Raw genomic sequence first — 72,089 nt, forward strand, 5'->3', positions numbered from 1 at the left:
AAAATAGTCTGATCCAAAGGGTGGGGTTAGGAAGGACAATATATACTACTATGAGACCTGCGAGAACTCCAGAGTGACAAAATTTTAGTTGGTCCCCTGGTATATTTCACCTCATTATATGCAAAGCATTCACAATTCACATCCAACCTCTGTTGTGAATTCATTTTAATAAAAGGAATTATTATAACAGCTGTTAGGTCACATTGCTCCCTATACCCCTCCATTATTTCATTGCGGGATGTAGTAATCAGAGACCTGACACACATAACGGGTGTCACATAATGGACACTGAACTTTCCAGAAATAATTGCAATTTCCATCGTGGTCATCCATTGCACATTATATTTGGAAACCACCAGTATGTTCAAAATGATCATTTCACCACGTGTATTACACTACACCACATATTACACCTTGCTAAATTCCCCAAGGGGTGTACATTCAACAATTAGGGTCACTTTTCGGGTTTTCCTCTGTTTTATTCCACTAGGGCTCTCCAAATGCATCCTGACACTTGTGAAGGATTTCTGTCAAATTTGGCTTCTAAAAGCCAAACATCCATCTTTCCCTCTATTGTTCACCCATACAACATATCATATGCACACTTGGGGTACTTCTACACTCGGGAGAAAAACCCTAACTCGGCTTGTACTTGAGTCGCATACACCATTACATCAGCCGACATCATGGTATGTGTGCCACCATCGGCACTATGACTACACGCGCAGGGGGGGGGGGGGTCGGAAAGGTGAGTAGAGAGTATAGTAGGGGTGGGCTGTGGCTATATACTGAGGGGCAGGCACTGGCTGCATACTGGGGGGAGCAGGCACTGACTATATACAGGGGGGCTGCTGGCTTTATACAACAGGCAAACACTGACTATGTACTGTATATACTGGGGGCAGGGGCTACTGGTCTTATACTAGGGGGCAGGGGCTGGCTATATACTGGAGAGATTGTGACCAATGCATTTCCCACCTTTGGTTAATGCTCGAGTCAATAGGTTTTCACAGTTTTTTGTTTTAAAATGTGCTGAAAAGCTTTAACTCTGCTTATATTTGAGTCAATGAGAAAAATTACTCACCTTTCCGATGCCCCCTGCAGGTCTTCTATCTTCAGCTCCCCTCAAGGTCCCGTTGCATACACCATGACGTCATCCACTTGCCGACATCATAGTGTGTGCGCGCCGCCATAGGCCCAGACTATGATGTCTGCAAGCGGCTGAGGTCATGATGTATGCGACTGAGGGGAGCCGAAGAGGGAGCTGGAGCCGAAGACCTGCAGGGAGGGGCGGAAAGTTGAGTACAGAGTATTTTGGGTTTTCTTTTACAAAGGGCAGGGGGCTGCTGGCTATATACAAGGTGGGGGGGATTCACTGGCTATATGCGGGGGAGTGCAGGCACTGGCTATATACTGGGGCAGGGGGCTACTGGTTTTATACTAAGGGGCAGGGGGTGGCTATATACTGGGAAGACTGTGAACACTGCATTTCCCACCCTCGGCTTATACTCGAGTCAATAGGTTTTCATAGTTCTTTTGTGTTAAAATTTGGTACCTCGGCTTATACTCGGGTCAGCTTATACTCGAGTATATACAGTATTTCGTGAAATTGGCAATAAAAAAAAATACTGGTGGGCTCAGTTTTTACGACTTTCACTTTGCACTCCTAATGATATGTCTACTTTATTCTGGTTTATTTATTATGTACATTTATGGCAATACCAAATCTATATAGGTTTTATTGTGTTCCATTGATCTCATTGTCCAGCTTTTGTTTGGGATGTAAAGATCAACTGTGTACAAAATGCTACTTAAAATTTAAATTATTATAAGTGAAAACTAGAGGGGTCTGGCTAACATACATTTGTCCACTTCACACCCTTATGCCTGCAGTAAGACTGCTGTCACCTATGAAGGCCTATTTTCATTGCTTTTTTTATTCAAACAAGGATTATAGCTGTTGAGGATAATTATGCATTCCCTTTGGTACCTGCCATACAGCAGTTTTTTTAGAGAGATGTTCTGAAGTCAATATAACACCTGTAGCTGGATGTCTGCCTTGTAGTATGTATGTTCTGATGGATTGTGTAGACCAGAGGTAGGGAACCTATGACTCGGAATCCAATGTGGTTCTTTTAATGGTTGCATATGCCTTGCAGACAAATCATTAATAATTTAGCGATCGGAGTTGTGCGCATCTAAGACACACACAGCACTGTTCAATGAGCTGAGCATGGGTCATAGAGAAGAGCGTGGCAGTGACAAGGATCTCTCTGCATGGAGCCATTTTCCATCTTGATGAAGTGCCTGTACAAAGATTCACCCTTTGCTGTCAACAAATTTTGTAGCTGTTGTTTCAACATACACCATTGCAAAAAGGCAATGGCACAAAAATGCCCCACTACTTTGTATTTTCGGTTTTACATGGATGAAAAAAAATTACATCCTTCATTTTCATAACTCTATTGCTCATCCATTTAAGTTTTACAATTTCAAGGGCTGCATACACACATACCCGTTTACTCCAAAATTGGCTGTTATGCTGCTTACGCTAAAACCTTAAACATTCCATTTGCCATGCCTATTTTCTGTATAGTGTGTTAATCAAAACACATGTATCTTCTTTCGTATATTTGAACTCATTAAACCAATGCATAGCAGTGTTGCAACATGTTAAAGGAAATCAAACCGTATAAAAAAAAATACTCACCTATTCTCCGCTTCATCTAAATTCTGGCACTTGTCTTCTCTAATCTTATAATCGGCAGTGGGGAAGAGGGAGCCATCTATCACACAGGAGGGGTGAATTCACGTATTTCGGCCTAATTAGAACTTTTTTTCTAGGTGTGTCAAGATGAAGAGGAGCATGATTTTGGCAGCCATGCCACACGTGGCCATCCAACATTTTTCTGTTCATACTGAATTTCTGCTTGTTGTGCTCCAGGCATCCCTTAGAGTTAAAGGGGTATTCTTATTACAGCAAATTAATTTCATTCTTTTTATTATAAAAAGTTATAAAATTTTCCAATATACTTTCTGTATCAATTCCTTACAGCTTTCTAGATCTCTGCTTGCTGTCATTCTATGGAGAGCTTCTATGTTTACTACCAGTGGAGAGAAGTCTGACCATGGTCACACAGGTGCCAACTCGTTATATCACACAGCTCTGATTACTCTCTGTGATATAACGAGCTGTGCACCTGTGTAATCATGGTCAGATTTCTGTCCACTAGTACCAAAATGACGCATTCCATAGAATGACAGCAAGCGGAGCCCAAGTGCCCCCACGTATGCCAACTTGCTCCTGGGCTGGTTGAAAGTACTGCAAAAAGTAATGATGATGACAAGCAGTTGTCTAGACTCATCGCCACATATGATAATGGTGCGGAAAGAGTCAAATCAATACTGGAACGTCATTGGCCGGTGCTGATGTTGGACGATGATATAAGGGAGATGGTTGGCCCTAGACCTCTGGTCACCTATAGGAGGGGACGATCTATCAAGGACAGGGTGGTCCACAGCCACTTTATCCCAGACAAACCAGAAGGCACCTGGTTGGATCGCAGCCCCATTGGCTGTTTTAAATGTGGGAAGAATTGTGTCGCCTGCCCCTACATTTCTAACACGAAATTGTTTTGCAGTAATGTAACAGGCAAATTCTTTAAGATCCATGGCTTTATTAACTGTCGGACAGCAGGGGTCATCTACAAAGCCACATGTGAGTGTGGATTGGAATATGTAGGTAAAACCTATAGAGAGTTTCGAAGACGGATGGGGGATCATCTAGGTGATATCAGACACGCAAGGGATACACCATTGGCGAGACATATCCAACAGCATCATGGGGGTAGTTACAAACAGCTACGTTTTGTAGGTATTGACATGATACCATATCCAATGAGAGGCGGGGACTGGAATAAAAGAATCCTGCAGGCTGAAACGAAATGGATATATAGGCTGGGTACTGTGTCACCTGGCGGACTAAATGAACAACTGCAATTTACCTGCTTTTTATAGTCCGAGTGCACACCAGGTGGGGCTTACGGTTGTCTTTCAGGACAGGGTCCCTTCCTAACCTATAGTACACACTGCCTTCTTTACTGTTGATACATTCTTTACATATATACGGATATAAATTTAACCACATCGGTTTTGTTGGGGTATTCTAATGCACCTATATCATCTCGATACCAGGAGACTATGCAATCCTGCTATCATTATACTCTGTTTTTCCCAAACCCTTGCTCTCGCAACAAGGCACTTTCAATCAGACCAATTGGCACTAGGCTTTCTCTGACAAACAATTGTTACTGTATGATTAAGCAACGATATGGTCAATTTGTTTAAACTGCTGTTTACCCCATTGCGGGCCGTTGTTTTGGCCATCCATACAAGCCGCCGGCTACCTTAAGCGACTGACCACTGTCATCCGCACTGGTAGTATCATGTTTCCATGACAACTAGCCACATTACACCCTCCCCTAAACCGTCACATGACCCGATCATGTGACCGGAAGTGCTGTCACATGACAGGAAGTGCTGTCACATGGCCTGATCACATGACCGGAAGTACTGTCGGCTTCTGGTTGCCGCGCACATGGTTCTAATGAGACAAAGCTGTTCTCGTTGACGGGCAAACCGGTACCGGGTTATTCATTGGTAGGTGACGATATAGGGCGTGTATTACCCATTTGTTTAAAACCTCCCATTAGACCAGCTAAGGATCAATAGTCCGGGTCTCCGTACTGGACACCGGGAGGGTTACCCTACACTTGGGTATACCCACTGTATTACACCCAAGGGACATCTTGTCACTATAGGTTGTCCTGTTGCTACTATTTTCAAAAAAGCATTTCTGCCAGAAATCCCTCTGATGAATCCTAGTAAGGAGAAAACGCGTCAGGGAGGGGGGATGCTGGGTGATTAGAACAGGGTACAGTTTGGTACTGCCCTTGTAAGGGCGGGAGCTTGCACACCCGGGGTGAGAGGGACAGTGGTAGGTGTTGTTCATCATCCAACTGTTCCTCCTGCTACACTCAGCTATGTGCTTGGACCTATCCTGGGGCTCCCGGCCTTCCACATACAGGTGACCACACAGCATAATGGTCGGACCAGCGGGAAACATTTCCATCAACTGGTACAAAGCGGCTGAGTGGGGAAGACCATAGCATGTTCATATTGCCAGTGTATAGACCACATGACCTTTCCTGCTGGTGGATCTTAGTCTACCTGTTTTGTGTGTTTTTTCTTTTCCTCTGTGCATTTGTCACGGATACAGGACACCATTATACATAGGTGTCTGAATATGTATTTTTTCCAGGTTGTTTGATTCGTCACTCGCAGATGGGTGACATTTTTAACCAAATTAATTAAAGTTTATGAGTTTTATATGTTCACTGCCATGCTGGTAGAGATTTTGAAATTTCAGTGAACCTTGGATACACATCCTTGAGTTGGTTTAAAAATTTTCTTGCTTTTCTTTTTTTAATGTTCACAAGCTAAATGAAAGTGTTTATAAACCTTGTACCTGGATACCTAACCACATTATCTGCACACATAACTAGAGGAATCATTAAATGTCTACTTAGGGAGTCCCTACCCACACTATGGGATTTTACTCTCACCATCACTGAGTTATAGGAGCTAAAACAGCAATAAAACTGAGTAAAATTATAAAGTAAGGGGTTAAAAATCATCTTTATTGTGTAAACATCACTAGGGGATTGAAACTTGAGAATCTTCTCACATGGGCAAACCCCTTTAATGCTCTGGCTTTTTTTCTTTTTTCATCAATTCCTTCAAAAAGCCATAACTTTTATATTTTTCAGTCACTGTAGCTGAATGTGGTCTTGTTTTTTTTTTTGGGGGGGGGGGCACAATTTTGGGATTCAAATCACACATTTTTTCAAAATAAAAATGTTCAGTCTATATTGTCAAACATAAATGAAATTACTGTTTTACTCTTGGACAATATGCATTCAGGGATACTAAATTTATAGTGTATTTTGACTTTCCTTTTTTTAAATTGCAATTTAATTTTTTTGTGTGATGGATGATGAAAAAATTTTTAATTTTGCTATTGTCTGCTTTATGTTTTAAAAGATTTTTTTATAAAGCCTAGAAATTGAGACCTCCCCAACATAAAATCAACATATAAATAGTAAAAACTACAAACACAGTATGGACCCTGTGAAGAATAACTTGGGGGCATGGAGGAGGAATGGAAGGAAAGGGCCAATCTATTGAATGGAACAGGTTCTGTTCCATCGGTTGTGGGGAAAATATTTGAGGGGTTTATTTGAGATGATATCCGGGAATAGCTCACTGTACATAACCTTATATCCCAGAAACAGAATGTGTGAGGGCTTATTTGTGAAAAGACCTGTAGATTTTATTTGTATACTTGCAGATTTGTATTTGGGGTTCATAAAGTTTTTCTGATTGCAATTTATATAATTTTTTGTGTGACTGATAAAAAATGTAAATTGTCAGATTGGATTAAAGTTACCAGGATGGGTGCCACTTCTTTTATTAATATTTTTACTAATGACCTCAGAGGGTTTACAATGTAGAGTTTCAATATTTGCAGATGATCCTAAGCTCTGTAAAATAATTAATAACACTACAGAGGAATTTGTGGAAACTGGAGGCCTACAAATTTCAGATGAGGTTTATGTAGATAAATGTAAGGTTATCCATTTGGGTCCAGGAAATGAAAATGAAATTATTAAATGATTAAATATTAAATGATACATTTCTTGGTAGAACTGAGGTAGAAAAAGACTTGGGGTATTGTTGGATAGTAAACACAATTTTATTCATCAGTGTCGGGCATCTGCTGCTAAAGCAAATAAAATTCTGGGATGTATCAAGAGAGGCATAGATTTTCACAAAAAGGACATAGTTTTGCTCTTATACAAATCCCTGGTCAGATGAGACCACACATCGAATATTGCGTACTGTTTTGGGCACCAGTGTATAAAAAGGACAGAGTATATCTGGAATGGATGCAGATGAGAGGAACCTAAGTTATTAGGGGAATGGTGGGACTAGAATACAATGGTAAATTACCAAACTTGGGGTTATTCAGCTTAGAAAAAAAGATGACTGAGCGGAGACCTCATTACAATGTGGTAGTCATGTGGCCAGGACAAGGGGGGCATTCTCATACGTAGGAGAGAGGCGGTTTTACCATCACCATAGACAAAGAATCTTTACGGGGCATGTTTACTGCCAGAGAGAAGAGTCAAAGACCAGACATGAGTAACAAAAGCTAATTTGCATATCAGAAAAACATCTGTAATTAAGGTACAGAGCCTCACTTGCACAGGGCCCAAAAAGTAGCGCCATCTACACTACTAATCACAAGTAAAAAGTGTACACAAGGTGATGCACGCCAGGTTTCAGATAGCATCAAATGCAGGCAGTAAGCACTCAGTCTCGCAAAAGTGGCAGCCGGTCTGTGTTCGCTGCCATGTGGAAGACTAGTAATAATACAGGTGTATGCTATAGTGGTAATAGCAGTAACAGTAGTATGTAAAGGGTAAAAAATGGAATGTTCTTACCAATCCTGGGTATGAGATACGGACCATCTGGTTCTCACAGGTGAAAAAGGACCTAGGTATCCCTTACAGACTATACTCACACCTTGATATTGCCCATAAACTCCCGTCCTCACAAGGACGGTCCACAGCTGTCCCTGGCGTGCAGCTTGCCCTTGCTCTTGTAGCTCCACGTTTATCAAGTGATCTCAGAGCCATACGAAATGTCCCATTATCCCAACGCGTTTCTTCCGCAATCCCGCGGATTCTGCCTGGTCTCCACCACTATGCAACCTAAAGAAATCTAAGAATCACCGACACCAGTGATATCTATATATCCCCTGATGAATCTGCGGGATTGCGGAAGAAACGCGTTGGGATAATGGGACATTTCGTATGGCTCTGAGATCACTTGATAAACGTGGAGCTACAAGAGCAAGGGCAAGCTGCACGCCAGGGACAGCTGTGGACCGTCCTTGTGAGGACGGGAGTTTATGGGCAATATCAAGGTGTGAGTATAGTCTGTAAGGGATACCTAGGTCCTTTTTCACCTGTGAGAACCAGATGGTCCGTATCTCATACCCAGGATTGGTAAGAACATTCCATTTTTTACCCTATACATACTACTGTTACTGCTATTACCACTATAGCATACACCTGTATTATTACTAGTCTTCCACATGGCAGCGAACACAGACCGGCTGCCACTTTTGCGAGACTGAGTGCTTACTGCCTGCATTTGATGCTATCTGAAACCTGGCGTGCATCACCTTGTGTACACTTTTTACTTGTGATTAGTAGTGTAGATGGCGCTACTTTTTGGGCCCTGTGCTTTTTGACACTGTATACAGCACAGTGACCCATTGTTGTTGATGTTGATGTATTACTTTTCATGAATATAGTGGTTTTTAAAGGAATTTTTGCATTAAATGTTAAGTTTTATATGTTTTTCACCTTGCAATAACTATATTTATATAACTAGGTGATTGGTATAGTCCCTTCCTTATTGTGGATCTAAGAGTAAGCAGAGGGCCGATCCTATAACAGAGCCTCACTTGCAGCTAATTTTTGGTGATAAGGGGAGGATTTGTAATACCTGATCAGCAGGTCTTTTTAGTCAAGGGGGGATCAATCTGGTGAAAGGTCCTCTTTAACAGTGTGATATTGAATAAATATCAGGGTTAGAGAAAAAATTAAACAATTTCCCCTCGTTACTTTAACATCAGATCTCAATTACTAAATCACCTGTATTAACATGGGCAATTCAATCATATTAGACATTCAGTTTCAGGAGAATTTTAAGGTTTCTTTAATGCTATGTTGATTTAAAGCTCATCCTGTCTAGTCAGATTATTAAAATACAGAAGTGGGTGTTGCTGTAGACGCTCTGCAGAATTTCATAATATACTGTATGTTTAACAATCTTTATTCCCAAAATTGACTGGAGTTTCATAGCAAGTTAGAAGTCTTACAATATGCAAACAGAACTCCTACTCCTGAAGGGAAAGTAAAGTCATCTAAAAGTTTATTTGTACCATGTAAACCAGTGGTTAAAATGAAGCCCAAACAAAGAGCAACTCTGGTAGGTCAACCTCTGCTCTGCTGCTTGAGGTAGGCTATAGAATGGCACCTCCTCAGCCCCATCCGTTAGTAATATATACCAGGTTATATTTTTAGTAAGTGGGTTTTCCGTGTAGCATCTCACACCCATGCTGTCATTAGGTGTTGAGACACATTATTTTTAAGTGTCAGGTATTGTTTTGCAACAGGTGACTGCACCCCTGAAGCTGCCCCTTCATCTAGATACAAGTTGTACTGCTTTTAAAAAAGGGCCTTATGGCTGGTGGTAATTTTAGAAGGAAGGAGGCCACGAATAACAAATATAAGAAAATATACACAGTAAATGTTCCTGGTAGATTCCCTTTAACCCCTTATCACCGACACTAGTTTTCAGCTCAATGACCAGACTCGATTTTTCAAATCTGACATGTCTCACGATAATTGGTTATAACTTCGGAACGCTTTAACATATCCTGGTGATTTTGAGAATGTTTTCTCGTGACACATTGTACTTCATGTTAGTTATAAAATTTAAGTGATAAGTTTTGCGTTTCGTTCTGAAAAAAAGTGAAAATTTGGCAAAAGTTTGTAAAAATTCTTCATTTTCCAAGTTTGAAATGTTCTGGTTTCCAGACAGGAAGTAAAACTACCCAAAAAGTTTGATAATTAACATTTACAGAATATCTGCTTTATGTTGGGATGATATTTTATGCTTCCGGTCATTTTTCTAGGATGTTATGAGGTGCAGAACTTTAGGTGCGATTTTTCTTATTTTCATGAAAATTGCCATAACTCACATTTTGAGGGACAACTCAGCTTTCAAGTGACTTTGTAAGGCCTAAATAATAGTAAAACCTCATAAATTACCCCACTATAGAAACTTCACCCCTCAACATATGTAAAACAACTTCTATTAAGTTCATTAACCCTTTAAGTGTTTCACATGGGTTAAAAAATATGGACCTGCGATTTAGAAACTATGGAATTTTTTTGGAAATACATTCATTTAGGCCAAAACTGACATTTTCAGAATAAATTAAATGATGAAACGCACTGCAACGCTTGATGCCCAATTCCTCCCGAGTTTACTGATACCCCATATGTGGTGGTAAACTGCTGTACGGGCGCACGGCCGAGCATAGAATGAATGGAGGCGCCGTCCACAGCAGATTTGTATTGTCACATTGTACGACCTATAAATTTTTATTTTTTTTGATAATGCGATCATATGAGGGCTTATTTTTTATGGGATGAGATACAATGTATAAATAATTTATTTTGGGAGTCTAAAGCTTATTCATGAGATTTTATTAACTATTTCAAGGGGGACACAAACAAAATCATCAATTTTTATTTTGGATTGTGAGCATCCCCCCCCCCCCGCTCACCGTAACGTAAAAATAATATTTTATCTTTATTCTCTGGTTCACTACGATTGCGGTGATACCTTATTTATATAGTTTTTCTTATTTTGCTCAATTTTCCTGAGCAAAACCAATATTGGAGAAAATCGCATTGTTTTTACTATTGACAAGTTTTCAGGGCGATAACTTCTGTATTTTTCTGTTGTCAGATCTGGTTGAGGGCTTATTTTTTGCGAAAACAGTTGTTCTTTTCAGTCGTATCATATTAGGTACCGTAACTTTTTTTGATCACTTTTTAGAACATTTTTTGTGATGGTGTTTGATGAAAAATTGTATATTATGGGAAGTTTTTCGAGTTTTTTTTTACGTAGTTCACCGAGCGGGTTCAATATTGATTTAGATATATTGTACAGATTAATACGGACGCGGTGATACCTCATTTATATAGTTTTTCTTATTTTGCTCAATTTTCCTGAGCAAAACCAATATTGGAGAAAATCGCATTGTTTTTACTATTGACAAGTTTTCAGGGCCATAACTTCTGTATTTTTCTGTTGTCAGATCTGGTTGAGGGCTTATTTTTTGCGAAAACAGTTGTTCTTTTCAGTCGTATCATATTAGGTACCGTAACTTTTTTTGATCACTTTTTAGAACATTTTTTGTGATGGTGTTTGATGAAAAATTGTATATTATGGGAAGTTTTTCGAGTTTTTTTTTTACGTAGTTCACCGAGCGGGTTCAATATTGATTTAGATATATTGTACAGATTAATACGGACGCGGTGATACCTCATTTATATAGTTTTTCTTATTTTGCTCAATTTTCCTGAGCAAAACCAATATTGGAGAAAATCGCATTGTTTTTACTATTGACAACTTTTCAGGGCCATAACTTCTGTATTTTTCTGTTGTCAGATCTGGTTGAGGGCTTATTTTTTGCGAAAACAGTTGTTCTTTTCAGTCGTATCATATTAGGTACCGTAACTTTTTTTGATCACTTTTTAGAACATTTTTTGTGATGGTGTTTGATGAAAAATTGTATATTATGGGAAGTTTTTCGAGTTTTTTTTTTACGTAGTTCACCGAGCGGGTTCAATATTGATTTAGATTTATTGTACAGATTAATACGGACGCGGTGATACCAAATATGTACGTGTTTTGTGTTTTATATACTTTATTTGCATTTTATGTGTTACTGGGGAGATTATGGGACTTTTATTTTATTTATTTATTTAATTATATTATAAAAAGATTTAATTTTTTTTTTTTTACTTTTTTACATTTTCTACTTCTTGGCTTGAATAAGCGATCATCCGATCGCTTATTCAAGCCTTTACACTGCAATACACTTGTATTGCAGTGTATAGTGTAAGTAACTGAGCATGCCGCGCATGCTCAGTTACTTACAGCCGGGTCCTGCCAGGAAGGCAGGACCCGGTGAGAAGAGGAGCCGACAGCCCCGGGTCACTCGTCGGAACCCGGGGCAGCGGCAGGAGGGATCGGATCCCCCGGTAAGCACACCGGGGGGGTCCGATCCACGGGGGACACACTTGCACGCCGCGGTCATGCTTGACCGCGGCGTGCAAGGGGTTAAACACCCGGGATCGGAGTTTTTCCGATCCCGGGTGTTAGTGCCGGGTCTGGGCTGTAATATCACAGCCCGACACCGGCACTATAATAACCCGATGTCCCGAAATCTTCTTCTGATGCGCCGCCGTAGAAAGGCGTCGCATCAGAAGAAGTACCCTTAATGACCGCCGTAGAATCCCGATAGGGCGGTCATTAAGGGGTTAATAATTCTTTATACTTACATCTTTCATTTTGTGGTCCAAATGATACATGGTTTGGGTCAGTACAATCAAGGAAATCACAAATGTATGTTATTTGAGTTATGCTTTATTACATATAAAAATTGTTCATCTTTGAGAAAAAAAATTCAGACAGCTGTAAAATTTTTACTTTGATGTATGGATTTTTTTTGCCTACCGTCAACTCTGTATGTACAGGTTATGTATGCAGACATCTACAGACAAAACACATATGCAACTGATATGGAAGAGTCTATATGAAAAAATGCTTCCCTCTAAGATCATAACTTAGTTTTCTAATATGTTTTCTGCATGAGTATAAAACTCTAAAAAAAAAAAAAAAAAAAAAAAGGTTAGAAGGCTCCTCATTATTCCATTCAGTGTCTCCCCTAGTTCCTCTTTAACTCCTAACACCCCAACAGCACAGCATCAGCATGTCAGGATTTTTCCACCATACTGCAGTCCCTGGATATCACCACGTGTCATGGTCTAGATTTCAAAAAGACTCTTACAAATAGAAACATAATAGTAAACTTTAAAGCCAAGTTTCCATATCCAGGTATTTTATGGAATTTCTAAAGCCAAAATCAGCACTGGGTTATAAAGGCAAATATACGTGTAGTTAAAAACTGTTCTCTTTTCTTTAACCCAATCCTGGTTTTGGCTACCAAAACTATATACAAAACTTATTTCAACATATACAATGTTGAAATAAAGCTGAAATTCCAGTGTATGACATTTTTTCAGCAATTAACTACCAGTTGATTGGGTACATAAACCCTTAACTATTAAACAAGCCATTGTTCTTTTTCATAAGTTTTTCTGACCACTTTCGAGTGATCTCCAGGTAAACATTAGGCTTATTTGGTAAATAGTCCTCATACTTCATCTGAGCGGTCTTCTTCGGCACAGCCGTTTCAATCTGAGTTCCTTCATGCCATTCATTGAATGATGTGATGGAGATAATGCTGGGACGTACCAGCAATGCTGCATTTAGAGCAGTCTCATAATATTTTCCATTGATTCTATTCCTCGTATTTTTGAAGTTCCAAGGACGGATGCTTGTGTCTATGTATCCTGGTCCAACACTTGGAATAAATATCATATTGTTGGAATCACAAAAATCTTTCAAACTCTGCCAGTGTTGGTGTGAGGAACCATATGTAAAACCATTTGTGGCAAAATAAGTGTAAATTCCATCAAAACCACCATTTTGAATACTGAACTTATGTTTTTCCTCGACAAGCAAAGCCACAAAAATGCCATCATATTTGGTATTCCGAATGCTGTGGGAACCAGAAGCTGTTAAGAGCTTAGACCACGAATCAGAAGGCGTTATATAGGAATCATAAATGTAAAACATTGGAAGACTTCTTCCAGTTCTTGTCTTATGTCTGTAAAATGCTGGGTGGTCGCCATATCTACAATATAAATACAAGCAAATTTACAGGCATTAAAAAAAACATGAAAATGTATTAAATATCTAGACAAACACTAAATTTAAAATGTATGCATACTGGTTTCCTGGATTATCATTAGTTTTAGGCAAAGATCAGGTATTCATAGATATTTTAATGTTAAAATGGGAATTCCTATTTGAACAAGTAATTAATATTGCTTGAATAATGAAAAGTTTTACAAATTTCCAACATACTTTCTGTATTAACCGCTTCACTACTGCCATCTATATACGTCCTTTTTGCACATGCCCCTTGCAGAAAGGACATCTATAAACGTCTTGACAGTGCCCAACTTCAAACATATCAAGCCATATCTGCTGAACCCTGGCACATAGAAACATAATTTATGTCATTTTAACCAGAATGTATGGAATGTGTACTGATGCTTCAAAGGACAGGATATATTCATCCTTAAAGTTGTACTAAAAAAAAAGATTTTTAATGTGCAGCTTCTATTCCCGACTGCAACTTTAAGAATGAATATCTCCAGTTCTATTAAGCATCCAAATTAAAGAGGAGAAAGATGACACTAGAATTGTGTTTCTAGGTGCCAGGGTTCAGGAAATACAGGTGTTTTAAGTGTACCCCCTCCAGCCTGACAGCTGAAGGCAGAATGTAGGAGAAGCTGCAGGAAGTACATGCACCCTCTGCATCTGTAGCTGAACCTTGGAAAGGGTGATGGAATAATGCTGTACATATTTAGAACATATTTTGGCAAAAGTTACCACATATTTAAAAAAAAAAATTTGGAAAAATTACAAAAAAGCTTATTTTTTCCCATTTGTAGTCAATTATTGGCAAATTTTATAAAGAAAAAAAATAATTGATAAATTTATCCTATCAAGTTAAAGTCTCACAAATTAGTTAAACTAAGTAAAATTGTTAGGATATGCAAAGCTTTTCCAGAGAAATCGTCATTCAAAGAAGTGCAAAGCAGGCACCAATGAACATTGATCATGAAAGGGTGAATTCCTCACTGTCTTTTAGATCTCTGCTTGCTGTAAAAAGCTTCTTTATTTCCAGTAGAAAGAAATCTGTCTTGCAGGTGCACAGCTCGTTATAGCACACAGCTCTGATTACTCTCTCTGATACTAACGAGTTGTGTATCCGCGTGACTATGGTCAGATTTCTGTCCACTGGTAGTAAACAATGAGGCATTCTAAGGACAGCAAGCAGAGATGCAAAAACCGTGAGGAGTTGATAAAGAATTGGAAAATTGTAGAATTTTTCAAGATACAAACATTTAATTTACTGAAGTGGGAATACCCCTTTAATATTAATGGAAGGTCTACAGTGCCAAACAAGCCATCCAAACCAAAACTACCTTCTTGCGGAGGAGCAAGATCTCAAGCAGAGAAGTGACTTTGGCATGAGAAGGAGGTGCCAATAAAGCACAGAGATTAGCTCAATTGTGGCTGAGTGTGTTGATTATGTCCTGGAGCTGGTGGGTCTCTTGCAAAGCCCCCCAAAGAATTTCAGACTAATTTGCCTATTTGGAGAATGGGTCAAAACGGCCATGGCTGGGTTTATGATGTAACAGGCTACAAGAAGGTACTTTTGGTTTGGGGGGCTACCTGATAGATTTCCTTTAAATAGGACATCCCCATATTTCTTATGAAGAAATTTTGCATTATTTCATAATGACACATTTAGGGATTAGACATCTGTGTAATCCTGTTGTTTTCCAACTACAGGCTCTCACACATCTCCAACATAAAGGAAAGAACTTTACAGTTGTCAGCGTCTGGCTGTATAGTCAAACATAAACCATTTCATGTAAGATAAAACTAGTGCCACATGATGTGAAGGCGTGTGCGGCTGTCTGGATAAAGGTATGAAATAACAATCATTAGTGTCACTTGACTTTTCTGTCATCTGTTAATGGGAAGTTCTTTTGGGTCTTAGCAACTTATTTAGTTACTACATAAAGTTAGGAAGTCTGTCAGCTTTGCTTAAGCTCCGTGCTTGAACAATTCATCTACATCACTGCTCATCTCTGTTCACACCTCATTGCCTTCAATGAAGATCTTGCAGTAGAGTTATCATTATCACATCACACATTTAACTCCTATAGCTCCCATAATCCTTCACTCACACATCGAAGCTTTTACTTAAGACAAAATAGAAATACATTTTAGTCCTAAATATCGTATTCAATCCCTCCCACTTGGATACTGAGCATTGCAAATATGGAAATGTTCTAAATGAATAACATAGTAGGGGCTGGACATTTTATCTGTCAAAATAGGTGGTTTCAGTCAGTCTACATCTAATCTGTACAGAAATAATTAAAGGGGTTGTCCAGGATCCATTTTGTTTTTTAAATATAGGTCCCAGGGAGGTCCTATACTAACTACAAATATGCTATAGTGCATTTTATATACAGGCGGTCCCCTAATTAAGGGCACTTCACAGACGACCACTAGATAAAGACGAACCCCTCTTCCCACTGTGACCTCTGGAGAAGCTCTCTGGATGCTGTACTTTAGTCCCGGGCTGCAATGATAAGCTGTAAAGTGTCTGTAATGAAGCTTTATTGATTATCCTCGGTCCATTTACAGCAAAAAATTTTGAAATTACAATTGTCACTGGAGCAAAACATTTTTGTTGTTTGGAACTACAATTATGAAGGATACAGTTTCTACTTGCATACAAATTCAAGAACAAACTATGGAACCTATCTTGTACGTAACCCGGGGACTGCCTGTATAGTGTAATTGTTTTCCCACCTACTAGGGACCTATATTGGGAGAAAAAAACACCCACACAAAAACACACCCTTATCCTTGAAATACAGAGCTTAAAGGGGTATTCTCATCTGGGCATTCACTTTGGGGCAGATTTATCAAATGCCTGAAAGTCAGAATATTTCTAGTCGCCCATGGCAACCAATTGCAGCTCAGCTTTCATTTTACCAGTGCTCATGAATATTTCAAAGGAGAGCTGCGATTGGTTGCCATGGGCATCTAGAAATATTCTGACTTTCAGACATCTTGATAAATCTGCCCCATTATGTTTCATTAATCTGCCATATATAAGCATTTCTTCAATTAGATGTTATTAAAAAAAATGTTCCCGTGTGAAGAGAATTTCCCATAAATGTAGTCGTATGGTCCCTTGGAAACAAGACTGTGTCCCTAGATACAACCACCTCTGCTGGAGGGACTGCACAAATAAACAAAAAGTTTTTATGTAGGAAGTGTACGGCAGTTAATGTATGTCCCACAGCAGTCCTGTGGTAATGATCGCTGAATTCAGGAGGTCAGGCAGGGCTCAATAGCACATGTCTGGCCACTGCTGCCTAAATGTGAGGTGGTCGTATCCGAGGAAGCCATCTCGTTTCTAAGGGACAACATGGCTACATTTATGAGAAATTATCTTCACACAGGAACATTTTTTTAATAACATCTAATTGAAGAAATGTTTATATATGGCAGATTAATGAAACTGAATGTGAATGCCCAGATGAGAATACCCCTTTAAAGAAGAAATCCACCAAGATATTAAAGGAAATCTACCATCATAAAGAAGCATAATAAACCAGGGACACTTACTCATAGATCCAGAAAAAAAGGTGGAAAGCACAAATATAGTGTCGCAGGTTAAGTAAGACCAATCTCCAGTGGATAATTACAACACAGTGCTCATCTTGAGAGGTTGTGTCATAAGCCACAACCAACTTGTAGTGCTTTTGTGGACCAAATCCACAGGGCTGCCCTTGGTGGACCCACAGTCTCCCGACCAGTGGGTATGTTGCTGATTGAAGTTTGTGAACATATAGCTCGTGTTAGAAAAATTCTGGATTTTCACTTTATTATTTATGATTCAAAAAGAAGTAAAAATAAACTATAATTAAAGTCACAGTAAAAATGTATTATTATTTAGGAGAATAATAATAAAAAAAACAGGAGAGTAATGTATTAGATTATATATTATATATTCTTTTTTGTATTATTGTGTAAATTTGGTAAAAACAACTAAAATGTCACATATCGTCATAAATGGGCAGCAAAATCTTAGCTTCTCCACGCAAAAAAGTCCCCATATACCTCTATCAAAGAAACATGAGAATATGGAATGATGATGTACCCGGTACGGGTACGAAACGCGTCTCCTAAATAATAATACATTTTTACTGTGATTTTAATTATAGTTTATTTTTACTTGTTTTTTAAATCAAAATTAACAAAAAAGTGAAAAATCCAGAAACGGGAGCCGAATGCGAGCTATATGCTAACAAACTTCTACTCATAGATCCAGCACTGTGGCCGTGGCAATCATCTTATATTTGTTTTCCATGACCCCCTTCCTTCTAAAATCATATTGTAAAATTATTCTAATAAAACAGAAGGGCTCTGGGGGTTGTAGAGCCTCCATTTTGCAGATTCAGAGGCTGTTGGGAGGGCGAGACAGTGTAACAGCTGAAACACGGAAAGGGCTTTTGTTACATCCCCGTAGTCATTTTGGCACATTAGCATAATTTTAACAGTCGAGTTTAGAAGGAAGGAGACCACATATAACAAATATAAAAAGATTACCGCAGTCACAGTTCCTGGATCTATGAGAAAGGGTCCCTGGTTTATCATGATGGATTTTGAGTGTAGATTTCCTCAAACCTTCCTAACACATGGTGTAATAGTACAGCAAAGCAGAAAAGTACTTTACAACCTATTATGGATGTGTACATTTTCTGAAAAACTCAGTCATTTAGCCAAATTAAAAAAAAAAAAATATATAATATATATAATTACACTCACCGGCCACTTTATTAGGTACACCTGTCCAACTGCTCGTTAACACTTAATTTCTAATCAGCCAATCACATGGCGGCGTGCATTTAGGCATGTAGACATGGTCAAGACAATCTCCTGCAGTTCAAACCGAGCATCAGTATGGGGAAGAAAGGTGATTTGAGTGCCTTTGAATGTGGCATGGTTGTTGGTGCCAGAAGGGCTGGTCTGAGTATTTCAGAAACTGCTGATCTACTGGGATTTTCACGCACAACCATCTCTAGGGTTTACAGAGAATGGTCCGAAAAAGAAAAAACATCCAGTGAACGGCAGTTCTGTGGGCGGAAATGCCTTGTTGATGCCAGAGGTCAGAGGAGAATGGGCAGACTGGTTCGAGCTGATAGAAAGGCAACAGTGACTCAAATCGCAACCCGTTACAACTAAGGTAGGCAGAAGAGCATCTCTGAATGCACAGTATATCGAACTTTGAGGCAGATGGGCTACAGCAGCAGAAGACCACACCGGGTGCCACTCCTTTCAGCTAAGAACAGGAAACTGAGGCTACAATTTGCACAAGCTCATCGAAATTGGACAGTAGAAGATTGGAAAAATGTTGCTTGGTCTGATGAGTTTCGATTTCTGCTGCGACATTCGGATGGTAGGGTCAGAATTTGGCGTCAACAACATGAAAGCATGGATCCCTCCTGCCTTGTATCAACGGTTCAGGCTGGTGGTGGTGGTGTCATGTTGTGGGGAATATTTTCTTGGCACTCTTTTGGCCCCTTGGTACCAATTGAGCATCATTGCAATGCCACAGCCTACCTGAGTATTGTTGCTGACCATGTCCATCCCTTTATGACCACAATGTACCCAACATCTGATGGCTACTTTCAGCAGGATAATGCGCCATGTCATAAAGCTGGAATCATCTCAGACTGGTTTCTTGAACATGACAATGAGTTCACTGTACTCAAATGGCCTCCACAGTCACCAGATCTCAATCCAATAGAGCATCTTTGGGATGTGGTGGAACGGGAGATTCGCAGCCGACAAATCTGCGGCAACTGTGTGATGCCATCATGTTAATATGGACCAAAATCTCTGAGAATTGCTATCAGCACCTTGTTGAATCTATGCCACGAAGAATTGAGGCAGTTCTGAAGGCAAAAGGGGGTCTAACCCGTTACTAGCATGGCGTACCCAATAAAGTGGCCGATGAGTGTATATATGAGAATAACAGGTTCTAGACACCTCCATTTTGTTTTAACCCCTGTGAAACAAAGGGTAAAAAAAATTCCTAAAACTGGGATCTAGTTTCTATAATGGGTTAATTGAGATGCCTAAATTCCCATAAAAGTCGCTCAAAAGCGGAGCAGGTCCCTCAAAACTTGGGTTTTGGCAATATTCATGAAAATCGCAAATAAAAGTTATGAGACTCTTAAAGGGGTTGGCCACTTTTCAATTAACTGTTCCATTAGACAGGTCTGTCTAAGGCCACAGGTCACGTACTTGTGTCTTTGCCTCCTGTGAGAGCTTCAGCCGTTCCCTGTTATCCACATTCTGCACTTTGCATCTTTACACAACTTCTTGTATCTAACTCCCTCAGGACATCTGTCATCGTAGCCTCCAGTGCGTCTTTTTCTTCTCTGTCCGTTTCACTGACAAACTTCAGTTGGTAGTCATAATCTCCTGCTGAAGTCCCCTCCTATTTATTAGTGTAGGATCTTTGTTTACATGTTTATGCAGAGTGCAGAGAGTCATAAGGGATGATGAATCAATTGGTGAGCATTCAGGAAATATTATTAAGGCAGTAAAGGCACTTGGGAAATTTATGGTAAAGAGTGGCCAACCGCTTTAAAATACTACAGAAAGGAGAGGAATGCGAAAACCATGCCAACATAAAGCAGACATTAGGCAAATGTTAGTTATCAAGTTATTTTTCTGGTATACCTGCCTGGAAAACATAAATGATAGAATTTTGAAAAACAATTTTTGGCCAAATTTTTGCCAAATTTCCATTTTTTTCATGTATAAACACAAGGCTTATTTCCCATACTTTTCAACTGCTAGAGGAAATCTTTCATGTACAAAACTGCTTTTGAAACCACATATACCTCTAGCTAGCTGCAGGCATGCTGAGAAAGGATATTAGCTTAACTATAAACTCCAGAGATTTAGCTAAATAGCTGCTTTTAGAATTTTGCCAATTCTCATCAGGTGCTCCTGCCCAATCATACGAGGTGCTGGGTGCTCCCCTCTCCTAATTATGCACGCCTCCAGCGCTAGATAATCCTTCCCTCTTATTTCTCTTCCTGAGACCCAGAGACATCACCAAGCTCTTAAAGATCTAGAGCTGAACAGAGCCTCACCCTAGGCTGCACAACAGGCAGTGATTAGTGAGCCTCCCGGTGGTAATCTCCCCTTATCTCGTAATCTCCCCTTTTTCAATGGTGTAGCATGCATTTCGATTTATGCCAAGTATGGGGCCGTCTGTCACCAAAATTAAAAAAGATGTAGCTCAAATCAGAGAATAGGAGCACTTTCGCAACAAGTGTCCTCCACCCTGTGTGTAACATGATAAATACAAATCAGATCCAAAATCTAAAAATAGAAGTACACAATATTTTTCTAAAAGCTATCCAATGTTAACAAATTTGAGCACTTAGAGAATATGAAATTTGAAAACTTTGTAGGCAACGAGAAAACCCATATTCAGAGGGAAAGAGACGTACATCAAATCAAGCTATCCAATGTGTGAGAGGCAAGGGGACTCGGGTTAAACCAGCATCCTGAAGAGAACAGAAAGCTACTACATCCATGTTGTTCCTGGATTACGCTGAAGTTTCCTCATAAGAGGAAAAAAAACAATTCCCATGGGTGTAGGAATAAAGTGTTAACTTTAGGATCCCTGGATAGATTTTTAAGAAATATTTGTCACATTTTGTATTGTTTTTCGATTCAATGTGTATTGCTGTAGATATTCCCATTTTTTTTTTACATTTTTTTACTCAATTTTCAGTGATTAGAGCTCCAACTGTCAATGAAAATCATATTAATAGTAGATTTAATCAATGTTTTTTCCCATTTTTCCTGGGAAATCTGTAAAAATGGATTCCCGTTTAAGAATTTAAATATATTTTTAGTTTTTTATTCCCAACCTCTTTGTTACACCCTGTAAAATAATAAATATATATAATGATATAACCATCCGCAAAAAGATCTGGAATGTCAAGTCTCTTAGTATTGAAAAGTGCAGTTTTTGTGGAAAAATTAATGATTATTAATAATAAATCTATAATTTTTATTTCCTAAGATGGCAGCAGTTCAGGATTCGCCCCCATCTTTTTTATCTTTAGTTTGTATGGTCATTTAAGTGGTCTCTGCCCACACTTACCATCGCACCACTTCAGCATTGACTCCGGACGCAGAGCCAAGAGACCCTCGAAGATTTGCCCAGCAGCACATGGGAAGAGCCTGCTATAGGTCGCAGTGGGTGTCCCGCCTCGGCCACAGTGCACACCTCAGGCCTCCACTCCCGCGGCATCCTGTGAGAAAGATCATGGAGCCCACTGGCCACATCAGCCTTGGTAGTTAGGTTTCCTCACCCCCGCATCCCAGCACATTTTGGGGACCCCACTGGGGGACCCGAAAGCAAGGCTAAACCTTCGGCAGACTAGGCCCCAGCAATGGTTGATACACCCCGCACATGCCAGGAAGCGTTCCCAAGCTGATCATCAGCTCCATGACGCATGGGCGAGTGCAACAGGGTGCCAAAACCAGAACCTGGCAGCCAAGAGCACCAGTTATGGCGTCGTTGGAGCACCTGATATGGAAGTGATTACAACCAGTGCCTTGGTGGAAGTCAGGAGGAACACTGTAACAAGGCTCTAGTGGTAACTAGCACCACACAGCTTAAGCGCCAAAACTTGTCAAAAGTGGAGCTATTGACAGTATCTCTTCTGTCAAGCCAACAGCAGCACATCACTGTTTCACCACAACACCATTGGCTGCACATTAGCACCCCTACTGTAGTAACCCCTGTGTGTGGAGCCTGTTTGTATTTGTTATTGTCAATAGTGTAATTTCGAATTGTAGTCTTTTCCCTCTATGTAATCTCATGTGATTATGCTAACTAGTATTGTGCATTAACTATATTTGCATGTGACCAAGAAACTAGCGATATGCAAGAACGTGCCTCTCATAGTGTACGTATGTAACTTAAGCCTTTATCTGTGTGTGCCAATTGCTCGGACACTATGTACAAAAATAATTTCCCACCAGGGGATCAATAAAGTACTATTGTATTTCTTTTGCACATTAAAGCCCTTTGTAAAATAAATAAATTCATTGAATGAGCGGAGACAAGGGGTTGTTTATGGCACTGAACAATATACACAGGTACAATTTAGGGGGATGTACAGTATACATTTTTGATCAACAGTACTGGGCTTGACTTTGCAGAGAACAATGACAACACTGTATTGACAGCTCAGGCCATACCAGCGTTACACTGTCCATTTAATGGGAGAGTAAGGGTAACTGAACTATTCTGGTTTTAAATTCTTCCATGTGAAAACAGGGAATTAAATAACAAAACAAATATTTAGGACATAAAAAAACCCAAAAACCAACAACTTACTTGTCAATGATATATATCACATCATTATGTAAACTGCGGTCATCTCGATTTCTGTAGGGCTCAATGTGAAATGTAACCTATAGAGGAAATCTATATTAAGATGCAAAAAATCATAAATTGAAAAAATAAACAAAGGTTTCATGACAGATTTTATTCCTACTCTCCGTTCCTGTGTACCATGCACCCTAAAGATGGCAACTTGACCTGGTTTTCGAGAGCCAGAGAATAGAAAATTAAGTGAATACAACAGATATGATGCATAGTAACAGCAAACTGATTACCTGATGGTAGACGCTTACTACTCACCTCCCCATCTATACGCAGTTCTTTTAGCATGTTTTTGAAGCGTCACATTTAGAAGAAAAAAAGTTTTTAACCTCTTAAGGACGCAGGTTTTTTTTGCTCATTTCTCACTCACCACCTTCAAAAATCCCTAACTTTTTCAATTTTCCATGTACAGACCTGTGTGAGGGCTTATTTTGTGCGTAACAAATCCTACTTTCCCGTGATGTTTTTTTTATTACATGCCGTGTAATGGGAAGCAAGAAAAAAATTCCAAATGTGGAATAAATGTAAAAAAAAACCCAAATGTGTGTCACGTTCTTGTGGGCTCAGTTTTTACGACTTTCACTCTGCGCTCCAAATAACATCTCTGCTTTATTCTTTGGTTTAGTACGATCGCGGTGATACAAAATTTATACAGGTTTTATTGCGTTTAAATACATTTTCAAAAATTAAACGAATGTGTACGAATAAGGGGAAAAAAATTGCCATCTGACGCTAATAACTTTTTCATACTTTGGTGTACAGAGCTGTGTGAGGTGTCATTTTTTGCGAAATGAACCAATGGTTTCATTGCTACCATTTTGAGGACTGTGCAAAATTTTGATCACTTTTTATTACATTTTTTATGTCATGTAAAAAGGTGTATAAGTCGCATTTTGGACATTTGGGCGCCATTTCGGAGGTCACCACCGGTTATAACCGTTTTTATATTTTGATAGATCGGGCATTTGGGATGTGGCGATACCTACTGTGTTTCTGATTTTTACTGTTTATTATGTTTTATACCAGTTCTAGGGAAAGTAGGGTCATTTGAATTAATATTTTGTTAATTTTTTACATTTTTTAAACTTTTTTCACTATTTCTTAGACCCTCTAGAGTACATTAACCCTAGATAGTCAGATCGTTCCTACCATATACTGCAATACTACTGTATTGCAGTATATGGAGTTCTTGCATATGATACATTACAATGTGCCACTGGCTCATTGTAACGAATCTCCTGAAACCATGCAGCCTTGGGTCTGACGAAGACCCGAGGCTGTCATGGCAACCAATCTCCGCCCCCGATGTCACTTGGGGAATGACGATCTGAAGAAACATGGCGGCACCCATGCGCCGCCACATTTTAAGTGCCTCCGTCGACTTTACCGGCGGCAAAGAAGAGGTTGACACCTGCGATTGGTGCAATATGCAGCAAAGCCCATCTCTGTATGAAAAGGGCTCAGCCCGTGAGCCCTCTTCATACACCCTTCATAGCTCTGTGGCGGATATATCCGTCACAGAGCTTGAAGGGGTTAAAATATGCAAAATAGCCTAAGCACCTCTTGGTTCCACTGCCAAGTAATAAATTCATGCCCCCCTTGCCCGACCAATACACATACACAGTTCAGAGAGCTGGTGACATCACTGGCTCTCCCTCGGAAAATTCTTGCGCCATGTACGTTCATAGCATTCCCTCTCTAAGCTCTGCTTCGATCGCTTAGCGCAAAAATTGCAGAGGGATAGCATGTATATGTGTGCCAGTCAGGCTAGGGGGCATGAATAAATTGTGGAGCACCTCTTCCGCATTTTTTAAAAAGCTTTGTTTTCTTTTAAATGAGTCACTTCTAAAAACATACTAAAACAAAAATGTACTGCCGATGGGGACAGCGAGGCGAGTAGTAAGCATCAACCATCAGGTAATCTGATGGTAGATGTCCTATATTTTCAGCAGGAATTTGACAAATTGTTTGAATAAATCATTTATATTAAAAGGAGATCTACCAGTTATTTTGACACGTCAAAGCTTTCAACAATAGATTTTTCAATGACAATGTCTGACTGATGAACCGGTGGGTTTATAATCTCCTCACAACACATATATTGTTTTTCGTTACATTCCATCCACGATTCATATTCCATATGCATCATTATTATACACATATTAATCCTCAATAATATTAGAATTCACACATTTAAATTAAAACAAACTATTTACATTAAAATGTACCTGGTGTGGGCTCATACATCAGATATTAATAGATGATATTCACTTCCCAATTCTGGGGAATGGATGCAAAGCTTTAAAAGCTGTTGATCAAAGCATATAACTAATCTGTTGGAGTGTTCTCTTTACCTGCAGCTGTATGATACAGTCACTTCTGGTCCCAGCCTGGTGACATTCATCTGTGTTATCATTACCTACTATACATGATGTAATAATCCTTATAATTGCCTTTCTTACATGTGGTGTATGGCCCATTCTCATATTCCCCTAGTAGTTACAACAGCACATCTATCCCCGCTCCCCACACTTACCTTTAGGCCATATTTATGAGCAGTGTCCAATAAAGTTGGTACTAAATTGTCAGCTGGAACACCACTGTCATCACTCATTTCTGGTGGATACCACGATAGGGATAGCACTCCTGTACATACGGTACAACAAAAAAATTCTTACAATATCTGATATTTATTTAAAAAAAACAACACACACATTATATAAATCACAACTTGCATTTCGATCTCTTATTACAAATACTCTGTCTACAACAGTGGGGTCTGGTGTCTAACCAAAAATGTATGTTGGTACCCCCCACCGTAACTCCATGTCAGAACAATATAAGCTAGTCAATCTCCTGATGACGCGCCCACCGCCCACTTATATTGTCCCCTTTTCTCTTCAATGCCTTCCCTGCTTCCATTGTCCTCTTTCCTGTAGTTGCCCCTCACCCTCTACTTCCAATGTCCTCTCTCCTGTAGCAGCCCCTTGCATCCAATTTGCCCTTTTCCTGTATCTGCCCCCTTCCAATGTCTCCTTTCCCCACCCCCTGCTGCCTATGTCCCCTTTCCTCTAGCTGCCCGTTCCCAGTGTCCCCTTTCCTGTAGCTGCCCCCACAACAGGCTTCCTAGGTCCCCTTTCCCAGCCGAAATGTGTAAAACAAAAAAAACAAAACAAATAAAAAACATTCCAATACTTACCTTCCCCATTCCCCCGCTGCTTTCTTCTCTCCTTTTACTATCGCATCAATGGTTCTATTACCGGCAGGCGCAATGTGATGACACTATCATGCAACGGCAATTGCCACAGCCCAGGGTTAGGCGCTCCACGGCCTGCGGCCCGGCAGTTGGGGAACACTGCTCTACAACAAGGGGGATGTGGAAAGAGCAATAACAGTCCACAGATGTCATAATAAAACAAAATCTAATTTTGTTGTCCAGTTTACATATGAAGCAGAAACCATGCCAGTGGTGCGGGGCAGGGCCGATTCTAGCATATTTGCTGCCTGAGGCGAATATTAAAATGCTGCCCCCCCCCCACTCCCTGTTAAGCAAATCCTTAAACTTTACTAACAATTAACAACCCTACAGACAGCTCCCTGACACTGTGTGACTGACTACAGGATCTGAGAGGCATTAGTGGCATCTAGTACCTTATAGATGACAATCTCTTCCATCAGGAGGACTTTATTCCGGGTTCTCCAATCCATGACGTATCACAGCTGAATTCACGGCCGGATATCTTCAGCTCCGTGCAGCATCTCCACCCGGCGTCCCTAAAAATACCACAGTCACTTACAGTATAAAGTCTCCTGGAAAACAACACTGCGCTCCTAAATAATATATACCCCTCAAAACACAACTGACCGCACTCTCCCCACATATAACACATCCCTTCATTATATAGGGATAAAATCTATATACATATAATATACTGTATCCCATATACAGCCCCTGCAGCTAAGTAATATACTGTACCCGATATACAGCCCCCCCAGCTTAGTAATATACTGTATCCCATATACAGCCCCCAGCTTAGTAATATACTGTACCCGATATACAGCCCCCCCAGCTTAGTAATATACTGTATCCCATATACATCCCCCCAGCTTAGTAATATACTGTACCCGATATACAGCCCCCCCAGCTTAGTAATATACTGTATCCCATATACAGCCCCCCAGCTTAGTATTATACTGTATCCCATATACAGCCCCTGCAGCTAAGTAATATACTGTACCCGATATACAGCCCCCAGCTTAGTAATATACTGTATCCCATATACAGCCCCCCCAGCTTAGTAATATACTGCAACCCATATACATCCCCCCCAGCTTAGTAATATACTGTATCCCATATACAGCCCCCCAGCTTAGTAATATACTGTATCCAATATACATCCCCCCAGCTTAGTAATATACTGTATCCCATATACAGCCCCCCAGCTTAGTAATATACTGTACCCTATATACAGCCCCCAGCTTAGTAATATACTGTATCCCATATACAGCCCCACAGCTTAGTAATATACTGTATCCCATATACAGCCCCCTCCCAGCTTAGTAATATACTGTATCCCATACACAGCCCCCGCAGCTTAGTAATATACTGTACCCGATATACAGCCCCCCCCCAGCTTAGTAATATACTGTATCCCATATACAGCCCCACAGCTTAGTAATATACTGTATCCCATATACAGCCCCCCCAGCTTAGTAATATACTATATCCCATATACAGCCCCCCAGCTTAGTAATATACTGTATCCCATATACATCCCCCCCAGCTTAGTAATATACTGTATCCCATATACATCCCCCAGCTTAGTAATATACTGTATCCCATATACAGCCCCCAGCTTAGTAATATACTGTATCCCATATACAGCCCCCCAGCCTAGTAATATACTGTATCCCATATACAGCCCCCCCCCAGCTTAGTAATATCCTGTATCCCATATACAGCCCCCCCAGCTTAGTAATATACTGTACCCGATATACAGCCCCCCCCCCAGCTTAGTAATATACTGTACCCCATATACATCCCCCCAGCTTAGTGATATACTGTATCCCATATACAGCCCCGCAGCTTAGTAATATACTGTACCCCATATACATCCCCCCAGCTTAGTGATATAGTGATATATAATATATACAGCACCCCCCAGTATAAAATGATTCTGGCCCCATATAATATATACTGAATCCCCCCCAGTATAAAATAATTATAGCCCCAAATAATATCTATATAGCATCCCCCAGTATAAATTATAGCCCCAAATAATATCTATAGCATCCCCCCCAGTATAAAATAAGTATAGCCCCAAATAATATCTATAGCATCCCCCCCCAGTATAAAATAATTATAGCCCCAAATAATATCTATAGCATCCCCCCCAGTTTAAAATAATTCTGGCCCCAAATAATATATATAGCGTCCCCCCAGTATAAAATAATTATAGCCCCAAATCCCCAAATAAAATATACAGAAACCCCCCCCCCCCCCCGAGTATAAAATAATTCTGGCCCCATATAATATCTATAGCATCCCCCCAGTATTAAACATTCATAGCCCCAAATAATATACATATAGCATTCCCCCCAGTATAAAATAATTACGGTATAGCCCCAAATAAATATATATTGCATCCCCCCCAGTAAGAAATAATTATAGCCCCAAATAAAATAGCATTCCATGATCCCTCCCCCCCCCCCCAGTTTAAAATAATTCTGGCCCCATATGATATATATAGCGCCCCCCCCCCCCCCCCCGCAGTATTAATTATTAGCCACAATTAATTAAATACATGAAAAATAATAAAAATCATACTCACCTGCAGGCAGCTGCTCCCTCGGCGCGGCTCCGGTGTTCACGCGGCTCTCCTGTGAGACGCGGCTCCGCACAGTGACACAGGCGCATGACGTCATGACGCCTGTGTCACTGCTTAGAACGGAGCGACGCAGCTGCCGGAAAGGCGCTGCGTCGCTCCGCATATAAATCGCGCCTGTGTCTTAAAGAGACAGGCGCGATTTATTTAGCTGGTGGGCGATTCGGGCGTTAATGGACGCCCGAATCGCCCACTTTAGAGCGGCAAATTTCGCCGCCCTTTACAGGGACCCGCATCTCGCCTCATGGCAGATGCGGTCCTGGTGCGGGGAATACACTATGTAAAATACCTGCGGCACAAAATGGGTTAACAATTTGCAGCACTTCATTTGGCCATGAATTGCAATACACAGTGTAACCTCTAAAGTTACCAGGAAATGAAAAGGGGTTGGCCACTCTTCAAAAATAAATATATATATGGCAGTAAAGGCACATGGGCAATGTATTTAAAAGAATGGCCAACCCCTTTAACCTTTAACCTTGTTGCAATAATGCAATTTCTCTATACTATATCTAAGGCCTATTCAATTTCATGTCTGCAAAAGTTGCATTCCTTTTCAATCTGCGCAGTGACTTTAATATATATCTGCATCCATAAAAAGCCCCCCTCGACAATTGCCAAAAATATGATGGTAAAATAACAGGGGTATCCGCGCTCACATAAGCGCTACTGTTAGGCTGCATTCACATGAATTCACATGAATGCATGAAAATGGTGGTATTCTACCCCTACCATACCATTTTATAAACAATACACAATAAACAATACATCTAACCATTTACATTGCCGATGTTTACACTGTACCATAAACGACCCGTTTAAAAAATATATAACATTTCCTATTTTCTCCCATATTTCAGTTCCGTATGCCCTTAGAAGTCCATGGGAAGGTATAAATATGGGTTAAATACGTGCGTCTCATACGGCACAGAAACACAGGACTGGAGAAACCACACGTTTGTGTGAATGCAGCCTTAGGGTTAAGCCAGTGATGGCAAACTTTTTAGAGCCTGAGTGCCCAAACTTCAACCAAAAGCCACTTATTTATTGCAAAGTGCCAGCACAGCAATTTAAGCAGTACCGTATTTTCCGGGCCATTAGGCGCACCGGAATATAAGGCGCATCAGTCCGATGCGCCTTATATATGGAATAATTCCATATATAAGGCGCATCGGACTATAAGGCGCAGGGTCCGGGGGCGTGGCGGAGGTCCGGGGGCGGAGCGGAGACCCGACGAGAAGAAACACGACCCGAAGACGAGACCCGACGAGGCGTGGCGACGCGGGGAAGGTGAGTGGGGAAGGTGGAGGAGGGCAGCGGACCATACTTACAAAGGTCCCCGCTACCGGAGACAGCAGATCTTCAGCGGGAACTGCAGACCGACGCGGCAGAAGTTGTTTGTGCCGCGTGGTCTGCAGTTCCCGCTGGAGATCTGCTGTCTCCGGTAGCGGGGACCTTTGTAAGTATGGTCCGCTGCCCTCATATAGGGCGCACCGGACTATAAAGTGCACTTTGGATTTCCAAGGAAATCCAAGGCTTTTATGTGCGCCTTATAGTCCGGAAAATACGTTAATTTATTTCTCCTTTTTCTTTGACAACTTTCAATCGTTCAGCCTCCTAAAGAAACCAACGCAGTTGAAAGGAGAAGGGCAAATTCGCCTATCATTGTAGGAAGATTCTGCAGGAAGATTTTTTGAGTCCTGTCTGGTGAACTTCATGCCAGGGTGATGCCATGCATGGGTGCCCACAGAGAGGGCTCCGAGTGCCACCAGTGCCATAGGTTCACCAGCACTGGGTTAAGGTACGGCTTTATTTGAGGGCCACATTTTGAAGTTGGAAAGGCTACTTCAGGCAAAAGATTCCTGAGCAGTGTATAGCCGGAATGTAATGATGAACGCAGTATAGTGCTGCCATTCAGTAGGGAAGAAGGGACTCCTTGCACAATATATTGCTATGATGCATGGAGTCTGGCATTGCGGTTGGTCTGTAAAAGAGGACTCTGCACTGTCCGAGATTAATGCCCCTTCCACCGATGTGTGTTTTAGCTCCTACTTGTACATTTGTAAGGTGAAATATAGGTTTCAGAAACACCCTTTAGAGGTCAAAACAAAAATATGCACTAAAGATTCATTACTTTTACTTAATGTAACCTGGCAATGCTGGTCAATTGTGGTAAATACAAGAAAGCAGTCAAACTAAACCTTACATAGAGAAAGCTGTAGACAGAGCCCAAATGTTGTCTTTCATCCAAGTATTCTGCTCACACATCATCCCTCAAGGGCCATTGAGCTCTTAATTTTAACAGTGCATCACAATTGCAGCTACAGTGGCACTTTATAACTTCACACTGTTGTAATGAAAGTCCTTACACTGTTCAATTGCCCTGAAATTTTCTCATACTGTTCCAATGAGAGGAAGCACCAGTGACTGTAGACTGCAATGCAGAACATAATACATGGCTCAAAATGAGTTTAATGTCTACCTCTTACTTGCAGGCCCCTTTATGTTACAATGTGGAATGAGTTTTATGGCCATTCATATTATCATTCTTTATTGTTCATTTAAAATTGACAGAAATGTCTATGAAAACTAGCGCTACAAGAAGCCCGATACGCTCCCTTGCCAACCAACCAGAAATTCTTATAATGTAGCCTGCGCTAGAAGAAAATGAACTGTAGCTTAGCTGGGATGCCAGGAGTAAGGCTTCAAATTTATTTTGTATACTTTTTCATACAAAAGTCAAAGTGCAATTAAATTCTTTCATGACATATCGTATGTACTCAAGTATAAGAGGTTTTTCAGCACAATTTTTGTGCTGAAAATTCTGCACTTGGCTTATACTCAAGTATATATAAAAAAATAAACTGAGTCTGCGATAGCTCCATGGGCAGCGCCTCTTCTTCCTTCATGGAGACTGTAGGTCTGCGGCAGCTCCACGGGCAGCGCCTCTTTTTCCTTCATGGCGGCTGCAGGTCTGCGACAGCTCCATGGGCAGCGCCTCTTCTTCCTTCCTGGTGGCTGCAGGTCTGCGGCAGCTCCATGGACAGCGCCTCTTCTTCCTTTATGGCGGCTGCACGTCTGTGACAGCTCCGTGTGGTCTGCGACAGCTCCATCACAACATCACAGCTGTGCACCTGAAGAAAGGAGAGGCGCTGCCCACGTCTCTCTGTTGCGGACCTGCTGCACACATGACAATAGAAGAGGAGCTGCCCGGGCCATCGGAATGGTGAGGGCTCAGTTTATTTATTTATTTTTTTACGGGCACTATGGGTATTGCGATGAAATCTGCACAGAATTTTTTTTTTTAATCCAGCAGATTTTTATCTGCCGCTTATTTAGCAGCAGATACAATCTGCTGTACAGGCTGAACGTAGAGCCTTACTGCTTTTTTCCGTAAATAAGACCCCTCCAACATGCCTCGCCCAGGGCTTCTCCTCCAACAGGCCTTACTTGAAGGGGGAGGTCGTATATAATGTTGTATTTTTTTCGGGGGTGTTTCAGGGGGCTTTTTTGGGGGGAAACACTGTATAATTTATAATCTGCTGAGGTAATTTCACAACTCTGTGTTTAAGGACACATTCCGAGATGTGTCCTGTATTATGGCAGGATTCATGCCTGCCATAATACATCCCCTTTAGGCTACATTCACACGATGTATGCCCGCCATACATACATCGGCGCCGTGGAGAGGAGGAGGGAATGTGCACCACTCACCCCTCTCTCCATAGCGATATATGGCTGTGGCGCCGTATTACAGAGAAAGATAGGACATGTCCCATCTTTCTCCCGGCTACGTAACAGTAAGGTGCCGTAGGGCGCAATGAGCCCATTGCCATGCATTGCCATGCAAAGGGGACATATGCACTCACCGGCCACTTTATTAGGTACACCTGTCCAACTGCTCGTTAACACTTAATTTCTAATCAGCCAATAACATGGCGGCAACTCAGTGCATTTAGGCATGTAGACATGGTCAAGACAATCTCCTGCAGTTCAAACCGAGCATCAGTATAGGGAAGAAAGGTGATTTGAGTGCCTTTGAACGTGGCATGGTTGTTGGTGCCAGAAGGGCTGGTCTGAGTATTTCAGAAACTGCTGATCTACTGGGATTTTCACGCACAACCATCCCAAGGGTTTACAGAGAATGGTCCGAAAAAGAAAAAACATCCAGTGAGCGGCAGTTCTGTGGGCGGAAATGCCTTGTTGATGCCAGAGGAGAATGGGCAGACTGGTTCGAGCTGATAGAAAGGCCACAGTGACTCAAATCGCCACCCGTTACAACCAAGGTAGGCAGAAGAGCATCTCTGAACACACAGTACGTCGAACTTTGAGGCAGATGGGCTACAGCAGCAGAAGACCACACCGGGTGCCACTCCTTTCAGCTAAGAACAGGAAACGGATGCTACAATTTGCACAAGCTCATCGAAATTGGACAGTAGAAGATTGGAAAAACGTTGCCTGGTCTGATGAATCTCGATTTCTGCTGCGACATTCGGATGGTAGGGTCAGAATTTGGCGTCAACAACATGAAAGCATGGATCCATCCTGCATGACAATGAGTTCACTGTACTCAAATGGCCTCCACAATCACCAGATCTCAATCCAATAGAGCATCTTTGGGATGTGGTGGAACGGGAGATTGGCATCATGGATGTGCAGCTGACAAATCTGCGGCAACTGTGTGATGCCATGTCAATATGGACCAAAATCTCTGAGGAATGCTTCCAGCACCTTGTTGAATCTATGCCACGAAGAATTGAGGCAGTTCTGAAGGCAAAAGGGGGTCCAACCCGTTACTAGCATGGTGTACCTAATAAAGTGGCCGGTGAGTGTATATGGTGGCTATATATGCATCCCCATATGTTGGTATGAATATAGCCTTATATCTGCAGCTATATGTTACTACTCAGAAAGGGGGTTCTGGAGTGTCCTGCAGGCAGATGGAAATGGTCCTTGCCATGGCTAGGCGCAGGTGCTAAGTCAGTGAAGCAGGCGGTAGTACTATAGAGGGAGTGATGGGAAATGTAGTCTGAGCACCGTCTCCGAGCCACTCATCACTGCCGGCAATGGGGACCAGACCAGCCAGAAAACTACCTATAACAGTGTGCACCGCGAGCAGCCCGTTACAGCGCGGCACACACATCCATCCATCCTATTGACGGATATGAGCCCTGTCTGCGAGCCACATGCGGCCATCAAAAGAGCCACATCTGGCTTGCGAGCTATAGGTTCCCGACCCCTGCTATAAGCCATTCCAAGAGAAGTTGGCTGTTCCAAGCCTGTGATTTCTAGAATATTGAATCAAGTCCCCCAAGAAGCAGTTTGTCGGCAATTGGGGAAAGACTTTACCCAAAATGTGTAAAGAAGCCAGTGAAAGGTGGTGGAGGAAGTGTCATAGTTTGGGCAATGTTTTATGCAGCAGGAGTTGGACCTCATACTGCTACATGGCAAAGCAAACGCAAGTGTGCATCAGAACCTTTTTCAACAGCCCATAGTTCCTTCCTTGCATTCTTCACTCAGACAGCAGTTTTCCTCTATAGCACAGCAAAACATAAAGCAGGTCCTTGAAACAGTAAACATTAAAGCAACGAACTAGCCAGCCCAGGGTCCTGATCTTAACCCTTGGTGACAAAGTTTGGGCCATAACAGTCATAAAACTGTGGAAGAGACTGGAGAAAAAAAATAATAGCACACCAGACCACTGTACACTTCCTACTGATTGGTGACTGTTGTAATCTCCAGAAAATATTTTAGGTTATTTTAATTATAATCTCTCTCTGTGCTACAGTCTCTAATTATGACCATGACAGTTTTTTGCATAATAAAGGTTTTCTTTATATACAGTGTTTTGTAAACAGTGTTCTAGCGGCATGGTGTACCCCTTACAAAAAATTCCATCAGATGTTGTTCAATGGAGATTATGTTATTTGTGAAAGAAAATCGAGTGATAAAACATGGTTCTTCAATTTTGATCTTCAGTGAATATTGGGAAAATACCCAATATCCTGCCCCTCACAGAGTACAAAAAAACGTGAGAAAAGGTGACCAACCCCTTTAGATATGTTTATCGTATCATTAGACTGGAAAGGGGTTAGGGGGACCCAAAAAAGATTTGAATGGAGCCCAAATGACAAAGCAATCTCTCCATAAATGCAGTGAGAGAAGGCATTGTCACTAAGCCAGATTCTAGTTGTTCTTTGGCAACAGCAAGTATCACAATCATACAAGGACGTTTTTCAATAAAATTGAGTCATAGATCCACAATTTAGAAGACAGAGGCCAGACCATCCTCTCTGTTCAGGTGTAATCTGGCACGGTCTTCCATCTGTTTTTTGCCACTTGGAATTGCATAAAAGGTTACATTATAAAAAGGTTTTCTAACAATGTGACAATATAAGGGCATTTTTTTCTGATCAGATTAACACATCTGCTTTCCCGATTCATCCAATAAATGATATAAAAAAAATAAAATAAATAACACTATTTCTAAAAGTAACCTAGACAGATGTCTCCCTTTAAACTAAATGTTTCCCTTTAAACTAAATTTTCAGACATTTTTGCCTCAACAGAGTTTGTATTCAGGTCTGATATACTACATAAACAACTAAAATGCGCAGCAGAGAACACAAATATATAGTAAAATTGATATCAATATACTGTGAAAAATAAAACAAATCTAAAATGATCGGTTTCCCTATAATTTAACTGAGGTTGCACTGATGTACACTAATGTCCACAAGCACATTCTAAAAACGAAATACTACCAAAGCAAGAAAAATATATAAAAGGTTTCCCTGTGACCTACAAATCTTGAGGCAATCCAGGGCCGTCTTAAATTGATTTGGGGCCCAGACAGCATCTGGGAATATTCCTGGGTCTTCCCTTTCTGCACCAGTATGAATGAGTAGTGCGCGAGTGCCTGTGTAGCTGAACCCTTTATAGGTGCTTCCTTACCTGCCATTTGATCCTGTGATATCAATGCTAATGTAACAACACTTCTTGATCAGTCATATGACATAGTTTTAAAGGAAACCTACCACTTGAAGTGGCAGGTTTCCGATGGCAATACCGAGCACCAGCTCAGGGTGAGCTGGTGCCGGAGCTTATTTTAGTTAGTGTTTTAAACCGCGATATCGCGGTTTAAAACACTTTTTAAACTTTATAGCCAGCGCAGGCAGGTACGCACTCGGCACTTACCATGCGCGCGGCTCTCATTCACTTCCTATGTAGCCGCGCCTGACTGGCCTGCCTGCGCTGGCTATAAAGTTTAAAAAGTGTTTTAAACCGCGATACCGCGGTTTAAAACACTAACTAAAATAAGCTCCGGCACCAGCTCACCCTGAGCTGGTGCTCGGTATTGCCATCAAAAACCTGCCACTACAAGTGGTAGGTTCCCTTTAAGTTACTTTATATTATATGCATGGTAATAGATAGCTGCTTTCAGTTTTGTAACGTTTAAGAAAAATGCAATGATCTTTGAATAAACAGAAAAAAAAAAAATGGGTTGGGGGACAGGACAGGAACCCAGGCAGTCTCAGGACAACAGTTTGATGGGGGAGGGAGATTGGGTGAGATTGGTGACGTTAGTATTGCTTTGTGTTTTGGAGTAGTTGTACACGTCAGTGAAAGATAGCCGTGCTGTGCAATCCATTTTTTGGAACGCATGCACACGGCTGTGCTAAATACAATACCTTGTTACTTTAATGGACTGTGCAACTGTTAAAAAGAACAACATCTTCTAATGTTTTTCACAAATCACTGACTATCTTGAAAAGCTGATTCCAGACTAATGTAAACCGGCCATGGAAAACTGATTTTTTTGTGTGCAGGTAGCCTCTCAGCCCTATATTAAAAAATAGAAACATTCCCTGCTAAAAAGCCACTTTAACAGTATAAAATGAAAAGTCTATGGCATACAAATTTTATAGCTCACCTATAGCTGCGGACCGCATTTGCTTCATATGAGCAGCAAGAACAGAAGGGTCCCTGGAACTGTACAATCCTAACTCTGGGTAAAAATTAGATCCAATATCTTCAGGAGGATTGTGTTTTCCAGTTGGGTAATTGTTCGCAATCTTGGCATCCCAGTGTTTCAGCAGGTCATGGTTCCAGTGAATATATTTTCCATCAAATTGAGGATTACCGTACCAGGTGTAATAAAATACATGAAAGTCATAGTTAGGAGCAGGTAACGCCACATCAGAGCCTACAGGATTTGGGGAAAGAATTCCATCCACATGCTTTTTGGTCAGATCTTGGATATTCATTTTAATTCCTGAATTTTTATTAAAAGCATTGACTTTCTGAAGTTCTGGTAAAATGCCAAGGCCCAGGCCAAATGGATTTCCAAATTCAGTTCCTTCAGGTCTCAGTGACTTCAAACCCATCAAAATAGAACAAAAAATGAAAATAATAAGTGCAAAGGCGATACATGTTCTCTTACGGAGTCTTATCATGATGACACGGCTCCATTCATTCTGGGCTGTAATGGAAACACAAAAGATAAGAACAAATATCTACATGAACAGTCAAGTACTACCAGAGTTCCAAAGACCTGTATTATCGAATGTAAACTCCTTCATGAGATATGAGGGGTTGGATTCTAACATGATACGTTTTTGCAGAATAAGGCTCCATACACTTCAGTGTGTAATTTTCATAAAGGAAGCCTACCATCACAAGTAGAACTGATGGTAGATTGTTCCCACCTATATCCGCCCTAATCTTTACTTTACTAATCTTAAAACCTAATCCAACTCTTAAAAAAAAAACTTTATAAAATTAATATGCAAATTACCTGCAGAGGCTACTGGGTCATTGCATGGCCTGGCCAAGCGCAAAGGCTACTCCAAACCCCGCAGCTTTTGCAGGGCTGTCCACTTGCATGCCACTCTAGAATAGGTGTATATGTACACACACGCTTATATAAGTCATTGGTGGCAGTTGCATAATCGGTAAGCATAGTGGAGGTTAAAATATGTGTAGGCGTGTTTAGTCACACTAACAAGTGGGTGGCCCTGCAAAGGCTGCTGGGTAGTCAAGTAGCATCTGTGCTCGGCCAGGCTACTTCACGCCCCAGTAGCCTCTGCAGATAGTTTACATATTACTTAACATTTTTTAAAAGTTATATTTATTTTACTAATCATAAAACTTAATCTAAGGGCAGAGGAAGATCTACTCTTGATGGTAGGTTTCCATTAAGCTGCAAATGGACCTGTGTTATCTGCATGTAAAATCCGTCCATATGGAGACAGGAGAAAAGACACACGGAACCAAAGAAACCACATGTGTGTATATGAGCCCCAAGAAATACATAGTGACATTTTCTAGCCATTGAAACAACAGCTACCACATATCCAAACCCAAGTGTAAGATAAGGGGCCATACTCCTCATTTAGCTGAAGTGGGGAGACAATCATCCTTCTGACATATCACCTGCCATGCCACAGTGACTTAATACATTAGGCTCCTGCATGTGTGTGCTTGGAGTGAAGACCATGTGTAGTCACTTCATATTCAGGGAAGGGTACATAGCTGAAACTTGAGTTGGAAAATTGTCATAGTTTACTATGTGAAACTGGGTTGTTACAAACCTACATAGTCAGTAATGAGTTAATTGATTCTACATTTTTTTGGCAGAGGTGAATTCAACAGGTGTTGACCCAATTTAGGAAGTTATCCCCAATACGCAGGGTCCCCCACCAAATACGAGAATGAGACCCCAGCAATCTCCATCTGCTACCACAGAATTGAAGGGAGCTGCAGAACGCAGGCTTGTCCTGCCACTGATTAAGGAGATTCTCATTCTCCTATTTGCTGGGGGTCCATGATGGTGGGGAACTGGCAGACCCTCAGTTATCAGCTTGGTATCCCCACTGTCTTGTGGATAACTTCCCAAGATAGAACAACCCCTTAAATGAACAGAGACTTGAAACCTGGAACTAGGCGATATCCTTTAGGAAATGTAGCAAACATGCCTGTCTACAGTTAAATGGTTACAACTTTTTACCCCCTCCTTACTTCCCAACATATACCTTTAATACAGGAATGTTTTGTTTTTTTTTTTTTGTAAAATTCTGTTGAAGCATGGTTGAAAAACAATAACTACCTTTCATTTGTTGATTTTCATAGAATTTTAATTTTTACTTTTTGTCAGATTCAAGTTATTTCTGGGACCATGATGGGTACCAGCAATTCTGTCCACATGTGTAATTACTGTACTTGAAGTCCCTTCCTAGTTTTTGATCCGTGAAATTCAGTCACCAAATAGTCCAGGATTAACAGACAGAATCCTAACATATTGATAACAACTGATGACATATACTTATTGGAATATATTTCCTGAGCACAGTCCGTCATGCATTAGACTAGAAACCAGTTTCAATGTGGGAAGTTATCATATTTTACCTTCTGCACATCTATAAGGGAATTATGCACTAAAATCTGGAAGACTGGACGTGAATAAATCCAGCTCGTCACAAAGCTACGTGACAAAATTTATAGCAGCTGATGTCCACATTATTTTAGATTCAGTGGGATCAAAGGGCTAACCTATATGTAATTGTAGAGTGACAAAGCCTCTCTATACATTACTGATCCTCCCTCTATGTAGATTCAGGGTAAAGTCACCTTCTACAGTGTAACACTATGATGAAAGTCACCGATGGCTTGGAGGTATAATAGTTCTTTCTTTGTGTTGCTGGGGATTATCATTTTAGGATGTAAAAGGGACTGTAAGCAGGAGTGGACTTTACAGATCAGATTTATCATTTATTCCAGCATTTTGGAGGGTGTCTGGAGCTCTTTTAGTGTACTTTTTAGGTTAGATTTTATTATAGCGATTAAGACAACTTGAGATATGTGGCTTCATTTTGTAACATGAGGTTCTATCTGCAAAGGATGTGCAAACTAGAACCACAAGGTGGAAGACTAACACTTTCCATACAACTTACATTGTGGTCTGCAAGCAGCGAGTAGTAGAGTTCTCTGTACAGTACCATATCATGTGATTAGGAAACTGTGCAGCAGGGTTCTACAGGCTGCCACATGGAAGTAGCAGAAAACGCAGAAACACCTCTTAAGCATCATGTACGTATTCACACAGTTCAGATGCAGATCGTGTACTCCGATATTGGGTGACCTGCCGCTCTCCTGCCTCCAGTTCAGGGAAGCCCCATGTAGTGGTTGATCATTGACCCCTATGGACTTTATACCTGTCACAGGCACAATCCGGGTAACACAGCATTCGCCCTGCATAGCCACTTGTGTATCGGACTACACAGCACTGCACAGCCTCCGCACACTTGTGTACCGGACTACACAGCACTGCACAGCCTCCGCACACTTGTGTACCGGACTACACAGCACTGCACAGCCTCCGCACACTTGTGCATTGGACTATACAGCACTGCACAGCCTCCGCACACTTGTGTACCGGACTACACAGTGAGCTGGCTGTTCCCTTACCTGCACAGAGATCGCACTACACAGGCAGAGCGGGCACTTCCTGGAGCAGGGTGACGCACAGGCTGATGGGAGGAGCCAGGGCTGTGCTGCCTGCACACACTGACATGGAGGGAGACTGCTCTCACATGCAGCCTGCGCATGCTCTCTAGGTAGATAGACACACGTATGACAGGTATGCAGAAGATATACAATAGATAGGCGACAGCCTCAGATATGTGATTGATGAATAACATGTATGTAATACACACATGACACATTAATTAGACTTAGAATAGGAAAAAAGGGACAAAAATGTCTGCTGAAAGACACGCCCATAACCCGCCCTGATCCCACCCCCTAGCATATTCTAATATCCATTGTGGCCCCTCCCCCCTCACATTATGGAACCTTATCTCCTCCTCCCCTCACATTGTGGCCCCTCTCCTTCTCCCTTCACTTTGTAACTCCTCTATTCCTGCTCCCTCTATATTGTGGCCCCTCTCCTCCCCTTCCCCCTCACAATATGGCCTCCCAGTCACTTTGTGGCCCATCTCCTCCTCCTCACATTTTGGCCCCTGCCCTCCTTCCTCTTCACTTTGTGGCCCCTGTCCTCTTCTCCCCCACTTTGTGACCCCCTGATGAGGCTCAATGATGATACAGGGAGATGACAAATTTGCACTATATTCTTATTGGCTTTGTTGTTACAGTTTTCAGTATACAGTCCAAATGACACCTCCTCTTCATTCTGTGAGTGAGATCATCTTGATACCAAATCGATATAATTAATGCACTCAAAAATCATAATCTTTTGAAAAAAAGAATTTGACATATTGCCAATGGTTCATATCTTGCATGACCGGCTATTGAGATAATTTTTTGAAGGAGATAATTTTTTGAAGGAGATAATTTTTTGAAGGAGTTTAGGCCATAAGTATCAGCCATAACAACCTCCTGCGGCAGAGAGTTCCATAGTCTCACTGCTCTTACCGTAAAGAATCCCTGTCTATGGCGATGGTAGAACTGCCTCTCCTAATCTGACATAGTATTCTAGCCGCCCCCATTCCCAAAAAAAGCTCTCTCTTGGTCATGCGCTGATGAGTGCATTCACTCTAGCGTATGCCCACCCATAGTCCAGCGGGAAAACGAAAGGCACGCTGGAGAGGAGGAGGGGTGAGCAATGTGCACCCCTCCCCTCTTCATTGTGATGCACAGCGAATTCCCCGTGTACGGAGCAGTGCCGTCGCCACCAACACCAGCCTATGTGGTTAGTTTATGCTGTCAGCACATTGGAATGAATGAGGAGTAAAATGGCAGTATATGGTAAGATCGTACAGACAACCTAGGGTTAAAGTACTCTAGGGAGTCTGAAAAATAGTAAAAATAAAAATAAAAAAAAGTTGAAAAAAAAATTATAATAAAAAAACAACCTAAAAACTCAAACCACCCCCCTTTCCCTAGAAGTGATATAAGGTATTGCCGCGTCCGAAAATGCCAGATCTATCAAAATACAACAGCTTTTTTTTACTGTGTTTAACCCCGTAACAGAAAACTGCGCCCAAAGTCGTAAATGGCACTTTTTTGCCATTTAAAAAAAATAATTAATTCTATAAAAAGTGCTCAAAAGGTTGTACAGTCCAAAAAATTCTAACATTGTAAACATCATCAAAAGCCGCAAAAAACGACACCACCCAAAGCCTATACAAATTTGGTATCGCCGTAATCGTACCGACTAGTAAACATGTCATTTGGGGAGCTCAGTGAAATCCGTAAAATCCAAGCCGACAAGAATACGGCACAAATGCGTATTTCAACCAATTTTACTGCATTTGGAATTTTTTTCCTGCTTCCCAGTACACGGCATGGGATATTAAACACCACTATTTTGAAGTGTAATTTGTTATGCAGAAAATAAGCCGTCACATAGCTCTGTACATGGAAAAATAAAAAAAGTTATAGATTTTTTAAGGTGGGGAGTGAAAAATGAAAACGCAAAAACGAAAAAGGGCTGCGCCGATAAGGGGTTAACTGTCTGGGAGAACTTTCCTTACCTCTTCCTGCTGCTGGAGCTTTCTCTGTGTGGTAGTGTGACCTGAGTGAAGTTGGCCCCCCCACCTTGTTCAAATCAAACAAAATTGGTGTCAAACGTTTGTGCTACGTTTGTGCTGGTTTGTGCAGCAAAATTTTTCGTTTGTGCCGCTATCGTTTTTAAGATATTGAGAGTTTCCAGAGGTCATCAGAGGTCAACCAGCCCCCCCACATTGTCCAAACCAAACAAAACTGGTGCCTAACAATTCTGCTACGTTTGTGCTGGTTTGTGCTGCTCAAATTTTTGTTTGTGCTGCTTTTGTTTTGAATATATGAACAAAAAATGAAAGGTCAAAAGTTCAAGCAGCCCCCCCACATTAACCAAATCGAACAAAACTGGTGTCAAACGTTAGTGCTCCGTTTGTGCTGGTTTGTGCAGCAAAAATTTTCGTTTGTGCTGCTATAATTTTTAATATATTCATACTTTTTTCCAGAGGTCATCAGAGTTCATTTCTTCCAAAGTACAATGTGTTTGCTAGCTCCCCCTAGTGATCAAACTAGGGAAGTGTCACTAAGTTTGTTTTTTACCAGTTCATCCTAAACACCTTTAACCTATGTAAACACCTGAACATAAAAATGATAGCGGCACAAACAAAAATTTGTGCTGCACAAACCAGCACATACGTAGCACTAACGTTTGACACCAGTTTTGTTTGATTCGGTTAATGTGGGGGGGCTGCTTGAACTTTTGAACTTTAATTTTTTGTTAATTTATTTAAAACAAAAGCAGCACAAACAAAAATTTAAGCAGCACAAACCAGCACAAACGTAGCAGAATTGTTCGGCACCAGTTTTGTTTGGTTTGGGCAAGGTGTGTGTGTGGGGGGGGGGCTGGTTGACCTCTGATGACCTCTGGAAACTTTCATTAAAATCTTAAAAACGATAGCGGCACAAACGAAAATTTCTGCTGCACAAACCAGCACAAACGTAGCACAAACGTTTGACACCAATTTTGTTTGATTTGAACAAGGTGGGGGGGCCAACTTCACTCAGGTGGTAGTGTGGGGGTCTGGCTTTCAGTTTTGCAGGGAGAGACATTTATATTGCCAATATATGGTGCATAGTCATATTACAAAGGCATACAACATTGTTGCAAAAGTATACATTAACCCTTTGAACTCAGCCTTGTGAATTCACATATAAGCCCTTTTTGTACATGATTTATGGCAGTTATATCAGCAATAAAGGCTGTAATGGAAACTCTGCTGCTGATATAAGCTTTGTACGGAGTGATAACCAGTATTTCTACACTTTATGGTATGATGTGTGCAAAAGTAACAAACATAATAGCCAAACTTCAGTTATAAATTCTGAATTAGTTAACACTACTGTTCAGATTTCTGTTTCTAGCTTCTGCTTGAAAAAGAAAAAAAAACAAAATTAAATGGATTCATTACAAATCAGAGTGAAATCAATGCAATTTTTAAAGGGAACCTGTCACCTGAAGGCAGAATTTTATTGGTGACAGGTCTCAATAGGCACCGCAGAGTACATTACATGACACCTGGATTGATAGTTCTGCTCCCATCCGTTCCCTTAATATCCCCTGTTAAAGATTACCTGGCTCTATGCTAACAAGTCCTTGCCAAGTCCTGGGGTGATGTCTGTTTCAACGCTTGCCTGCTCATTTATGCCTCTCCCACTCTCTCGCTCTTCGCATCACTGCTCAGTCTGCAGAGGGATGCTGGATAAGCAGGTGCCAGAGTTACGCAAACTACGTAGAGAGTTTGTGTACCTGAGTGCTTTCTAGTTGAAATGTGCAGAGACGCCGCAATTCTGCAGTTCGCTGCCGGGTGCATCAGGCGCCAGGGTGTACGGCTCTCCGCGCAGACGCAAGGTTTCATGTGCAGTGAGCCGACGTCACAATGAGAAGAGGGAGAGATAGGGAGGGGAATTGAGTGAATAATTAGAAGCTGGGCAAAGACATGTAAATGAGCAGGCAAGCATTGAAATTTGAAAAGAGACATCACCCCAGGACTTGGCAGGGAGCAGGGAGATCTTTAACAGGGGAACGGAGGGGTGCAGAGATGTCAATCAGGGTGTCATGTAGTGTACTCTGCAAGGCCTATTCAGACCTGTCACCAGTAAAATTCTGCCTTCTGGTGACAGGTTCCCTTTAATGTCCTACATTTAATGTAGGAAGCTCCTGCCCGTCACTGCATAGTGCTCGGTGCGGCCGGAAACGGCCACTCGAGCACTATTACTGGAGCGATGTGGCCGGAATACAACCCCGGCGCACATCGCTCCATGAACTAGGCTGCGCGGCCGCGCGATGACGTCATCACGCGGCCGCGCACCCCTTCCTGCCCGGACGCGGCAAGAAGATAGAAGACTTAGGTGAGTACAGGGTTTTTAATTTTTTATTAAAAAGGGCAGTAAAAAGATTGTGGCGACTGGGGGCCAATAGTTAGTTATGAGGGGAAGAATAAGAAATAATTAATTATAAGGGGCAGCTTAGGAAATAATTAATTATGAGGGGCAGAATAAGAAATAATTATGAGGGGTAGAATAGGAAAAAAATTATTATAAGGGGCAGCATAGGAAATAATTAATTATAAGGGGCAGCTTAGTAAATAATTAATTATAAGGGGCACCACAGGAAATAATTATAAGGGGCAGCTTAGTAAATAATTAATTATGAGGGGCAGCATAGGAAATAATTAATTATAAGCGGCAGCATAGGAAATAATTATAAGGGGCAGCTTAGTAAATAATTAATTATGAGGGGCAGCATAGGAAATAATTAATTATAAGCGGCAGCATAGGAAATAATTATAAGGGGCAGCTTAGGAAATAATTAATTATGAGAGGCAGCATAGGAAATAATTAATTATGAGGGGTAGAATAGGAAATAATCATTAGAGGCAGAATAGGAAATAATTAATTATGAGGGGTAGAAGAGGAAATAATTAATTATGAGGGGTAGAATAGGAAATAATTAATTATGAGGGGCAGCGTAGGAAATAATTAATGGTGGGGGCAGCATAGGAAATAATTAATTATGAGGGGTAGAATAGGAAATAATTAATTATTATAATTTAGTCCGGCCCTCCAACGGTCTGAGGGGGACAGTGAACGGCCCCCTATGTAAAAAGTTTGGGGACCCCTGCGTTAGACGGTCATCATTTATTCTTACGTTTTTTAATGTATAAAATGACAGAGCTTGAAATAGAGATGAAGAAATAGACAGATATAGATAGACATTAATAATAAATATAGAGATAGAAAAATAGAAGATAAATATATTATAGATAAATGTGAGAAATGAGAGATCGATAGGTAGGTAGAAATGAGAGATTGATAGGTAGAAAATCGAGATCAACAGGTAGGTAGAAATGAGACATCTAAAGATGACATCTATGATAGATAGATAAATAGATAAGCTATAAATCAATATATTTAAAGCAAAAGAAAGCTATCTGTTACTGTAACGAATACTGTTATCTTCAGTTTTATTACCGTTTATTTACCATCTGTTATCTTTTTGTAACAGAGGTAAATAAAAGAAAATCCTGATGGTAGTGTGAAATTAGCCCTAGGCTACATTCACACGACCGCCGGGGGACGTACATATGTCTCACACAGACGGCAATGGCCGCACAGAGCAAACGTGTAGTTCTGGTAAAGATCAGATATGTCCGATTATTTGCATTGCATTTCCACTGCATCTGCTAAAACGCAGCATGTGATCAAGGCTGAAGCCATTGGAATGCGTCAAAAACGCGACACAACACATCGCGTGAAATGCCCTCAGTCTTTGAGTGTCGTTATGTTGTTAAAATATGCAAATAAGTTTTCCAGGATGTGATAAGGAAAACCATGCCACTTTTAGCTACCTTGTAAGTCAGCTCCCTTGACATCAAGCATGACCTACAACACATGACGACGATGCAAGATTAAAGCCAAACCAGCATATCTATACTAGAAGTAACAGATTCCCAACTGTACACTGTTTTGACCTGGTTGGTCTTTACTTTGTTATCTACCCGCCTATCTCTTTTAAATTCCTGTTTATTTCAGCGTGTAGATTGCTGAAGGTGAATGCAGTACTTGTGACGGATCATCTTGGGATGCACAGGCGCAAGATCTTGTGAAAATTGGAAAATATCTAAATGTTACTGTTCACTCAGTACGCTTCATTCTTTTATTTTTCAAGCGCTCTGCTTAAAAGGAACGTCCAGGGTTAATCATTTTTTATTATTACCCTCAAGTAGTATAAGCTCCCTCTGAAACAGCTAAGAGTCCTTGCTTCCAGTATAGTGTGCATTCTCCAGTTACCTTTGACTATTTTGTTATACAGAGGTTTACATAGAAATGGCACCCTTGCTACAGCATAATACAGAACACAGCCTTTACTGTGTAAATATCGTCGACCCAACATAACCACTAAGCCTCTGTATACTAGAAAAGGACTACAATGGTTGAAGTAACTGTGCTGGATGGGAGGTGAGAGCAAAGGTTCATATTAGTTCTTTTGTTTTGTACAACAATATTAAAATAGCGATTGAATATAGTAAACCCTTTAAGGCTGGAATCAAGATTCAGACTGCAACATATACTATCTGAAATGGTAAAACTTAAAGGTATATTCCCATTTCAAATGAATGTTATTCTCTCTATAATGAAAAGTTATACAGTTTTCCAATTTACTTTCTGTATCAATTCCTCACAGTTTTCTAGATCTCAACTTGCTGTCAATCTATAGAAAGCTTCTATGTTTATTTCCAGTGGACAGAAATCTGACAATGGTTATATAAGTGTGCAGCTTGCTCTATCACGCAGCTCTGATAACTCTCCCATGCTAACAAGCGGTGCAACTCTATGACCATGGTCTGATTTCTGTCCACTGGAAGTAAGCAATGAAATTTTCTATAAATTGACAGCAAGCAGAGATCTAACATGAGGAGTTGATACAGAAAGTATCACCTGCTGTGATTAAGGACAGTGTATTTTCACCCCTCTGCTTCTAATAACCTTTCCATTTTATAAGTCAATGAATGATTGTGGAGGCCAGTGTTACAAATAGCACACAAATGCTTCTGACATCACCCAGGTTCTTCAACTCCATTCATGCTGCCAGCAATATACAGTGCACACTTCTCTTTGTGCCCCTCCCAACATATCCACCCTGCCTATAGTCCATAACCTGCATCTGCAGTTGCCAGCTACAGATTTTCCTTGGCAACGAGCAAGCCAGACAAAAGCAAATCAGACAGAGCAACCAGGCAAATGGTTGCAGCTCACCACCCCTATCACTCCAGGACATACTATAGCATTGTACAGTTATGGCCAAAAGTTTTGAGAATGACACAAATATTACCTTTTCACATGATCTGTTCCCCTCTGGTTTTTATGGGTGTTTGTCAGATGTTTTTATCACATACAGAAATACAAGTGCAATCATATTATGAGTAACAAAAGCTTTTATTGACAGAATGAGTTACTGCAGCAAGTCAATATTTGCAGTGTTGCCCCTTCTTCTTCAGGACCTCTGCAATTCTCCTTGGCAGCTCTCAATCAACTTCTGAATCAAATCCTGACTGATAGCAGCCCATACTTGCACAATCAATGCTTGCATTTTGTCACAATTTGTTGGTTTTTGTTTGTCCACCCGTCTCTTGATGATTGACCACAAGTTCTCAATGGGATTAAGATCTGGGGAGTTTCCAGGCCATAGAATCTCTATTTTGTTCCCTGAGTCATTTAGTTATCACCTTTGCTTTATGGCAAGGTGCTCCATCATACTGGAAAAGGCATTGTTGATCACCAACTGGTCTTGGACGGCTGGGAGAAGTTGTTCTTGGAGGACATTCTGGTACTATTCTTTATTCATGGAAATGTTTTTAGGCAAGACTGTGAGAGCCGATTCCCTTGGCTGAGAAGCAACCCCACACATGAATGGTTGCAGGATGCTTTATAGTTGGCATGAGACAAGACTGGTGGTATCGCTCACCTTGTCTTCTCTGAACAAGCTGTTTTCCAGATGTTCCAAACAATCGGAAAGGGGATTCATCAGAGACAATGATTTTACCCCAGTCCTCAGCAGTTTACTCCCTGTACCTTTTGCAGAATATCAGTCTGTCCCTGATGTTTTTTCTGGAGAGAAATGGCTTTGTTGCTGTCCTCCTTGACACCTAGCCTGGCTCCAAGAGTCTCCGCCTCACAGTGCGTGCAGATGCACTCACATCTGCCTGCTGCCATTCCTGAGCAAGCTCTGCACTGCTGGTAGCCTGATCCCGAAGCTGAAACACTTTTAAGAGACGGTCCTGGCGCTTGCTGGTCCTTCTTGGGCGCCCTGGAGCCTTTTTGGCAACAATGGAACCTCTCTCCCTGAATTCGTTGATGATGCAATAGATTGTTGACTGAGGTGCAATCTTTCTAGCTGCGATACTCTTCCCTGTTAGGCCAGTTTTGTGCAGTGCAATGAGGACTGCACGTGTTTCTTTAGAGATAACCATGGTTAACAGAAGAGAAACAATGATGCCAAGCACCAGCCTCCTTTTAAAGTGTCCAGTGGTGTGATTCTTACTTAATCATGACAGATTGATCTCCAGCCCTGTCCTCATGAGCACCCACACCCGTGGTAATGGAGCAATCACTGAAACGATGTTAGCTGCTCCGTTTAAGGCAGGCCTGCAATAAAGTTGAAATGTGTTTTGGGGGAAAAAGTTCATTTTCTAGGGAAATATTGACTTTGCAATTAATTGCTGTTAAGCTGATCACTCTTTATAACATTCTGGAGTATATGCAAATTGCCATTATAAAACCTGATGCATTTGTATCATTCTCAAAACTTTTGTCCATGACTGTATATCCTGGTTTGGACAAAGCCTTTATCGGGATAGAAAGAGATCTAAAGTATCCATTAAATAATTTTTGAGGTGGTTTATGTGCTGTTTAGAGGCTTTCTTTAAATGTATTTATTGTGTAAAAGAAGATTTTATCCAGTGCATGATCCAGAGGCCAGGAGAAATCACTAAAGCTTTAATGGCTTGCTATTTCTAAAGACTCATCCTAATAATTTTAATAAATCATGGTTTTTATACGGCTGAAAAAAGACACATGTCCATCAAGTTCAACCAAGGAAGGGAAGGGATTGGATGAGGAAGGGGTTTAGGGGCGACAATTCTATATAACATAACTATCAATTTATTTAGGTGTAAAAAGGCATCTAGACTCTTCTTGAAGCTCTCTGCTGTCCCTGCTGTGACCAGCGCCCGAGACAGGCTATTCCACAGATTGACAGTTCTCATAGTAAAAAAGCCCTGTCGCCTGTGGTGATTTAAACTTGATTTCTCGTGACGGAGACAGTGCCCCCTTGTCTTTTGATTTGATCTAATCTGAACAACGTACCACCATATTTTTTGTAAGGACCATTCATATATTTATATAAGTTAATCATGTCCCCTCGTAGTCATCTCTTTTCCAGACTAAATAAATCTAGTTGTTTTATTCTTTCCTCATAACGAAGACCCTTCATACCCCTTATCATTTTTCTGGCTCTATGTTGAACCCTCTCCAGCTCCAGGGCATCCTTTTTATGGACCGGTGCCCAGAACTGGACTGCATATTCCAGGTGAAGCCGAACCAATGCCTTGTACAGTGCTAATATTACATCCCTATCCTGAGAGTCCATACCACTTTTGATACATGACAAGATCCTACTGGCTTTAGAGGCAGCTGATTGACATTGCATGCTGTTATTCAATTTATGATCTACTAGTACCCCCAGGTCTTTCTCAACAAGGGATTCCCCCAGATGTACTCCCCCAAGGACATAATTTGCCTTTGGATAATTAGCCCCCAGAAGCATAACCTTACATTTATCCACATTGAACCTCATTTGCCAAGTGGATTTCCAAACACTCAGTTTGTCCATATAAACATCCTATAAACATCCTCCATACACAGTGTATTACACTACACAGCTTGGTGTCATCTGAAAAAATAGACAGTGCTATTAATTCCTACCTCTATATCATTAATAAATATATTAAATAGTAGTGAGCCAAGTACAGAACCCTGGGGTACACCATTTATAACTGGTGACCATTCCGAGTAGGAATCATTGACCACAATTCTCTGAATACTATCCTTCAGCCAATTTTCAATCCAACTGCAAATGATTCCTGCCAAACTAATAGACCTTACTTTACACATCAGGAGTCTATGAGGGACAGTGTCAAATGCCTTTGCAAAGTCCAAGAACACAATATCCACAGCATCTCCTCCATCTAGGCATCTGCTCACCTCTTCATAGAAGCAGATCAGGTTAGTCTGACAACTTCTATTCTTAGTAAACCCATGCTGGCTGTCACTTATTATACTATTTGATGTCTCATACTCAAGTATATAGTCTTTTACTCACCCTTCCAATATTTTACAAACAATGGAAGTTAAACTTACAGGCCTGTAATTGCCTGGTGAAGTTCTAGAGCCCTTTTTATATATTGGCACCACATTTGCCTTACGCCAGTCACTTGGCACCACACCAGACATTACAGAATCCCTGGAGATTTTAGACAGCTGTACTGCAATAACAGAACTGAGTTCTTTAAGAACTCATGGGTGCAACCCATCTGATTCAGGAGCCTTGTACATATTGATTTTTATTGAGCTTAGATTGGATCATGTCTACATTCAGCCAGTCTAGTATATCACAGGATCCATGACCTGCAGTGGCACCACCAGCTCTTTCTTATATCGTATAAACTGAGCTAAAAAACCCATTTAGTATTTCCGCCTTCTCTTGGTCTCCAGTCACCGATGTCCCATTTTCAGAATAAAGCGGTCCAACCTGCTCTGACCCATTTTTTTTTGCATTGATATACTTGAAAAATTTCTTAAACTTGAATAAACTAGATTTTTATTTGAATACATTTGCACAGTTTTTATGTACACACATGAATAAAAATCTCATATTCATCATTCAGTTAAATTCTTCAATACAGATCAAATCGTAAATATTCACAGAGATCTAAAGCAGCAAAACACCTTTGATGCAATGGGCAGTATGTTGCTGAATTTATAACCTAAAAATGGGTTGTTTGAAATAAACAATTGTTTTCCCAGAATTTGTATTCCTAACATTTATAGGCTTTAAATAGTATTTGTCACAGGTGCCCCCGCGATCCATGCCCCGCTTGCCCAGCATGCCCCGCGATCCACACCTGTGCCCTTCTCGGTGGTGTGGTCCCCGTTCCCGCTGGTCCCGCTCTTGCAGCCCCGTTCCCAGGCCTATACTTACCACTCCATGCTCCTGCTCCGGATCCTTCTAGGCCACGCACGTCCCCGCTACTAGGGCGCGCGTGGCCTAGAAGGATCCGGAGCAGGAGCATGGAGTGGTAAGTATAGGCCTGGGAACGGGGCTGCAAGAGCGGGACCAGCGGGAACGGGGACCACACCACCGAGAAGGGCACAGGTGTGGATCGCGGGGCATGCTGGGCAAGTGGGGCATGGATCGCGGGGGCACCTGTGACAAATACTATTTAAAGCCTATAAATGTTAGGAATACAAATTCTGGGACTCTTGAAGATATAAAGGGCCAGCATCCTCCTGATTGGCGCTGGTTAATCCAGCTTTGCCTTATAATCCGGCACCTCCCTTTCTACCTTGCCGGATCTTCAGCATCATTTCTTGTTAAGTGAAAGCCCTCCAGTGTTCCCTGTGATTCCAGTGTTCCTCCGTGTTCCTGTTATTGTCCTGCCGTGAGTTCCAGCGTTTCCTTCCAAGGTGTTCTCCTGCTGTCTTCCCAGACTCGGACTGTGTCCGGCATCCCTCCACTACTTTGGCTGCCTCCGTGGGCCTAGTCACACCCGTGGAACGACCTGGTGGCGCCCCGCTGCAAGACCAGGTGCCAGGTGCCACTTAGACTCTGATCCCGGGTGCCGGATAGTACCATCACCTCCCACGGTGGTCCAGCGGGTCCACGACTCCAGAACCCTTCTGCCCATGACAGTCACCTACTCCAGAATTATGACTGTAACTCCAGAGTTTGTGACAGTATTGCAGCTCAGAAAATCTGACTTTGGTAATAGGAAATTGGTTGTTGCCTCAGAAGAGGATCTATTAAGCAATTAGCAATTAATAGGAAACAACTTCCAGATTACACAAACCCCTTGTCAGTAGGTTAAAAATAAAAATGTAGGAAGTGCAAAGTAAAATATGTCTCTAAGATCATAATAAAAAGTCAGGAATACTATTAGGAGAATAAATAATTGAGCAGTATAGAATTTTGTATTAAACATAAAAATAATATTTCCATTACATAAAAATAATACAAGCCTTTTATTTATGTTATAATAGAACATCTAGGTTCTTCAAAGTGTTTTACTAAAATATGAATATGCAAGCCAAGAAACTATAAATTCAAACAAAGTACACGTTGAAGTAAATTTAGTGAAGCCTAATTAAGAAAAACTAATTTAAATTGTAAATATGTTGTTCTTCATAACTAGTGTTCATTTCCTAAGCTGTCAGGAGCTTTCACCATTTAATTTGCTCTTCACAATTAATGGAAGATTCAAAGCATAGCATCGTTTGTGTGTAAGTAAATATAACATGGAAATTAGATGAACATAAAAGTAAACTACTTTTTTTCTGGAAGGTGATAAGAAATGCTCGCAACATAACACACAATTACAGAAAATTAATAGATTAAGTGAATATACAACCAGAATATAATTAGCTGAATAAAGGACTAAAAATATAGACTATAAAGTGAGAACATATTCAAAGAAAGGGATCAAAATCTAGCATACAAACCTTAAAGGGGTTGGCCACTTTACCTCATGTTTTTTGTAATGTGTGTGTAAGTGTGGGGGGCAAGAAATTTGATAATTTACCAATATACATCCATTACATGACCCTCCATCTGTGGCCATTTTATGGATGTTTATATCTTTGCTCTTGTATATTAGAAGCCATTGAGGAGCAGTATATTAAGTTATAAATTTGTTTCTCTTGTTGTTCTGTTATGTCAATATCAAGGCAATATACTGACTTACATTTTTTTGATACTCTTTTGTCAATCAGGATGCATCGCTGCAGTTTTCCTTGCACGTTTGTTACTACTTTTACCTGAAAATTGGAATTAAAGAATTACGTTTTTATCTACACTTGGTGCGGCATGCGCTTTCTTCTATCCAGACCCTTTCCCATTTCTCTATAAAATTTGGTCTCTCTCTTCTCTCCCCATCTTTTAACAAATTATAGATTACTGAAAGAGAATGAAATATATGGCCTTTACCCAAACAACTCTTTTCGAATATTGTTAAATCTTGACAAAAGGAACCTGCTGGTGGTAAGGATTTTAGAAAATTATGTAGTTGGAGTGCTCTCCAGTAACCCAGATTGCTAGGAATCTCCTGTGAGGTTAAGTCCCTCAGCGTCCACCATTCATTCTCCTTTATGTAATCCTTAGCATATATTCTCCCAAACTGATTCCACTCTTTAAATCTCTGGTCTTCCCTACCTGGTTCAAATTTTGGATTATCTAGAATGGGAAACAGAGGGGACAACGTAGGAGATAGATGACTTCCTCATATATATTTGTTACAGATCTTTAAAGTTTGAGTTATGGTTGGATGTTTAAGATCAGGTATACATGGTAGTTGGATCCAGGGGGCTCCTTTAAGAGAGATCGGAGATATACTTTCTTCTATTTCCACCCATAATTTCAGATCTTTATGTCTATGCCAATCAATTACCCTTGATAGATGGGTGGCTATATAGTATCTAAATATATTTGGCACTTCCAATCCTCCTTTTCATTTTGACCTGTATAGTATCTCTCTTGAGACTCTCGCCTTCTTACCCCTCCAGATAAAGGCAAAAATATATGAAGTTATTTTTTGAAAAAATGATTTAGGGATTGTAATTGGGATTGCCTGTAAAAAATACAAAATTCTTGGGAGTAAGTTCATTTTTATTATAGAGAACCAAGAAAAGTCCCTTTGCCCCAGTGCTCTAGATCTCTCTCTACCTGATTCATTAACGGTATAAAATTCTTTCTAAATAGTCTATTTAGGTCAGCTGTTAAAGTGATCCCCAAATATTTAATCTCTTCTGTATTCCATTTGAAGCGAAATTTCTCCTTCAGATTGACCACCTCTCTACTGGGAATGGAGATGTCGTATTTCGTATTTAGTATTTCGTATTTATTTAAATTTCGGATTTATTTAAATTTATTTTGTACAATGATAATTTAGAGTAATTTTGTAATTCTACCATCAAGTTAGGCAATGAGATATTTGATTTAGCAATGAAAAATAATAAATCATCTGCATAAGCGGATACTTAATGATTCCTCTGTCCAATTTTAATACCTTCTATATCTGCATTAGCCCTGACAGCACACAGAAGTGGTTCAATAACTAAAGAGAATATGAGAGGGGAGAGGCGGCATCCCTGTCTGGTTCCGTTCGATAGAGAAAAATATTTAGATGTAACACCATTTATTTTAACTGCAGCGGTTGGGTTTTCATATAATGCTCCAATCCATGTTTGCATTCCCACCCCCAAACCTATATGAGTTAAGGAGCTCTTAATGAAGTCCCAACGTATTCTATCGAATGCTTTCTCTGCGTCAGCAGATAAAAGGACCACAGGGATGTCCCCCCTCCTGATCTCATGAATCACATTAATCGCTCTGATTGTCCCATCTATTGATTCCCTAGCAGGCATGAAGCCGATTTGATCTCTATGTACTAAATTTCCAGGTAAGGCGAAAGGATCCAGGTAAGGATCTTAGCAAATAACTTCAGATCCGAGTTGAGGAGCGAAATTGGTCTATAGTTCACACAAGAATTTGGGTCCTTACCCTCTTTATGTATCACAGAGATATGCGCTCTCAGAAGCCCTGGTGGAAGGGGTTCATCTGATTGAATTGTATTAAATGTTTCTAAAAATCTGTTTTGAAGTTGTGTTGAGAAGATTTTATAGTATTTTATTGTAAACCCATCGGGTCCTGGGGCTTTTCCTGATGCTGTTGATAGGATCGCCTCCTGAAATTCCTGTGCTGAGATAGGTCTATCTAATTCTTCAATTGCTTCTGGCGGAAGCTTAGGCATTTTCGAGTCCTGGAGATATTTTTGTATTACAGTCTTTGGGACCTCAATATACTCTCTCTCCTTTATGTTGTATAAATCAGAATAATATTTACAAAAGGTCTCTAGAATTTGGGATGGTAATGTGACCAATTGATTGTGAGTATTTGCAATCTTAGATATATATGCCCTACTTCTCTGATCTCTCAAGGCTCTGGCTAATGTCTTCCCTGGTTTGTTTCCAATTGGGAAAACTCCACACAGGAGGAAAGAACTCCACCGATAGAATAAACCACAATTACACACCTCAAACCCCAGTCCAATTTTAACACTACTCAAAGCGGCGGTCCCTTCATAGATACCTATGCACTGGTGGCCTTGGATCTAAGATCAATCAAGAGACCAAATAAACAAACTTGAATAAGAAAGAAAGAGAAGCCCTAAAAAGACTCATGGATAATCTAAAAATCATTCTAAAACCAGCAGAAAAGGGTGGCGGTACAGTAATAATCAACCTAGAGGATTAGATACAGGAATCCCTCAAGATTCTGTAGGATACCAACTATTACACGCGGTTGGAGGAGGATCCAAAACACGAAAATATGACAAAATTAAGTAAATTACTCAAAGAAGCACACTCGGCAGGAATCGTTAATAAGAAGGAATATCAATATATTCTGCCAAAAACAACAAAAACAGCAATGTTCTATTACCTACCAAAGATTCACAAGAACCCGACTCACCCACCAGGTCGCCCAATAATCTCTGGCGTGAATTATATATTCTTTGTTATCAACTCGTGCTGCATGAACTATGTATCAATTCATATATATTAAGCAGCATAGATCTTTGACACAAGCAGCGCAACCTACTTACTGGTTATATACTCCTAAACCCTGGTTCACAGGCAGGATATAATCTCCTGCATACAAGAGATTGCAGTGGGAGTAACTGAAATATCCTCCCATAGGAACCTGTACCACACTTTCCTATTCTCTACATCCCTTTCATTTCCATGGAGTGCGGGGATACCCTCTAAATAGTCTATAGATTAAAAGGCAGTGCCATCCAGTCTATTGTGTCACCTTCAAATTATTGTATAAAAAAAGACTCCTTCCACCAACGGGAGATGCATTTATGCTTCTAGGTTTTAGTGTTCAACTGTGGCGTGCTTTCTACTGATATTTCATACTTGGATTTATGAACTCAGCACTGTTAACAAGTCTTTGTATCTTAAACGACTCTGATCCTGACACCCTGTTTGAATCCTGGACTGTGGACTGTATATTGGACTGTAGTCTATACTGACATTCCCACTTGCTGTTCAGTGGGGACCCCAGATATCACGAAAACAATTTCCATCAGCTCCATAGAGATTAATGGAGCAGAATGGTCATGCGTGGCTGTCTGCTTCATTACTCTAACGGAGCGACGAGGAGTCCACTCTAACTACTGACTTGTAACGCAGATTCTGTTTTACCACTTCCCCGGAACAGGACTGATTCTAATTATTCTTGACCCCCTGATACCACTTCTATAGTCTCACAGGCACAAAAATGTAAAAAGTGTTTCTGTGGTTGTATAAGTGAGGGAGCTATGATCAGCAGTAAATTCAACCTTCAAATAATCCACAAATAAAATATATTATGCATACTCACCATGCAAGACTCTACTGTAGAACAAAAAACATGATAAAGCATGCTTAAATTTGGACAAAAACATTTAGACAAGTTTATGAAATACATTTGAGAATATAATCTGGTAATTTAAGAAAGGTTGAACTGACAAATGTACTGATACATGCATGATAAAACTCTGCTGCCATCTACCAGGATGATGAAAATAAAACGAGGCCGGAAAATTTAAGTATGACAGTCATCCCTAGCACATAGCCTAAGAAACACACAATTGGTTTCCAAGAAAGAAAATAAAGCTGCTAGAATGGCCCAGACAATCAACTGACCTGAATCCAATTGAAAATATACGGAAGGAACTAAAGATTAGAGTTCATAGAAGAAACCTACTGAACTTTTAGGATTTGACCAGTGTTTGTGTGGAAGATTGGACCAAAATCATACCCAAGCAATACATAGGACTAGTTTCTCGATGCAGGAAGCATCCTGAAGGTGTCAAAATCAACATAGGCTTTTGTTCATTGTATTAAATAATTTTCATTAATACTTTTCAATACATTTCCCTGTCTCATTTCTCATTATTAGATATAACCTAATATATGGACATCTATGATTTGATATTACTTCGAAAGGTAATGTGCTGTTTCTACTGTGGATGCAGAAAATATTCAGACCCCAATAAATTATCACTTTTTGTTTCACTGCAGCCGATTCGCAAGATTAAAAAAGTTTTTTTTTTTTTTGCTAATTAACCCCTTAACCAGGCCCGGCTCCAGCACCCGGCATACCTGGGCAAGTGCCGGGGCCCAGAGAGCTGCCGGGGGCCCACACACGCTGTGCACATCTTCACTCTTCACTTCCTGTGATGAGGAGCTGTGTCCTGCACTGTTCCTCCCCCACTCGGACCAGCACAGACAGCACAGGTAGAGGCTACAGAGCTGCCTGTGTGGTGCAGCACATTATGAGTTAATCCCCCCTCCTCCTCCCCCCATCACCTCTTCACACGGAGCTGCAGTACAGCTGAAATCCGGCAGCTCAGAGATCGGGACGAAGAGGAGGAGGAGGGGGAGAAGCCTGAAGACTCCTCTGTGTGACACCAGGGCTGCTGCAGACAGCACAGGGCGTGTGATGGTATGTGACATGTATGGATGTGTATATAGTGAGTGTATGGTATGTGTGATTATGTGTTTGCCTGCATGTGTATCTGTATCTGTCTGTCAGTGTGTGTGTGCCTCCATGCTTGTCTATCTTTATGCATGTCTCTGTAGCTGTCTGCATGTATCTGTCTGCCTGTATATATGTCTTGCTGCATGTGTGGATGTGTGAGTGATATTAATCATCTCAAATGTACATGAGAAGCAGAGAGGGTTCTGTGTAAGCAGTGATGTGTATTATGAGGTTCCGCAGCAGCTCAGGTGTGTATTCTGAGGTTCCGCAGCAGCTCAGGCGTGTATTCTGAGGTTCCGCAGCAGCTCAGGCGTGTATTCTAAGGTTCCGCAGCAGCTCAGGCGTGTATTCTGAGGTTCCGCAGCAGCTCAGGCGTGTATTCTGAGGTTCCGCAGCAGCTCAGGTGTGTATTCTGAGGTTCCGCAGCAGCTCAGGTGTGTATTCTGAGGTTCCGCAGCAGCTCAGGAGTGTATTCTGAGGTTCCGCAGCAGCTCAGGTGTGTATTCTGAGATTTCGCAGCAGCTGAGGTGTGTATTATGAGGTTCCGCAGCAGCTGAGGTGTGTATTATGAGGTTCCGCAGCAGCTGAGGTGTGTATTATGAGGTTCCGCAGCAGCTGAGGTGTGTATTATGAGGTTCTGCAGCAGGTGAGGTGTGTATTATGAGGTTCTGCAGCAGCTGAGGTGTGTATTATGAGGTTCTGAAGCAGCTGAGGTGTGTATATGAGGTTCTGCTGCAGCTAAAGTGTGTATTATGAGGTTCTGCAGCAGCTGAGTTGAAGTTTCAGTTTTATTACTTGGCAGAGTGGAGGGGCACACATTTTTAGGTTCGCTTTGTTGGTTAAATGACCTCAAAACTGCCCTGACCGTGACACGGCTGTTTGGGATGATAAACTGGGGAATATTTCAGGGAACAGGAGACAGTTTTTGATTTTTTAATGCTGGCACGTGAGTTCACTGCAAAGGGGCCCACTGAGGCACTGTCGCCCAGGGGCCTACTGAAACCTGGAGCCGGCCCTGCCCTTAACGCTCTGCGCCGTAGCTCTACGGCGCAGAGGTATAAGGGAGGTATGAAGAGAGCTCACGGGCTGAGTCCTCTTCATACAGAGGTGGGGGGCGTAGATTGGTTGCCATGGTAGCCTCGGGTCTTCGTTTGACCCGAGACTATCTGGCATCTGCAGATTCGTTACAATGAGCCAGTGGCTCATTGTAATGAATGTGCTGCAAAAATGCCATATATTGCAATACAGAAGTATTGCAGTATATGGTAGGAGCGATCTGACTATCTAGGGTTAATGTACCCTAGATGGTCTAAAAAATAGTGAAAAAAAAAGTTTAAAAAATAAAAAAAATTAATAAAATATTAAAAATTCAAATCACCCCCCTTTCCCTAGAACGGATATAAAACATAATAAACAGTAAAAATCACAAACATATTAGGTATCGCCGCGTCCCAAAATGCCCGATCTATCAAAATATAAAAACTGTTACGGGCGGTGGTGACCTCCGAGGCGGGAAATGGCGCCCAAATGTCCGAAATGCAACTTTTACACCTTTTTACATAACATAAAAAATGAAATAAAAAATGATCAAAATGTCGCACAGACCTCAAAATGGTAGCAATGAAAATGTTGCCTCATTTCGCAAAAATGACTCCTCACACATCAACGTGCGCCAAAGTATGAAAAAGTTATTAACGTCAGAAGATGGCAAAAAATTTTTTTTCTTTTTTGTACACATTCGTTTAATTTTTGAAAATGTATTAAAACACAATAAAACCTATATAAATTTGGTATCACTGCGATCGCACCGAACCAAAGAATAAAGTAGGCATGTTATTTGGAGCGAAGAGTGAAAGTCGTAAAAACTGAGCCCACAAGAACGTGACGCACATGCGTTTTTTTTTCAATTTTTCCACATTTGTAATTTTTTTTCAGCTTCGCAGTACACGGCATGTTAAAATAAATAACATTACAGGAAAGTAAAATTTGTTACGCACAAAATAAACCCTCACACAGGTCTGTACACGTAAAAATGAAAATGTTATGGATTTTTGAAGTTGGAGAGCGAGAAATGAGCCGAAAAACCCTACGTCCTTAAGGGGTTAATGTACATATAGTATATAAACTAAAAATTAAAGTAAAAAATCTGTATCGGAATAGATTTTATTTTGCATTCCCGCCAAAAAAGTTAATAAAATGTAATCAGTGGGATATAGCCACCCGTAAAAGTGTTAATATACTTCTTGAGGGGTTTAGTTTTCAAATGCGGTTCATTTTTTAGATGTTTCTCTTGTTCTATGTTATAGGCTCAGGAAATGTTACATAGCACCTGAAAATTGTTTCAGCAAAATTTGCTGGTGGCTGGTGGTATCATAGGGGGACTGTATATAGCTATTATAGGGGTCTGTATATAGTGATTGCTGTGGGCTGTATATAGTGATTGCTGGGGAGCTGCATATAGTGATTGCTGGGGGAGCTGTATATAGTGGTTGCTGGGGGAGCTGTATATAGTCATTACTGGGGGCTGTACATAGTGATTGCTGGGAGCTGTATACAGTGATTGCTGGGGAGCTTTATATAGTGATTATGGGGGCTGTAAATAGTGATTGCTGGGGGAGCTGTATATAGTGATTGCTGGGGGAGCTGTATACAGTGATTGCTGGGGGCTGTATATAGTGATTGCTGGGGGATGTACATAGTGATTGCTGGGGAGCTGTATATAGTGATTGCTGGGGGAGCTGTATACGGTGATAGCTGGGGGAGCTGTATACGGTGATAGCTGGGGGAGCTGTATACAGTGATTGCTGAGGGAGCTATATACAGTGATTGCTGGGGAGCTGTATATAATGATTGCTGGGGGAGCTTTATACAGTGATTGCTGGGGGAGCTGTATATAGTGATTGCCGGGGGAGCGGTTTTTTAGTGGTTGCTGGTGGAGCTGTATATAGTAATTGCTGGGGGACCTGTATATAGTGATTACTTGGGGCTGACTACAGTGATTGCTGGGGGACTGTATATAGTGATTGCTGGGGGAGCTGTATACAGTGATTCCTGGGTGAGCTGTATATAATGATTGCTGGGGGAGCTGTATACAGTGATTGCTGGGGGAGCTGTATATAGTGATTGCCGGGGGAGCGGTATATAGTGGTTGCTGGTGGAGCTGTATATAGTAATTGCTGGGGGACCTGTATATAGTGATTACTTGGGGCTGACTACAGTGATTGCTGGGGGGGCTGTATATAGTGATTGCTGGGGGGCTGTATATAGTGATTGCTGCCCCTCCACATCCCTTGGTACCAACCCAGGCTACAAAACTACAATGTTATTTATCCCATGCAACAAAATGAAAAACAATGCAAGAATTACCATTTTTTTAAATCATCTATCACACAGACAATTATATCAATAGCAGTGAAACCTTTATGAACCCCACATTTGTATAACTGAAACCTAAAGGTCTCTATGCAAAAAAAGCCCTCACCTACATACTTAGTATTGCTGCATCAATTTTGACCCAGAGAAAAAAGTTTCAATGTTATTTACATTGCACAATATTTGCAGGTCATTTTTATTAGAAAAAAATGGCAGATTTTTAAAAATATACTGTAAAGAAATAAAAAAAAAAACCCATTTCATTAGGAAATATGAAGCCATGAAAGGAAATTTATCATCAAAATCCATTATGATAAACCAGGAACACTTAGTTATAGATGCAGGCATTGTAACTGCTGTTTCTACTGTGGATGCGGAAAGTATTCAGACCCCATTAAATTATCACTTTTTGTTTAACTGCAGCCCATTCGAAAGATTAAAAAAGTTCTTTTTTTTGCTAATTAATGTACATATAGTATATAAACTTAAAATTAAAGTAAAAAAATCTGTATCGGAATAGATTTTTTTTTGCATTCCCGCCAAAAAAAGTTAATAAAATGTAATCAGTGGAATATAGCCACCCGAAAAATTGTTAATATACTTCTTGAGGGGTCTTGTTTTCAAATGGGGTTCATTTTTTACATGTTTCTCTTGTTCTATGTTATAGGCTCAGAAAATGTTACATAGCACCTGAAAATTGTTTCATCAAAATTTGCTGGTGGTATATAGTTATCATAGGGGGACTGTATATAGCTATTATATGAGGACTGTATATAGCTATTATAGGGGGGCTGTATATAGCTATTATAGAGGGACTGTATATAGGTATTATAGGGGGACTGTATATAGTCATAGGGGGTGTATTTAGTTATTATAGGGAGTCTGTATATAGTTATTATAGGGGTCTGTATATAGTGATTGCTGTGGGCTGTATATAGTGATTGCTGGGGGAGCTGTATATAGTGATTACTGGGGGCTGTACATAGTGATTTCTGGGAGCTGTATACAGTGATTGCTGGGGAGCTATATATAGTGATTGCTTGGGGCTGTATATAGTGATTGCTGGGAGCTGTATATAGTGATTGCTGGGGGAACTGTATATAGTGGCTGCTGGGGGAGCTTTATATAGTGATTAGTAAAATTCAAAGTTTGAATAGTTGATAGGAAATTTATGTTCTAAAGATATAATATTATTCTGCCTGAGTAGAACACTTAAAATTTATAATCTTTAATTAGAAGTTTTAAAACAATGGGGCCACTCTTCAGCCACTTTACAAACACAAAAATCAGGCTTTCAGCATGTATTAGAGGGAGATTGGGTCACAATTTAGGATCCCATTCATTTTAATGTCTCCCCCTACTGCTGACAAGAATGCTGCTTATTATACTAGCAGCCGTGCTCGGTCCAGTTGTGGGTACCAGCACTGTGCCGATTAGCGGAATCAGCGTCACAACTGAGGTAAACAGCTATGAATTCCGTCTATACACCCACTGCCTGACGCGTTTCTGCAATGCCCTGTTGTGGGTATTGCGTCATCAGAGGCATTTAGATGTTAACTAGGTGTGTTATAATTGCGGCTGCACACAGCATATTTTACATAAGTGCAGCCGCCGGCGTCTGTCTGGCAGCTTTATATAGTGATTACGGGGGCTGTAAATAGTGATTGCTGTGGGAGCTGTATATAGTGATTGCTGGGGGAGCTGTATACAGTGATTGCTGGGGACTGTATATAGTGATTGCTGGGATCTGTACATAGTGATTGCTGGGGAGCTGTATATAGTGATTGCTAGGGAAGCTGTATATAGTGATTGCTGGGGGTGCTGTATACAGTGATTGCTGGGGGTGCTGTATACAGTGATTGTTGGGGGAGCTGTATACAATGATTGCTGGGGGAGCTGTATACAGTGATTGCTGGGGGAGCTGTATACAGTGATTGCTGGGGGAGCTGTATATAGTGATTGCTGGGGAGCTGTATACAGTGATTGCTGGGGGAGCTGTATATAGTGATTGCTGGGGGAGCTGTATACAGTGATTGTTGGTGGAGCTGTATATAGTGAATGCTGGTGGAGCTGTATATAGTGGTTGTTGGTGGAGCTGTATATAGTAATTGTTGGGGGAGCTGTAAATAGTGATCACTTGTGTCCGACTACAGTGATTGCTGGGGGTTGTATATAGTAATTGCTGGGGAGCTGTATATAGTGATTGCTGGGGAGCGGTATATAGCGGCCCTGCTCCTTCCCATCCCTTGGTTACAAACTACAATGTTATTTATCCCATACGACAAAATGAAAAACAATGCAAGAATTGCCATTTTTTTTATCATCTATCACACAGACAATTATATCAATAGCAGTGAAACCTTTATGAACCCCACATTTGTTTAACTGAAACCTAAAGGTCTCTATGCAAAAAAAGCCCTCACCTACATACTTAGTATTGCTGCATCCATTTTGACCCAGAGAAAAAAGTTTCAATGTTATTTACATTGCACAATATTTGCAGGTTATTTCTATTAGAAAAAAATGGCAGATTTTTAAAAATATACTGTAAATAAATAAAAAAAAACATTTCAGTAGGAAATATGAAGCCATGAAAGGAAATTTAACATCAAAATCCATTAGGATAAACAAGGAACACTTATTTATAGATGCAGGCACTGTAACTGTGATAATCATCTTATTCATTATCCATGGCCACCTTATAGTCAAATTTTAACCCCATGCTGATAAACTTGGGGTGTTACCAGAACCCCTCATTGCTGCAATTTCATAGGAGATGACAAGAGGAAGGCACCTCGTGTAATATTATTAAGGCAAATAAATAGCAAACAAGGAATAATAATGGGGTGGGTAAAACTCCCCCTGAAGAAACCTTAAAAAGGCTTTATTAGAAGCATATAGCAAATATAAGGAGTATGGAAGTCACCCTTCAGCTTTCCAGCATCTGTGAATATATTTGTGGGTGCGGTTAAAAACCTTAGAAATAGCTGGTACGGCGTTACTAGGACATCACTCCACGGATTAAAAAAGAATGCTTTAATTCCGAAAGGGCAAACATGTTTCGGCTAGAACAGCCCTTCTTCAAGTACAATTGGAATGAAGACCTAAATATTTTGACAAGTAGGTCCAAAAAATGATTAGAATATTAAATAATTTTTTCAGTATATAAAATTATGCTGTATTTAAAAGTTCATATTCATGAAACAATTTATAATTTAAAAATACATCAAAAAATGTATTTAAATTTAACCGCACCCACAACTTAATTCCGGCAGAGCCCATGCAGCTATAGAAAAAAAAACCTATTACAGCACCTGTTTTCAAGTTTTCTCATCAATACCTTCTATAAGCTGTATGAACGGGTCCTGCAGAAATCCATATACTTGCCACTAAAACATCCTCATTCAGATCATTGTACTTTTTGGTAGCAGATATTTTTTATAAATATTCCTCCATGATCTCTACTAACCTCATCCACGTAAACTGATACCAGCGTTTTTGCTATCAGTGTGTCTAGGGAGAAGGATGTCAATCTCTGTGAGCACAGGAGAAGCACAATTCCCAGCAGAATCAGAAAACATTTAAATAAAAGTATTCCTAAGTTTTGATGTAAAGATGGGGAAATATGCAACTGATCTACATTGGTCAAGAAACTGTATAGAATGTTATTGATAATGTAAAGACTGCCCTCTGATGGAGAACTAGCAGAAGACATGCCCCTTACCTCTGTTAGCACTGTATGAGCTGAACTAATGTTAGGAAAGGAAAACATATCCTTTTTTCTTTAAAAACCCAGAAGTTTATTTGCTTAAATCATTTCTGTTTATTTTCTTCAAAACTAATAAAAGTAAAATTTTATTGACACCTGGATAAGGGTTAAAACATTTGGCCCTGGGCAATATTCTTTGCACTAGAAAGAACATCTTTGGAGCTTGTACAGGTATTTATAAAGTGTATACCGCACACTGCCTAGGAGAGATAAATCTAGACCATAGATGTGCAGTTAGCCTTCATTTCTGTCAGTGTATCCTCTTCTGTGACATGTACTTGGAAGCAGGAAAAAATTTCTGATACGATAGAATAAAACACAGTCTATGGGTCAGTACAATCATGGAGCTTAAAATATGGTGATTTAAAAAAGGGAATTTTTTAATGTTTCTGAAAGGTAATCAAAAGTAGTTTGTGTTTTTTTATACTTCAGTGAGGTAAGATGTACTTTTTTGTGGGACAAGCTGACATTTCTATTGATAACATTTTGTGAAACATACAACATTTTAATTGCTTTTATTAACATATTTGTTGGATCAATGAAAAATATGCATTTTGAAAAATCTCCAGAGGCTGGGCACAGGGGGCAAAGGCGGTAAAAGTAAACTTATACAAAATTAGAGTGGGCTGAAGAACTACAACTTTCAGCAGCTCTTTCAACTGCTGGGAGTAGTAGTTCTTAGATGGAAAGGTATTAATGTGAAGTGTAGTGCAGCTTATTGCTGTAAAAACCTATAGCTCTGTGCAGGGGGCCACCATGCAGATCTGAGGTGAGGGAAAAGCTCTTCAGCATTCCACCAGTGCGCATCTCAGGGTTAGGTGGAGCGTCTTACTGTACTAAGGCATCAGGGTGATGACACTTCAGGAATTCAGGAATTTCTAAAGTACTATTTATTATAAATCCCTTCCAAATCACCCCATTTTTAAACTGAACCCCTCAAACTATTAAAAACAGCATTTGGTAAGCTAATTAACTCTTCAACCACTTAGCGCCCCGTGCCATACTAGTATGGCGCTGGCTCCTGCGATTACCGCTCCATGCCGTACTAGTACGGCATGAGGGCACCCGGGCTCTTCTGTGCCACCACGTCACCTGACATGGTAAGATTGCAGTGGAACGCAGGTGACGGAGGCAGGAGAACCTCCTGCGGACGTCACCTGACCAATCGAATCGTTCCCGCCCACCAATCACTGTGATTGGCCAGTCAATCCTGACTGGCCAATCACTGTGATTGGCCAGTCAATTCTGACTGGCCAATTGCAGCATTTATAGGGTGAAAACTTGTTTTTAGCTCCCTCCTCTTCCTCCAGCGGATCCATTTTGGTTTGGTATCCCTGTAGAGCAGAGCATTACTGTTTGCACCAAAACCCTATTTTCCTATCTGATACTTATTGTTCCTTATTGATCCCTATCTGTGTCCTGTGTGTTCCCTGTGTGACCACCTTCCTTGATCAGACTTATCTTCCATTTTTTTCTCATGTGTGCCATCTGTGCGGCTTGTCCGCATGGTTTGGTGCGCATCATTTTTTTTGTGTGCCATCTCTGCAGCTTGTCCATGTGGTTTGGTGCACATTCTTTAGTTTTTTTTTTTTTGTGTCCCGGCTAGACAGTAGTTGGGTGCACATCATCTAATTTTTCTAATGTACTTTCTCTATTTTTTTTTTTTGCCACACTGTGTTGAAGGCATACAACATGCTTGCCTCTGACACTGAGTCGGCAAATGGGGATGATGTGCCCTTTTACCTATCATCATCCTCCTAATCATCTTCCAGTGACCTGGAAGGCCCCTGAGAAGGCGCTGTAGGGAACCTGTGCCTGGGACTTCTGCGATTGAAGTGCCTGGGGCTTCTGCGATTGAAGTGTCTGGGGGTAGCCCCAAGGGTAGCCCCAGGTTATTATACCCCTCAGGTCCCCGACTTTGTGGGCCAACCTGGAATTAAATTTGACAAGGCAGGGCTCAGACCTGTTGACTTTTTTAAGTGTTTTTTTTTTTTAAAGAAGCTGGTAGTGCACATCATGCAGATAGCACTTTATAATGCTTATACGCTACATCGATGTGCAGGCCAGAAGGGAACTTTCCTGGAATTTCAAGAGGTTGTAATAAAGTACTTTCTTTTTGGAGACCAGGAAGGGGGGAGTGCCAGCACTTCTGGAAGCAAGGCGACATCACGCATTGTACCAGGGCTGCACTTTTCAGGAGAAGTTCCCCAAACTGCCAAGAAAGGAAGGACACAGAAGAGGTGCAGAGTGTGCTCCAAAACTTCAAAACAAGAATTAAAACCTTTATTTAGTCCTAAAATTTATACATTAATGCTGGATAAAAGAAGAAAACAGTCTTAAAATGTGTTGTGCAGTTCCTCATGAGTATGGCAATTACCCACATCTGGATTTTACTTGTTGTATCGGTGCACAGTGTCTCACAAAAGGGAAGTATGTCCATAAAGGTTTTGGAAGGCAGACTTTGATGGAATTTTTTCAGGTTTCTTATTAAGATACCAGAACAGTGGAAAACTCCAACAAATTACAGAATTTTTTAAAATACCCCTAAAAGTTATATACAGTATTTTCCAAACAACTTTGCTTTTGCCACAAAATATTTATTTTTACAAGGGTTTAAAGACAAAAACTTTTAAAACTTTTACACAGCTTGTCCTAAATATGGAAATACCCCACATATGGTTGTAAACTGCATTAGGGGCACACTTAGGGGCTCAGAAGGGAAAAAGCGGAAATTGGCTTCTGGAACAGATTTCAGGTGTAATGTCACATTTTTGGAGCATCTGAAATACCAGAGCAGTAGAAACCCCCAATGAATTACCCCAATTGGCTTTTGGAGTTTGCTGGAACATATTTCTGGATGTCAATCCTGTGGAACTCGGAACAATAGAAACCCCCAAAGAGTGACAGAAATTTGGTAACATAACTCCACACACATTTTATTAATGGGTATAGTGAGTTTTTTACTTTGCAAATGTTGCATTCATTTATTTTATCCCGTCATGAAACTACCCGCACTTCCATGTTACATAGTTAATATGGTTGAAAAAAGACACATGTCCATTAAGTTCAACCAAGGAAGGGAAGGGATAACATGAGGAAGGGAAACAGTTTTATTACATTATAACTAGAGATGAGCGAACATACTCGTCCGAGCTTGATGCTCGTTCGAGCATTAGCGTACTCGAAACTGCTCGTTGCTCGGACGAATACTTCGCCCGCTCGAGAAAATGGCAGCTCCCGCCGTTTTGCTTTTTGGCGGCCAGAAACAGAGCCAATCACAAGCCAGGAGACTCTGCACTCCACCCAGCATGACGTGGTACCCTTACACGTCGATAGCAGTGGTTGGCTGGCCAGATCAGGTGACCCTGGGATAGACTAGCCGCTGCCCGCGCTGCTCGGATCATTCTGTGTCTGGATGCCGCTAGGGAGAGAGCTGCTGCTGATCAGGGAAAGCGTTAGGGTGTTCTATTAGCTTACTGTTAGGCAGGAGTGATTCTACAAGAACCCAACAGCCCTTCTTAGGGCTACAATAACGTTATACTTTTTTTTTTTTATTTGCTTGTGGCTGGGCTTGCTGGCACTAGTAGTGCAGCTAGTACCATACTGTGAGGAATTTGCAGGGGGACTTGCTACCGTTGTGTTTAGCTCTTAGTGACACACATATCCACCTCAAACACCAAAGTGGGAAAATTTATTAGGGGTTTGATTTCAATTAGGCACAGTCTGCCATTTACTTTTTATTTTACGTTTATTTTTTCATAACTCAGCGTCATCTCATCAGTGTGCTTTCATACTTCGCTAGAAAATAGCCATAGGAGAATCCAAACGGCTTACTTACGCCTACAGTAGCGTTATATATATTTGATTTCTGGTTGATCTGCTGGTGGCTGTCCTTGCTGCAGTGCATCTACTAGCAAATTGTGAGCAATTTGTAGTGAGAGTTGCGACCGCTGTGTTTTGCGCTTAGTGACGCACATATCCATCGCAAAGACCGAAGTGGGAAAATTTATTAGGGGTTGGATTTCAATTAGGCACAGTCTGCCATTTCCTTTTTTATTTTACGTTTATTTTTTTAATAACTCAGCGTCATCTCATCTGGCATAGCAGTGTGCTTTCATACTTGGCTAGAAAATAGCCATAGGAGAATCCAAACGGCTTACTTACGCCTACAGTAGCGTTATATATATTTGATTTCTGGTTGATCTGCTGGTGGCTGTCCTTGCTGCAGTGCATCTACTAGCAAATTGTGAGCAATTTGTAGTGAGACTTGCGACCGCTGTGTTTTGCGCTTAGTGACGCACATATCCATCGCAAAGACCGAAGTGGGAAAATTTATTAGGGGTTGGATTTCAATTAGGCACAGTCTGGCAGTTTCTTTTTATTTTACGTTTATTTTTTCATAACTCAGCGTCATCTCATCAGTGTGCTTTCATACTTGGCTAGAAAATAGCCAAAGGAGAATCCAAACGGCTTACTTACGCCTACAATAGCGTTATATATATTTTATTTCTGGTTGATCTGCTGGTGGCTGTCCTTGCTGCAGTGCATATACTAGCCAATTGTCAGGAATTTGGAGTGAGACTTGCGACCGCTGTGTTTAGCGCTTAGTGACGCACATATTCATCGCAAAGACCGAAGTGGGAAAATTTATTAGGGGTTGGATTTCAATTAGGCACAGTCTGCCATTTCCTTTTTATTTTACGTTTATTTTTTCATAACTCAGCGTCATCTCATCAGTGTGCTTTCATACTTGGCTAGAAAATAGCCAAAGGAGAATCCAAACGGCTTACTTACGCCTACAATAGCGTTATATATATTTTATTTCTGGTTGATCTGCTGGTGGATGTCCTTGCTGCAGTGCATATACTAGCCAATTGTCAGGAATTTGGAATGAGACTTGCGACCGCTGTGTTTAGCGCTTAGTGACGCACATATCCATCGCAAAGACCGAAGTGGGAAAATTTATTAGGGGTTGGATTTCAATTAGGCACAGTCTGCCATTTCCTTTTTATTTTACGTTTATTTTTTCATAACTCAGCGTCATCTCATCTGGCATAGCAGTGTGCTTTCATACTTGGCTAGAAAATAGCCATAGCAATAGGATAGCATTGTTTGGTTTTAAAAACTAAAAACACAAAAAAAAACTAAAAAACACAAAAAAACACAAAAAAAAGTTAAAAAAAATTAAAGTTATAACTTTCATTTTCAAAATGTTTAACCCGAGGGCTAGGGGTAGAGGACGAGGGCGGGGACGTGGGCGTCCAACTACTGCAGGAATCAGAGGCCGTGGTCCTGGGCGGGGTGAGACACCACCTGCTGATGAGGGAGCAGGGGAACGCCGCAGAGCTACACTCCCTAGGTTCATGTCTGAAGTTACTGGGACTCGTGGTAGAGCACTGTTGAGGCCAGAACAGTGCAAACAGGTGATGTCGTGGATTGCCGACAATGCTTCGAGCAATTTGTCCACCAGTCAGTCTTCCACGCAGTCCACCCATGTCACCGAAATCGGCACTCCTCCAGCTCCTGCACCTCAGCCTCCTCCCCCCCAGTCTGCCCCCTCCCAGGAAAATTTGGCATTTGAACCGGCATACTCTGAGGAACTGTTTTCTGGACCCTTCCCACAGTCACAAACCACTTGTCCGGTTGCTGATGAGCAATTTTCCGATGCCCAGGTTTTCCACCAGTCGCAGTCTGTGGGTGATGATGACCTTGTTGACGTAGTGGAAGAAGTGTGTAAAGAGGTGTCCGACGATGAGGAGACACGGTTGTCAGACAGTGGGGAAGTTGTTGTCAGGGCAGGAAGTCCGAGGGGGGAGCAGACTGAGGGATCGGAGGATGATGAGGTGACAGACCCAAGCTGGGTTGATAGGCCGGGTGAACACAGTGCTTCTGAGACGGAGGAGAGTCCTCGACCAGAACAGGTTGGAAGAGGCAGTGGTGGGGCCAGACGGAGAGGCAGGCCAGACCTGGTGCATCAGCGCCAAATGTGTCAACTAGTGAAGCTCCCGTGGCGAGGGCTCCTGCGGCGAGGGCTAGATTTTCAGAAGTCTGGAGGTTCTTTAAGGAAACACTGGATGACCGACGGACTGTGGTGTGCAACATTTGCCAAACCAGGATCAGCAGGGGTTCCACCACTAATAGCTTAACTACCACCAGTATGCGCAGGCATATGAATGCTAAACACCCCACTCAGTGGCAACAAGCCCGTTCACCTCCGGCGGTGCACACCACTGCTCCTTCCCTGCTGCTAAGCGACAGCAGGCGGTGCTCAAACTGCTGAGCCTAGGCGATAAAAGGCACACCGCCCAAGAACTATTACAGGGCATCACGGCGCAGACTGATCTGTGGCTGGCACCGCTGAACCTGAAGCCAGGCATGGTTGTGTGTGACAACGGCCGTAACCTGGTGGCGGCTCTGCAACTCGGCAGACTGACACATGTGCCATGCCTGGCCCATGTGTTAAATCTGATAGTTCAGCGTTTCCTCAAGACATACCCCAATCTGTCTGATTTGCTCACGAAGGTGCGCCGCATCTGT

The 72,089-nt window shown here is 41.1% G+C and overlaps 1 protein-coding gene across 1 annotated transcript; it reads right to left on the reverse strand.

Moving 5' to 3' along the window:
• Nucleotides 1–12,342: 12,342 nt before the first annotated feature.
• On the reverse strand, nt 12,343–40,636 carry MANEA (mannosidase endo-alpha). The gene is given in 6 exon segments (XM_072141936.1): nt 12,343–13,086; nt 13,089–13,693; nt 23,102–23,178; nt 25,686–25,795; nt 36,968–37,516; nt 40,501–40,636. Coding segments are annotated over 5 exon segments (1,341 nt in total). The 5' UTR covers nt 37,491–37,516; nt 40,501–40,636; the 3' UTR covers nt 12,343–13,060.
• Between the last annotated feature and the right edge of the window lie 31,453 nt (nt 40,637–72,089).

This window comes from Engystomops pustulosus, chromosome 3 (assembly GCF_040894005.1).
Source record: "Engystomops pustulosus chromosome 3, aEngPut4.maternal, whole genome shotgun sequence".
Classification (NCBI taxonomy): domain Eukaryota; kingdom Metazoa; phylum Chordata; class Amphibia; order Anura; family Leptodactylidae; genus Engystomops; species Engystomops pustulosus.